General features: G+C 39.9%; 5 protein-coding genes across 5 annotated transcripts in view; 4 read left to right on the top strand and 1 right to left on the bottom strand.

Annotated features, from left to right (window-relative positions):
• The first annotated feature begins 851 nt into the window (after positions 1-851).
• LOC128430010 (zinc-binding protein A33) lies at positions 852-5,273 on the top strand. Its single transcript, XM_053415918.1, has 2 exons — positions 852-2,886; positions 3,885-5,273. The coding sequence occupies exon 1, from the start codon at positions 1,426-1,428 to the stop codon at positions 2,830-2,832; it is 1,407 nt and encodes a 468-aa protein (XP_053271893.1). The 5' UTR covers positions 852-1,425; the 3' UTR covers positions 2,833-2,886; positions 3,885-5,273.
• A 2,634-nt stretch (positions 5,274-7,907) lies between these two features.
• trmt10a (tRNA methyltransferase 10A) lies at positions 7,908-11,945 on the top strand. Its single transcript, XM_053415919.1, has 7 exons — positions 7,908-8,356; positions 9,349-9,520; positions 10,085-10,156; positions 10,235-10,309; positions 10,604-10,753; positions 10,892-10,997; positions 11,315-11,945. Exons 1-7 carry the CDS (start codon positions 8,205-8,207, stop codon positions 11,500-11,502), a joined length of 915 nt encoding a protein of 304 aa, XP_053271894.1. The 5' UTR covers positions 7,908-8,204; the 3' UTR covers positions 11,503-11,945.
• Positions 11,946-12,238: 293 nt separating this feature from the next.
• On the top strand, positions 12,239-34,051 carry spata6l (spermatogenesis associated 6-like). The gene is made up of 12 exons (XM_053416749.1): positions 12,239-12,363; positions 20,082-20,219; positions 20,398-20,446; positions 21,348-21,389; positions 21,521-21,645; positions 22,246-22,338; positions 22,531-22,761; positions 24,462-24,542; positions 25,305-25,393; positions 25,820-25,913; positions 26,588-26,632; positions 34,022-34,051. Exons 1-12 carry the CDS (start codon positions 12,316-12,318, stop codon positions 34,049-34,051), a joined length of 1,065 nt encoding a protein of 354 aa, XP_053272724.1. The 5' UTR covers positions 12,239-12,315.
• On the bottom strand, positions 32,086-45,214 carry slc1a1 (solute carrier family 1 member 1). Its single transcript, XM_053415917.1, has 12 exons — positions 44,949-45,214; positions 41,594-41,734; positions 39,598-39,690; positions 39,356-39,470; positions 38,491-38,533; positions 38,252-38,347; positions 37,636-37,820; positions 36,594-36,701; positions 35,598-35,720; positions 35,189-35,383; positions 34,799-34,933; positions 32,086-34,700 (listed from the first exon to the last, which is right to left on the bottom strand). Exons 1-12 carry the CDS (start codon positions 45,040-45,042, stop codon positions 34,460-34,462), a joined length of 1,569 nt encoding a protein of 522 aa, XP_053271892.1. The 5' UTR covers positions 45,043-45,214; the 3' UTR covers positions 32,086-34,459.
• A 13,980-nt stretch (positions 45,215-59,194) lies between these two features.
• LOC128430546 (secretory phospholipase A2 receptor-like) overlaps positions 59,195-61,285 on the top strand; it is a 2,983-nt gene continuing 892 nt past the window's right edge. The window contains exons 1-4 of the mRNA XM_053416646.1: positions 59,195-59,288; positions 59,391-59,768; positions 59,884-60,237; positions 60,331-60,422. Coding sequence (XP_053272621.1) covers positions 59,252-59,288; positions 59,391-59,768; positions 59,884-60,237; positions 60,331-60,422 — 861 coding nt within the window. The 5' untranslated portion in view covers positions 59,195-59,251. The remainder of the gene's footprint in view (positions 59,289-59,390; positions 59,769-59,883; positions 60,238-60,330; positions 60,423-61,285) is intronic.

The following is a 61,285-nucleotide window of genomic DNA, read 5'->3' as shown; positions in this document are numbered from 1 at the left end:
GTGTTTATAAAGTAAACAGATCTGGAGTGATGGTTGGAGACAGGAGAAGGTTGCTGGTTTAAATCCTCCTGACTGGGGGCACAAATGTGTATGGGTAAGTGTCAGTCAACAGAGGACAGTCATCATGTTGCTTATAATACACCTCTTTTATCAGTAGAAGACCCCCAAGTACATAGAGCTGATTGAGATAATATTGAATTCCAAGTTTGACCAATTTTAGGTTTTTGTCTACGGTTTTGTATTTATTAGGAGGATTACACAAAAAGTACTGAACTGATTTCCATGACATTTTGTGGAGGGATGAGACATAACCCAAAGAGGAATCCATAACATTGAGGTTATAGGTATATGTGCAGTTTGGTGCAGATCTGGATCAAATTAATTTAATTATTTTAAAGGAGACTGTTGGGCCTTGTAGGATGTATGCAGCATTAAAGTCTAAAAAATGCCCTTTTTTTCCAATGTCTGTTTTTAATTTACAGTTCCACTTTTCACCACAGCATCCTGATGTGTCTGTGAAGAACAACTTGTCAGAGATTTGTTTATGGCTGAAATCTGTCGGACAGATGAGATAATTATGACTGCCTAGCTAAGTGTTGTGTAATTCAGGAAAGCCAACTACAAACTGTCACGCAGCACTCATGTGTTCTGAAGACTAGAGGATACGGAAAATTGTATTATTGATTTTTGATTCACACAAAGTAGCATTTTAGAATTAAGGTTTGATTTATCTAATATAGTCATAACCACAATGTCCATAACAGGCATGTATTTTTTTTTAATATGTGGTGCAGATTATGAAACACAGACAGGGCAGGTGAGCAGCAGGTGGAATGCAACACACCCACGGTTGGAACTGTGACCTGACCGAGCAGTGTGCCTACAGGTTGTCTGGCTGCCTGGACTTTAACCTGGAATTTGTTGATTGTATTTGTCTGTCAGAGAAGACAGGAGTCTGACCGACAGCTAAGGCAATAAGGAATACCTGGAACACTGGAGATACTGGGCTGTTTCCAGTTTGAGTCAAACACTTCACTTTTTGTTAGTCCTTGTGTTTTGAGCTTCACGAGACAGGCTTCTCAATTTTTTTGATGAGTCATCGTTAACTGGCCCATGATCTTTTACCAGAAATGCCCTGAAGGGACTCCTCCCCTTTTAACTGTAAGGAAAACCAGTTTGTGACTGTTTTACCATGAAGATAGAGGCACAGGAAAGGATAATAGGATTTCAAACCCAGCACTTTCTCTGAGACGGAACAGATACAGTAAGAAGACCTCGGGACACTGCATGGAAAGCTGAAATGCTGCTGTTTCGGTGCAGTGCTGACTGGTTTGACTGAGGTGGGATTCAAAGTGAAAGTAACTACGACTGGCTGAGTTTGTGACCTAACTGCCTCTCTGCTGGGTTTTACTCTCATGACAGAACATGGCTCTGCGATCAGCCGTTGACTTTTCTTGTCCCGTCTGTTTTGAGATTTTCAAAAACCCTGTTGTGCTGTCATGCAGCCACAGCTTCTGTAAAGACTGTTTACAGACCTGGTTGGCGGACAAAGTGGTGCGCCAGTGTCCAGTTTGCAAAAGAAGATCTTCAAAGAGTGATCCGCCATTTAACTTTGCGTTGAGGAACCTGTGTGAAGTCTTGTTACAGGAACTTTCTCTGGAAGAGAGCGCCTCTGCCAGTCCTGAGGCTCAGTGCCACCTGCACTCTGAGAAACTAAAGCTCTTCTGTCTAGACCATCAGCAGCCTGTGTGTGTCGTCTGTCGTGACTCAAGAGCACACACCAATCACAGGTTCCGACCAATCGATGAGGCTGCACAGGACATCAGGGAACAGCTCAGGACATCCTTAAAGCCCTTACAGGACAAACTACAGCGCTTGAGGCAAGTTAAGGTTAACTGGGATTTAACAGCGGAGGAAATTAAGGCCCAGGCCCGACAAACAGAGAAGACGATTAAAGATGAGTTTACAAAGCTTCAGAATTTTTTACAAAAAGAAGAAGAAGCAAGGATGACCGCACTGAGGAAGGAAGAGGAGCAGAAGAGGGGAGTGATGAAGCAGAGGATTGAGGCTCTGAGCAGAGAGATAGCAGCTCTTTCAGAAACTATCAGAACCACAGAGGAGGAACTGAAAACTGCAGACGTCTCGTTCCTGCAGGGCTACAATGCTGCAGTGGAAAGAGTCAAGCAGCGCCAACTGCTGGAGGATCCAAAGCTGGCCTCTGGAGTTTTGATAGACGTGTCCAAAAATTTGGGCAACCTCACCTTCAAAGTATGGATCAAGATGAAGGACATGGTCTCCTACACTCCCGTGATTCTGGACCCAAACACAGCACAGCTAAACCTTTTACTTAGTGACGATCTGAGAAGTGTACGATGTGTAGAGAGGGAGAGCCAGCTTCCGAAAAACCCAGAAAGATTTGATAGTTACACCACAGTCCTGGGATCTGAGAGCTTTAACTCGGGGACTCACTCCTGGACTGTTGAAGTTCAAAATGATGCAAACTGGGCAGTGGGTGTGATAGAAGAGTCTGTTCAGAGGCACGGAGATATTCCGACTGGCTACTGGGAAATATGGTTCCAAAATGGAAAACTCCAAGCATACTCTCCGCCATACATGGACCGTACTCTCTCAGTGAAGAACCCAATTCAGAGGATCAGGGTGCAGCTTGACTGGGACAAAGGAAAACTGTCGTTCTTTGACCTGGATACCAACACAAACATTTATACCTTCTCACAGAGATTCACCAGGACGCTGGTTCCTTTCATAAACACCACTACCAGATTGCCTCTGAGGGTATTACCAATGACAGTCAATGTACGGCTCGAGATGTAGACAGTTATGGAGATGATGACGATCTCTTCAATAAGACACATTTTATAACTTAATGTAAGTAATCACCACATTCACAATGTTTTCTAATACCTTATATCTGAATGTGATCTTGCCGTCATGTTCCCTTATCAGAACAACATTTTTCCTCCAAACCAACCCTTGAGTATGGAGGCATATTAGTGGCAAAACTGTATGCACAGGGATCAGACTGCAGGAGGAAAATCTGATATTTGATGATTTTGATATGATTAAATCACCATCAATTCATGTTAAAAATGTGTTCACTACAAGGTTTGGTCAGTTGGTTATAGAAATGCAATCTTGACACTATTAAAATTTAAAGTAGAATAAAAAATCTAATTAAAAGTCAAATAAAAAGTTTGAAAATGCATCACTGCCGTTAATTTCAAATCAAATTAGAAAAGTGTCATAATTTACAAATTACTACACTTTTAATGCTGCCAGTTAGGTAAATGGACCAACTACACTTATTCATTTAAATATTTGCAGATAATGATCTAGAAAATGATATATACAGATCAGTATCGGTCAGTTTACATAAAATCAGGATTTAGCTCATAAGCCATGGTTTTGATTTCCGGATCGATCTCAGACCACTTTTTGAATGTATAATCTAGTTGGGATAAAGCTTCAGCTTTTGCTCAATAATTTTGGCATTAATATACTTCCATACAAAGTTAATGTGGCTTAGTTGTCTCAGGGATTTAATGTGAACTAACAGTAAGCTGCTTTAAGACATGCAATGGAACAGACAGACGCACAAATTAAAAAAATGAAAGAAATTGTTTCAGTGTCAATTTGTCTCAAAGAACCGTCACAGAGCCAATTAATGATGTGATTAACCTTAGCAAGTTGTTGCGGCTTAAACAATCTGTGAGTAGCAGTTGTGGTCGTCCCTTTAAGTTACTGCAATTCTATCATACTGTGCACACATTCAACATTTCCCCAATGTGAATGACAATACCTGTGGCAGTCTGTTCATGCCATGTTCACAAGAACTGAGTCTGTTTTGTTTTGTTGGTTTCATGCAGAACTGAACCCTGGGTGGATGCTGGACTGCTCCGGGTTCCGGGCTCTTCACTGGGCTGCACCCTGTATGCTTGTTTTTATCAGCTGGAGGGGAATGGTGTCGCCGGTTTATCTAATTTGTACGAGATGTGTATGAGGTCTGTGTTCCTTGCTTTGTTTTATCTCCTCACGTTGTAAAAAATAGTTTATACTCAGGCCTATATTGCACTGACTCTGCTTGTATGTAATAACTCACTCCCAAAACTAATCAGGGTTTAATTCTGATAAAAAAAAAAAAGATAATGTTAGGATTATGAATATGATGTTTGTCGTGTATTTTGGACAATTAGATTGGACAAGGTTCCAACAGATGGAAACAATTATGATAATCTTGATTTCATTTTTATGCCTCGTTATAGCAATTAATATGAACTGTCTGTTACTGCTGGAATTTAAGTCATGAAATTACTTAAAATGTCGGTTAAAGATATGTCATTTGTCATGCTTTCATGTGCATAATATAATTTGTGAGTTTATGCTGTACAGTGGTAGACATACAACAGATGTCTCACCATGCTCCTGCATACACGCAGTTTCTGGAAGCCATGATGTATTGTATGGGAGCTTTTATGTTTTCATTCAGTGACGACATGGAGGAAGTTTGTGGTTGTGAAAAGATCAAGTTGGCTCATATTCATTTTCCCTCTGTTTTCACTGGAATGTAAAGAATGTGATTGTGCAGCTGCAGAATTCTCTCCATCAGGCACGGCAAAGAGGTTTTCAATTCGCACCCTTTCAACATGTATTTCCATGTGTGTCACTGTTTCTACATGACGATATCGAAACTGAATTATTTGATACTGAGTTATTTGTTTGTATGTAATAATTCTCAGACTGTGGACCTGCTGGACAGTCCATGTTTTTATTAAACTCTGAGACAACAGATGTTTTAGAATGGTAGCTGTATTTGACAAAAGAGAATTGTGAAAAGATCATGTGTCTCATTTAGAAGCGGATGTGTCAACAGATCCTGTTTTGATTGTATTTGATAAGGCACACACATTAATAAGGTTTTCCTGAAGTTACATTTTTGTTTCTGCTTCTGAAATGTTCTGGTTTTCAAATTGATTTTGGACCTCCCCTCCCCCCATCGTAGTTCACTTCCTCTTTTTGGCTTCATTTGTCGAACACTGGCCTGGAGGCCGATATGTCAGCACCCAGACAAATCAAACCAAAACTAACACCAGACTTTATAAATTGTATATGATGCATGTGTCCTAATATAACTATAAACTAAGCTGAAGAATCTACTTTCCCAGTTATTTTGCAGTTAACTGATTAACTCACTGTTCCTGCTGACAGGTTGTTCAATCATTTAATCATAAAACGGTAAATCCTTCCATTAGCTTTTATTCTGCCTGTTGCAGCACTTTTCTTGTGATATTTCAGCAGTTTTTGAAAGACCATGATTATTTACGCTTTTACTTCAGTAACAGCGACATGTGTGTATACGTGTAAATACTTTTTTTCACAGGTCTCATGGAGAACCTGGTGCCAGGAAGCATCCCTGAATGATTTTGGGACTTCAAGTTTTTCAGGGTTTTGTGCAGAGTCGGGGTCACTGGACCACTCTGCTCCTTTGAAACTATTACATGAACCTTGTGGACAGACAGTAAATCAGGATAAAGTAGGTAGGTTTGTCATGGAAAGGAGAGGTGAGGATGTTGGCGACTCTTGGAAAGAAGTGGTGAGCACACGTGAGGTGAAGGGGTCGAGAAAGAGAAATGTCCACCTTTATGATGTCTTTTTTTCCACTTAGAGGTGTTTTGCAAATGTACAGTGTCGTTAAAAAGTGTGTCACAAATACGGAATGCAATATTACATTAGATGCTGTTGGTAAATGTGTTTGTGCGTCTTTGAAATTGAATAAACATGAGACCCTTTTTGCAAACCTGTCTGTTATCGCTCGCTGACTAGATGGAATTCAGGTAAGAGGGATAAGGACATGCTTAGCCTAGCTTAACATAAAGACTGCAAATCGTGGGATAGCTATAGCCTGACTCTGTCCAAAGATAGGAAAAATATACTTAACAACAATACCTCTAAAACACAGTGCGTTTCTTTGTTGTGGCTCAGGGGGTATCGCGGATCGCTGTTTCTATCCCAGTCTCCACCAGTCTGCCTGCCGAAGTGTCCTTGGGCAAGATACTGAACCCCAAATTGCCCCCCGATGTATGTAACTGATGTGTAATAGAGAAAGTGCTGCACATAGATGCACTGTATGGATGTCTATGTGAATTGGTGAAAGGCTAAACTGTATTGTAAAGTGCTTTGAGGGATCATCAAGAGTAGAAAAGTTCTATAAATAGAGCAATTACCATTGTTTTACTCATACAAAAATAACTTATTTGTGGATTTAGGCTGAGCTTTCCAGCTGCTGGAAATGATGAAATTTTCTTTTTAAACCATAGAAGATAATGGAGATTTGAACTACTGCTGATAACCTCAATCCTTGATTGTCTGGATCAGGTGTCGCTTTAAGACACAGATGACCTTACACAGCATCAGGAACTATTTCTTCGAGAGGCTGGTGGGATCTTTATGAACCTGAATTTATAACCGGACAAATTGTGTCCAAAAGCTCAATGAACAACAAAAACAGATTTGAAAACCGTGGGGTGCGACTTGACTGTCCCATGTTGAAGACTCTTTCAAATATATCCCTCAATCCAAATGAAACAAAGACTACAGCAGGTGGTTCCTCAATTGAAACATAGCTGATGTGTGCAGCTTTACTGTCTACTTGTCACAGGTTGCCAGGTTGGGTACCGCCTGGTGAGAAAACAACCTAAACTCAAACTGTCTTATTGCAACAAGGCAGAGTTGCCTGGTGGAGGGACACAAGAAGTAGATCCAGCATGTTACTAGCCTAAAAACATTTGTCTTAGCTATAGAGGTGTAGGCATATGACTTTTTTTTTAACTTTTAGTGAATGTGTATCAAGTTTCCAGTCACACTGTGCTAAGCTAGGCGCTCTGTACCGAACATACAGACATGACATTTGATGTTGACTCCCTCAGGAAGAAAGGACTTCCTTGAATTAATTTAATGAGAAGATGAATTGAATTATCTCTGGTATGTTTGCATGGCTGAAAGCTGGCTTAGCACTGCGGATGGAGGAATGTCAGCGTTGTGAGTAGTCAGTGTCCAAGGCTGGTACAGTAAGTGGGTTAGCAGGGGACGGAGATGCAGCAGGATCATGTTGCAGAGCTGTAACTGTACACAGAGGCATTTAAACCCATGTTTGTCTGAAACGCATACCATTACAACCCGATCAGCAACACACACACACACACACACACACACACACACACACACACACACACACACACACACACACACACACACACACACACACACACACACACATCGTGGACTAGTTTCCATATGTGTTGCAATAAATGCCCTGCATTAAGGGTTTACATGTACTTATTAATTGTTATTTCTTCTTTATTAAGCACTTAATTTACTTTATGGCTAATTAGAAAAGTGAAACACTCAGGACCAATAATAAAGCCATTAAATAATACTTAATACACCCTTAAAAAAATGTCTGAAGTGTTACAATAGTCAGACTATGTCAAATATGTAAAATACCTCGTAATTAAATAGGAACCTGTGGTGACACGCCACTAAATTACTTAATTTAATTTGTATTAACATAGAATAGACATATAGAATATATATAGATATAGAATATCTTTATTTATTAGTCTAACTTTATTTAATTAAATCCGTTTCAAGTTTTTTGATTTATTCACAGAATGTAATAAGAAAACTTGCTTAAATGTTACACTTTACGTTGAACTTATGTAATGAAGTTACATAAAGTTTGAATATGTAGTTGAAATTCACAAAGTCAGTGTGCCTTAAATACAGTCTATGGTTTTAATAATTTTTTGAGCTCATGCCACTTTAAAAAAAAGTCCGCAGTATTTCTGGTTGCATTTGAAGGCAGCTGACGCCGTAAATCGACGTCACTTATGCGCCATCATCACAGTGCATGCATGTGAATCAGTAGTGTGTAGCGTGTTTACGTTGTTTTCCTGGTGTGTGTGTGTGGGACTCGTGTAAGTGGCTGTGCGGGGGATGGAGAAGCCTTACACGGATCAGTCTCTGCAGTGAGGCGGTGGGAAACTGCGGCTCGTTGTTAAATGCAGCCGCTTGGCTCTGTGTACAGGGCAGCTAACAGAAGCTAACAAGCTAACAGCAGCAGCAGCAGCAGCTCGCTGACAGGAAGTTGTTACAGTGAGGTGGGCAGCTTTCAGCTCTGCTCGGTGCTCATGGCCGATGACGGCGAGAAGAGGGAGGCGTCAGCCCAGCAGCAAGGCGAGCAGCATGGAGAAGCTGCGGCGGAGAACCAGGCGCTGTCCAAACGGCAGAGGAAGAAGCTTCTGAAGCAGCAGAAGTGGGAAGGGGACCGGGAGCTGCGGAAGTGAGTGAGGCCACACGGGTGTCAGCAGCTGATCTGACGTGTGGACAAGGCTGCCCAGTTGTGAAAAACCTAAATAAAACGTTTTTGTTTTTTTTAAAGGTCCATTGTGTAAGATTTAGGTAAAAGGGATTTATTGGCCAAAAGTAGATATAAAGTAATCCTAGTGATGTTTACTAGAGGGTAATCATCTAAACTGTACGAATTATAGTTTTCTTTACCCTAGAATGGGCCCTTTAAGTTCCGATACTTTGCTTACATCAGGAGAGGGTCCTCTTTACAGAGGCTGCCGTGTTTTTGTTTTTTTTACAGTAGCCCAGACTGGACAAACTAAACCCTTTTTGAGTTTTTAAGACAACTGAAGGCTACCACAGGTTCTCTGTCATGTTTGGAAGATGAGGTGAGGGTTGTACAGCTGCAACATGCAGCTTCACCACTAGATGTCACTAAATTCTACACACCTCATTTTTTACGGAACCGCCATATTAGACAGTATCAATAACATATGCAGTCTTGTTTTCTCCATCAATAATAATATAACAAAACGTCAGTATATTTAATTGATTGCTTATGCATTGTCTAAACATAGTGAGGATATATAACTTATACTTTTGTTATAATCTTCCTCACAATTGCAAATGTTTAACTTTTTATTCAGTGTTTGTCATTCTCCGCTCAAAGATGAGATTAAAACCACAACCTTCACTTGGGAGCTAAAATCAGTCTTCAAACTTAATTACATATATAACATTGTTTATCAATAGCGACTAATATGAAAAGTATGATCTTGACTTAATATTTTGTCATATCATCCAGCCCCATCTCTATGTAAATAAGGTAAATAAAAAAAAAAATCACTTAAAATGATTCAAGGCCTTTTCACTAATTGCTGTTAAACGACCTGGACTTTTGAGCCTTTTACTACAATTTGGGGGTCTGCAGAGTAATACCATGTTCTGGTCCACATCTCTGTAACTGGCTTGTTTCCACTGCAGGCAGAAACGAAAGGAGAGGAAGCAGCAGCGTCGCGTAGAGAGGCAGAATTGTGAGGAGGAGGAACACAGGGATGATGCCCAGAGTGCCAGAAAGCGTCTCCGCAGAGAGATAACGCCCAGCTCTCTGAGGCTAGTGGTGGACTGCAGCTTCGATAGCCTCATGCTGTTCAAGGTAAGCAGCGACTGCCATAATGATAGCTGTTGGAATTCTCTAAATGATAAGTATAGGAGCTTCAGTGCTTCTGAACTCAGCATTAGAAAATTGGACGATCCTTATTGAAAGAAGAGGAGAAAGTGTTCTCCCACAATTATTTAAGGCAACAACGGCTGTTTTATTCTCGTGACTCAATCTAGAGCTCTGTGTGTAAATCCTCACACTATCATCTGAGTGTTTTTTATTTCCTCCAATAAGAATCTGTTTTTTGTTTCTTCCTGTGAGTAACTGACAGTTGATTGTCCCTTGTGTATGAGAATCTTATCTTAGGATGTGTCATTCTGTGTAAACTATTCTGTAACTGACAGCACAGTATACTGTATATTTTATCTTATAAATAAAGTTGGAGTTGGATTTTCTCTGCATCATTGTACTTTTTCCTAACTCCTTCACATCTTTACTTTTTTTCCATCTGGGTCAAGGAATAGTGGTTAGGAAAGGAGGTTATATTCTGACTGCAACTATAATAATATGTACTGAGGAACCAAGTCTCCCTGATCACTAATGTTCTTGTCTTCTCAGGATGTGCGGAAGCTTCACAAACAGATCCAGCGGTGCTATGCTGAGAACAGACGAGCCGTTCATCCAGTACAGGTAAGTGATGACTGGCCAACGAATGAGCGAGCACAAACAATCCTGTCCGACCAGTAACCACAGCTCTCGCTTCTCCAGTTTTATCTGACGAGCCTTGGGGGACAGCTGAAACAGGGCATGGATGAAAAGGACAAAGGATGGGTAAACTGGAAGGTAAGCAGATCTGAAACAACTACTCGGCTCCAGGAAGCTGTGATGGCCACGTTATATGATGTTTTATTGACCGAAGGATTAATTAAGAAAATAATAATTATAGGTTTAAATGTGGTATTGAAGATAATCATTAGTTTTAGCCTCCAAGGTAAAAATTACCTTGATTTTAGTTTTACCACTAAGCACATTTCTTCCCATCTGTGCAGTCTGGCTTTTGTTTTAGGCTGTGAGGTATTTAAATAACAATTTCTTGGCATCGTGTGTTTAAGTGTCTCCTTCTGCATCTGTGTAAAGGACGTTACCATTAAAACTGAGCACTACAGTGAAGTTGTGGCTAAGGAAGATCTGGTGTACCTGACGTCAGACTCTCCCAATGTGCTGGAGGAACTGGACCAAAAAAAAGCCTACGTGATCGGCGGCCTGGTGGACCACAACCATCACAAGGTTGGTCTGACTTCAGTGCTGCGTGTTTTAGAAACGTGTGAAGCTGAGTAGTTTTTGGAGACATGTTCCCCTCTGGTTCAATCGTGTACCGCTTCATGATTTGACCCGGTTGGTTTTCTGTCTGGGTATCGTTTGCAGGGGATAACCTTTGAGAGGGCGAAGGAACTGGGGATTGATCACGCTCAGCTTCCTCTTAACAGCTTTGTCAAGATGAACAGTAGGAAGGTTCTGGCAGTCAACCATGGTGAGTACATACATCTGACCAAAACATGAGACTTGGTTTTTAGCCTCTACACAAATTGTCACTGACCAGTTTTAGTCGTGATTGAGTAATGGTGTTCATTTTAACCTGAAATTAACTTTAATCTTATATGTATGTATAATCTTAGCATCGTAGTTTTTGCATCATACAGTGGCATTATTCTGTCTGTGGCCATTGTATATTACTAAATCATGGAGCTACCTAAATCTGACCAGTCTTAGTTCTGGCTGTTTGAGGATGTTGGAGGAGTAATGCGTTGTGTCTCAGGTGTCTTTTGTGTGTTTTCATTCCTCTCTCAGTGTTTGAGATCATCTTGGCCTATCTGGAGAAGCGCAGCTGGCAGGAAGCCTTTTTCACCGTCCTGCCTATGAGGAAAGGAGCTGTGGCCGTCGACAAGGATGGAACAGCTGTTCAGGAAAAAGAGGAGGAAGATTCAGGCTCAGAGCCGGACCCCGACACACCAGAGCAAACTGAGAAAAGAACCTAACACTTTGCATGAATGGACAATCAAGAGTTTAAAGAGTTAAATCAAAGTGGTTAGATTTATATCGGAAACTTACTGTCTTTAAAATTTCAAAATAGTTTTGGGGTTTTTTACTAAATATTTATTTAAAATTGTATTTTGTTCCAACTGTCAATTACAATGTTCAAGTTAATGAACTATTGACATTTTCAGTTTTGCTGTGACTTCTGCCAGAGTATTGCTATAACATTCAAGGGCATACGTTTTACTGAAGTTTTATTTTTTGAGCTGCCACACCTTTGCCAAATGGAACTTTTTCAAAGAACAGATTTAACACAAGACGAAGTAAACACTTGACCTCTGTTTTCACTCTTAATGATTCTTGGAGTTTTTGACTGTATAGTATTCTATATCCCGACGAAATATGATACGATAAAACTTTATTGTTCCTACGCTGCGGAAATTAATTTACTGTGTTTGTGCTTTAGTATTGGGGATATTGAATTGGATTTATATATATATATATATGTGCATATATAGACTATTAAATATATATAGGCAGGTATGTATCCAAAATGAATGATTACAAAATGCTTCGTGCGATATATAAATTAATTTAATCCTTCCTTCCATCCATTTTTGCCATTCATCGATCCATCACAAATATATATACAATATGAATATGACACAATATGACTGCGAGAAGATATTTATAAATGGGTAGGACAGCACGTTGTTGCTCATGCAACTAAACCCGGAAGTTAAAGTAACCATGGTAACAAGGTAAAGAGACGCTGACCCGGGAGAGAGAAGCTTGGGCTCAGACCGGAAGCTCCAATGTCTCGAAAAGCTCTGAAAGTGGTGGTTGAGCTAAAGTTCAGAGCGGTAAGAGTCGTCTTTTGTTTCTCATGTATTCTTCAACTGCCCCCGCTGTAACTTAAGTGGCTCTATGGGGAGACACCTGCGCCACAAACACCAGTCTTCGTTCTAATCTTTGTCACTTTTAAATTCGCCGTTCAATTATCAAACATACTCGGTTATGAGAGCCCGACTGACAACTTAGCATAATACTTTAAGAGTCGCACTACAATTCGGCGTATATCTTATAATTAAACTATATACTGTTTATGTGTTTAAATATCCATGATTAAGAGCGACACTAGCACACGTTAGCATTCGGGCTCCACAGCAAAGCCTTTTCTTATGTACTGCAGCTATATGACAGTATATAGGCTGACCTCATTGTGAAGGGTCTCACTCAGAATACCGTATCAATATTGTTGTAAGCACAGTTATATGTCTGATCATTTTCTAAATCCTCTAATCAGTAATGTTTGGGAACAATTACATTTACACCTGCAGTAAATATCTATCATTTGATCTTAATTTCTTTCTTTGTGATATCTTGTTACATTTGGCCCAACACCGTTTTATATTGTTTGTATGTTGTGGGAACAAGATAAATAAATTGTGAGTGGGTGGATGACGTGACGCATGGTTTTTCTGTAATTAAGTGTGAATTTTTATTTAGAAGCATTTTACCACTTAACAACACATGGATGTGAGGCATATTATGGTACTTTGTTTTAAACATATGATTTTTTATGAAATATCTGTTATGTTTTGATTATATTTTAAGGTGAATACGCAAAATGTCCTGCGGTGTGACCATAACATAGGTGAAGGATTAAACTGACATATTAACAAAATAAACCAGAAATATCTTGAGCACCTAATAATTGCCTTGGCATTATATTGTATATAATGACTTTATTAATATTAGGTTTTAATATGCACAAAACTAGTAGATAAGTATTTACAGCAAAATAACTTTGTAACTCAAATCCTGTCCTGTGGCGTGACATGGTAAATTAGATTTTTGAAACGGCAGTTTCATGGACAACTATAGGGGTCCTTAGTTTATCCCCCTATGGCAGGGGTGGGCAATTAATTTTCCCAAAGGGCCACATGAGAAACATGGACAGTTGTGGAGGGCCGGACCAATAAGCTGAACTTAATTCTACTCATATTAATTTGATAAGCTTCTACAGGTAAGAGTAAATGTTATGGTTAGGCAATGAAAAAGTGAGGCAGGCAAAGTAATAACGCCAACAATATATCACACTTTAATCAACATTTACAAGAACAGTTGTGAACAAAGTATGCAATTTTTTGCAGTATTCCAAAGATCAGCTTTAAATTAACTGTATACAAAGTGCTATTACTATTTGCATATAGTCTAATCACCCCATTTGCGTTCTTTTTTCTTGTTAAGTGAGAGAAATCTAGTCTGTTTTAGGCATGAACAAGTGCACTGAAGTCAGGTTGAATATCTGTGGTGGATATGCGAAGGACAGCTGACAGGTCATCATCAGTGAGAGAGGATCTGTATCTGGATTTATTAAACTTCATCACAGAAAATGTTTGTTCACATATGTCAGTAGATCCAAAGAGAACCAACATCTTCTGAGCATGCCTCCTCACGTATGAAAAGTTCTCCTCTTTGAGAGAAGAATAAAACATTAGCAGTGATACTGACTTAAAGTGCTCTGCCAGCAGTGTACCTGCGGAGGTGATCCACTGATGGTGTGGCTCTTTTCAGTGTTGGCATGTGGTTGAGAATGTTACCCTCCAGCTGGCTTGAAAGAAACTGCAACTTTCTCATGAAAGTCTCACCAGGCTGTACATTTCATGAGCAAATAGGCCATTGCCTTGCAGTTTGGTATTTGGCTCATTCATTAATGCAGTGACATCAACAGCAAATGCAAGATCTTCCATCCAGTCTGCATCTGAGAGCTCTGGGCTGTCCTTGCCTTCCTTTTCACAAAACTCTCAGGTCCCATACTGTTTTAAGCACTTTGTCCAGACTGAGCCATCTGACAGCTCTGTGGTAGCCTATGTCCCCATGTTCAGTCTCATGCTCCTCCAAAAGTGCAACAAACAGTCTGTGATTCAGCTCTTGCCCTGATAAAGTTATCTAATGTAGTTACGACATCAGTAACATGATTCATTTTAGCACTGACTTACACAACACCTCCTGATGTATAATACACAGGGTTCATACACTGTTTTAACCCATGGATTTCCATGACTTTTCCATGACTTTCAATAACTTTAAACCAACTTTCCATGACCAAACATTTTGTGAGATCTCAGTGTATACATGCAAAAGAGACTAAATTTAGTATTTAAGCTAACAATGAGAATTTCAAAGCATACAGTAAACCTTGAATTACACAAATGAATGAGACAATAGTTTGATTGACGTCTGTTGTAACACATGGCATGTACTTTTCCATTTGTAGCCAAGCATGGTTAAATCTACACTTCCCTGGCGTAGTGCATTATCTCCCCTGCTTCCCCACCGAACATTTCAATTAGTATGAGATAGTATGCCTACTTATATTTTTAGCGTATTTCTTTTAAAAGCATATGAATTAATTAAAACTCAGCGTAAATGAACGACATGAAAATATGAATATAACAAATCTCCATGAATGATTTCATTTTTTTCAAGCACTTTTCCAGGACTGGAAATAAACATTTAACAATTCAATGACTTTTCCGGGTTTATTATGACCGTGGGTTAATTTCCCTCACTTTATCTTGCATCCGCTTCAAAAGTCGTCCTTTTTATTGACCGCATTGCTGCCAGCTCCTCAGTAATCGCAAAGTCTTTCGTCATCCCACATACAAAGATGAGTAACTGGGCTGTGTCGCGGACATCCCAGCTCTCATCCAGAGCCAAGGAGAAAAAGTCAAAATCGACTACATTCTTTAGCAGCTGAAGCCTGAGATTTCCCGCGATGTCCTAAATCCTTCTCGTTACGTTTCGTCCGTAAAAGTCTCTCCGTGCTTTGTCTCGTAATGGCGGTTCAAATTGTAATCCGTAAAAACAGCGATCTTTTCTCCACAAACTAAGCACACGGCTTTCCCTTTGACTTAAGTAAATAAATACTTAGCAGTCCATGTCTCGTTAAAAACTCTATCTCTCTTCTCTTAACGTGGGCTGACATTTTTGCGGACTTTAAAAGCTAACTCACATCTCTTCTTAACTCCGTTCGCCAACACATCATCCGCTCGCGGCATTCAGGATGTACGTCAGGTAAATGTTAAAAAAAGGCACCTTCAAAAAAAAGGAATGTTGTTGTATTCTCTGCATGATGTTCACTTATTTACGTGTGATTCCTAATATTCCGTTGACCTCATGCGGCCCGGGGGCCGTACAATGCCCAGGTCTGCCCTATGGGAAGCCCCCCCAGATGTTGGTGGTGCTGTGAAAGTTGAAAGGTGAGTGTTAACCTCTGATTGATTTAATAAATTTTACTCTTTTTGTCAGTCAATGACTGTGTCATTTTTTAAGAGTTCTGTAGTGTGACGGCTGTAGCTCAGTATTTGTAAAAAATATATTGTTTAAATTAAACATATTTAGGTTAAAACAGGGTTATAATTCAGTTAGCATAATTGCTAAGGTCAGTCTTGTTTAGCAATGACTCAAAATGGCCACCAGGATGAAAATGTCCTGTGGTGTGACGCCTGTCCTGTGGTGTGACATAAATAAGTTAGATGTCTTGTTAGGTCTTTATCTGTTATTTTTCAATGTTTATATATATTTAGGTATTTGAGCCAATGTGACAATCGTTTATTGTATGTGGAATGTTAACAATCACATTAAAGGTCTTTTGTCGATTTTTATAGCATGAGCAAAGAAAGGACTAAGCAGTATCGAGAAGGATAAACCAGGATGAAGCCAGGCGTGAGGAGATCCTTAGGGAGAGAAGAAGAAAGTAAATAAACTGATAACAAGGAAAGGGAGTCGAGGCATTCTTTAAAATTTACACTTTGTGTAAAAACTGTGCAAAAACTGTCTCTGCTTTATCAACAGATATCAAGAAAAGAAAGCTAAGGGAGAAATTCCACAAAGAAATATAAGTTGCCTCCCAAAACAAAAAAAAGAAAAGCGTTGTGAAGAATGGAGGCAGACAAAATCAAAGAACAGGAGGAAGAAGAAGGATCTTGATACTATTTTAGACATGACTCCCCCATCACCTGAAGGACTTGTCCATGGTTCTCCTGTGCATGGTTCTCCTTCTCTATCTCCCATTCCAAGTCATCCTTCTATTCTGTCAACAATCAGCCATAACCCTACCTTAGCCCATCCACCAAGCAATAGTGGGAAGAAAAAAGTGTGGCAAGCCAAATTGAGAGCCAAAGTTAAGAAGCTAGAAAAAGAAAACATGACGCTTAAATCAGAGCTGGATGTCATAAGAAAATTGAACAGCAAAATGAGGGTCCAAAAGCATCGCTCGAGCAAAAGTAAGGAATCTGCCCGTCAATCCACCATCAGACGAGCAAAGAAAAAGGTTGCTACAGAAAAAAAAGTAATTCACTTTCTTACCAGAGATGAAAACAGTAGGCTCTTGGCAGGAAAAAAAGGATACAGTAGGGCGGAAAAATAAAATCCAGCGGCGTGTTCTGACCAACACATTATTGGAGCTCCACACCAAATTCAGCCAGGAATGCACCTTGGCGCATCAGATGTCTTACCGTCAGTTTGTGAGGTACAGGCCCAAACACATCACGGAGGCCAGACCCACCGACAGGAATACTTGTGCATGTTATCAGCATGAGAACATGCATCTTCTCATAGAGTGTTTGGTACGCAAAGCCATGATCACAACCAAGAGCCTTTCCAATCTTCTCTCTGAAATCACGTGCAATGCTGAAGATCAGCAGTGTATGAAGAGGCAGTGCACAAACTGCTGTTTTGATGAGGTGCAGATCAACACACATGACACCTCTGAATTGGCAAGGTGGGAGCAGTGGCAGCGAGAAGATGTGACTGTGGGGGACAAGGTGTATAAAAACTGGGTGAAGAAAGGGGTGACTGGAACACTTGGACAACTTGCAGAGGCCTTCAATCATGCCTTGGAGTCTATAGCATCCCACCCGTTTAACTGGATGCACCAAGCAAGGAAAATAAGGGAGTTGAAGGAAAATTTGGAGGAGAACGACCTAGCTTTACATATAGATTTCTCTGAAAACTATGGTTGTAAACTTAATACTGAAATACAGGCTTTTCACTTTGGTGGAAGTAGGAGCCAGGTAACCCTCCATACAGTGGTAGCATACACCAAAACGGCCACTCGGAGCTTTGCAACCATCTCAAAGTCTCTGAGGCACGATGAGCGTGCTGTGTGGGCTCACTTACAGCCAGTTATTGAAGACCTCCAGATGCAGCATGGCTCACCGTTTGAGTCACTCCATGTAATAAGCGATGGTCCTGTGACGCAGTACCGCAATAAAACCAACTGTTTCCTGATGAGCACTGTGCCATTTACCTGGGGGTTCCAGAGTGTAACATGGAATTACAGTGAAAGAAGTCACGGAAAAGGGGCTCCTGATGGGGTAGGAGCTTGTGTGAAGCGGATGGCAGACCAGGTTGTCCTAAGGGGACATGATCTGCAAACTGCTGAGGCCCTGTTTGACTTCTTGTCCAGCAAAGATGGGATGAAAATCCAAATTAAATGGATAGAGGAAAACGACATTGCTGAATTTGACACACTGCTCCCTCCTGTCCTACCAGCTGTGAGAGGTATACTGGGCACACACCAGATTTTCACAACGACACCAGGGGAAATATTTCACAGAGAAGTCAGTTGCTTCTGCAGCTATCCCAAAGTGTGTGACTGCTTCAACGTCACGCAAGTCACAATGACCACTGACAGTCCAGGTAAAGAGCGATATGTGGGCCAAATCTCAGATATTCAGTGAGAGGACATACAGGTGAATTGTATGGTTCAGAATCGACAGAATAATACTTTCCAGTGGCCTGACAAAGATGATAGCATCTATTACTCACGTACCAACATAGTTGGGGGGATTTCTGAGCCTGAGCCCTGTGGTAGAGTCGCAAAATTAGCCAAACTGGATTGGATCATGTTCAACACAAAGCTTTGCCAAACATGATTTTCTAACATGATTTCAATGACATTCAACTGAGAAGCAAGATTTGTTTTGTCTTCTTCTTTTTGACAACTGATGCAATTATAGAAGTGATGCCTCTAATATGTTGATTATTCAGTACGTCTTGTTTACTTTTAGTTTGAATTCATGAATTATTTAAAAATTGTTAAGTTAAAAATGCAAATTAGTTTGTTTGTTACAAAAGTTCTTAATACATTTGACCAATAAAGTTCATACAATGTCTCATCTCGTCCTGTGGTGTGACGGCACGTCCTGTGGTGTGACATAATTTCAAATACAATTAAATGACTTTTCCTAATGTTAACTAACTTTAATTATTATGTGCATATGAAAACATTGCATAATTTAACTATCAAAAGGAAAGCAGACATTTTCATTAGGTTTTTTTTTCATTTTACAGAATATTTCCACTAGAGTGAGTGATGAAAGATGGCCCAAGTGAATAATCAAATAAAAAAACTGCTGTAAAAATTAATCATATGCAGAATTTTAATATACATTCTGAAAGATAACTTCTTAAACTTAAAAGATACCTGATTTGTCCTTGAAATCAATAATAGTAAAATATTTAAATTTTGTCATATTGACATGTTACACCGCAGGACAAATTATGGGTGAAGCTATACGAAAAGCTTAAAAAATAATGAAATATACAAATAATCCACGGAACACAAGCAGTTTAAAAGAAATCAGCATTTGAACATTATAATTTCATACAAATGTATTCCTCATTAGAACTTTATTTAAAAAAATACTGTTTCACCCTTATTTGTCAACTACCCGAATACAGTCTGTGTAGTAAAGTAAAAAGTACAGTTGTATAAATATACATGTCAGAAGGTTTACACATCTTCCGCCGCAAACTGAAAACATACCTCTTCCGACTTAACCTTGAATTTTTGGGGGAAAGTAACAATTTAGTAGCACTTAAATGGCACTTACTTATAGCACTTTGTAGTTTTGCTTAATTTTTCAAGAAATTGTACTTACTTGATTCTTGTTGTTCTGGGTTAGTACCCTCGGGGTTGAATGCACTTATTGTAAGTCGCTTTGGATAAAAGCGTCAGCTAATTGAAAAATGTAAAGGTAAATGTACATAAGCAACAAAGACTAAAGTGGGAACAGGATTAAGGATTGAAGCCCAAGTGAACAAAACAGCACTGTTCTTGTAACAGAATTATGGCGCTAGTTTTTACAATACAGATTGTATTGGTCATCTCCAAGTGTGGAGTGAGGATTTGATTCTTCATCAGAATCAGAATCAGAATTATTTTATTTGGCAAGTATATTTGCACATACAGGAAATTGCCTTGGTGTGGTTGGTGCACATTACCTTAAACAACAATATAAGAACAACAATATAGAGCAACAATATATACAGTAAGCATTTGGTGATATTTTGTGGTAATCCATCCGGCAGTTCTTGCATTATCCTTCTAACTATCTCCCGCTCAAAGAAATGGCCTCCTTGGAAGAGGTATTGAGGTGAATCTGCTGTTGTAACTCTAATCAGCCTCTGTGTTGGAGCTAAAGCGGCACAATGAATCACCATCAATCTTGTTCATTTTTATTGGCAGCCAGTAGAAAGTTGCTGATAACCCTTTTGAATGAAACAGGTTTCCTGTCCCGGGGTTCATCCGCCAGCCAAAGATGACATCTACCTCAGAATGTGTTTCATGGGCCAGTACCGTCAGTCTGAGTGTCTCCCTGCCGTCTTCCCTCTGCTGTTTCATGAGAAGATGACCTTCGAGAAGGTAAGCCGTGATACTCATCTGAAACGCTATACATCAAATGGGTTCTTGCATTTTTTTCTTGAATAAATCAGTGACGAATCAGATGGAGTTGTTCCCTGTATAGTCTTTTTCTATATATACATCCTTTGTTGCATGCCTGTAACGAGTGACTAGATATAGCTGTGTAAACGTTATCCAGGTCTTCAGACATGCAGTGGACCCCGGAGACATCGCTGTGATGCTTGAGTGTAAGTTATATTTTACTGTATAGACTCACTATTGAGACATGTAATGAACTAATTTGGTTGGCCGATCATATTTCACTTCTCCATTCTACATTATACAAGCTATCTCTTTTTCTTCAGACAATTAGTTCATGGTTATTTTAAATTTCCCATTCTTATACAGTATTTATTGTAGCTGCGCAGAAGTTGCCCAGTCTATTGAAACAAGATCAAAGGTTTGATAAGATGATGTTAACTCAAATTGCATGGTCTTCCTCAGTAGAAGGAGTTTTTACAGCTTTCACGACAATAGTCATAAATATAATTATTATATTTATGATTATTGTTATTGTTGAAACATACAATAAAAGAACAAAATTGTGACCCAACATTAACTAACCCTATAGAATTGCAATCAGCAGTATACTGATACAATTTTTTTTTCCATGTCTGCATTTCTCACATAATACAAAAAAAAACACAGTGTCACATTTCACTATCTGCAGCAAGTTGTGTCTTACATTTAAAAGATATTTTCTGTTTTTTCTTTTATATTGCATATTTGAGAGTCTAATCCTAAATATCCTCACTGCACATGGTTTAAATTATCTGTATTTATATAGAGTTTTTCCAGTCTTGATGACTCTTTAAAGCACTTCACGGTTTTGCCTCCACCAATTCACACATAAGTTCATACAGTGCATATATGTGAAGCACAGTCTCTATCATACATCACTCATACACCGCTGACACAGCTGTCAGGGCTAATTTAGGATTCAGCACCATGCCAAAGGACACTTCAGCATGTGGAATGGGGGAGACTGGGTTCGAGCCCGCTCGTCCTCCTAAGCAGCTGTGCTTTTGAGCTTTCCCCTTCTGTGATGATACAGTCGATTACTTACAACTTGATGTATCCTCTGCTCAGATGAGACGGTCAGAGTTGAACTGGTGCAGCTGACCCCTCCTGGTGAGACTATTTCTTTCTTTTTTTAACCATGGGTATTCGTTGTTCACTGCAGGGCTGTGGGATCTTTAAAGCAGATTCCAGCCAGAATACCTTAAAGTGGTTGTGTTACCATTGTGCGTTTGTGTTTGCAGAGGGGGACATTCTCGCCTGCTTTGAGGAAAATGCTCGACGGTTTTTATTCCCAGAGCCCAGACTGGTTCCCTCCTTCTCGGGAGTGGACCGAGAGGTTCTCATGACCCGAGCACCTTACTTTCCGGTAGGCCCCAGCTCTTTTTCAAATTGAACAGTATTGTTCTCCATGGTCAGCACGTGTAGCCTTTTCACATGGATAATCCTCAGTGCATGGATTTTGACATGTCTTTATTGTCTACCGCCATATTAATGCTACCATCGCTGACATGATCAAAACTAATGCTAATGCTATGAGAAACAAAATATTCATTTTATTTTTTAATTTAACTGAATTTTCACAATCACATATGAGAGCAAATTATATATATATACTAATTATGTGTGATTTGGTCAGAATTGTGTGTATACAACTCATATTAAAAAATCACAGTTTGCCTCATGGGGCTTAACAATCTGTACCATATGTGTTATTCGCTCTCCTGGTGTGAGAATAAATTACCCCAAAAACATGAATGGAGAGATGTATCAATGTATACAAAGGAAATGTTGGACAGACATGAAGCGAGCAGCAATGATGATTGTAATGATAGAGGTATTATCGATGTTGGTAGTAGACGTGAGTAGTCATATTGTATATCAAAGCAATCTAGTTGTAATCATAATCCAATTTTAGGATGAATACGATTATGGAACAAATGTTTGGTCTCTTCTGTTTTTCCCTCAGGGTATTGCTCCGAGGTTGGAGTTCTCCACCAAAACCACCATCATTGAGTGCTCAGCTGATTCTGAGATCAACATTCACCCCAATGTACTCATGGTAAAGATTATATATATATATAAGCATTCTTCCTGAGGTGGCTACATTAACTAGCAACAGTTCACTGGGATTGAAGAGTTCCTTGAACTCAACTTGTGGCCTTTATACATACAGAGACAATAAGGATATTCAGAACCATAAACAGTTGTGTTACATTCGGGCTTTTTAAGACAACCTCTGTCTTGTTCCCAGAGACCAGCGATAAAGAGGAACTTGATGCGCTCCAGCAGACCCAGGACCTCCTCTCCTCAGAGGAACCAATCTCAAACCTCTGCAAGGAGACGAGGTGGCAGGACAGACCAAGATCACCGGATCACCAGATCCCAGTCCCCGCAGAGAAACACCCAGCATCTGGCCCGGCTCAGCCTGGATCCTGCGGCTCCCAACCCAACCGAGGTGAAGGCAGCCAACACCTCCCGACCTGTGAGTACACCTGATTCATCCTCTTCTTTATAAAATGGCCATCATCTGCAGCCAGCAGATGGCAGAGGAGAGCTCTCATCTAATATCCAGTGTCACAAAATCACTCCAAATTACTTTGTAGTCAATAACTAACAGAGGGGGTAAAACTCCACATATTCTTTACTCAAGTAGAAGTGCAGATACTTGTGTTCAAAAACTACTCCGGTAAAAGTGTAAGTACTGATCCAAACTCTTTAATCAAGTAAACGCATCAAAGTACAGTCTCTGACGTGGACTAAAAGGAGCCCACTTCTACCAGATGTATCTGTGCAAAGCAAACTTAGACTCATATCACATTAATTCCTTCAAGGACTATACAACTGAAACCCCTCTTACGTCAGATCAAATAAAAAGCCTACACACTACTCACAACGGTTACAGCGAAAAATGATTTGCATGTACGGAAAAACTGTCCAAGAGGAAATGTTTTCTTCATTTGAGTAAGGCCAGGGATGGGGAATGTTTAGTTGCTCCACTTCATCATCAATGATGTCGACTGATTGCTCCCTTTCTCGAACACATCTGAGTCTCCCTCTTTTGTCTGTTTGTGTTGACACTTCTTTTACTCTGTGTAACATGTGTCGCTAATGATGAGCACTGATAGATATCAGAGGCTAACGGCCAAAGGCTCCAAGTTCGCTGTTTTGCCAATAGTTTCTTTTATTTCATATTTCCGTATGAAGATAAATAATGAGGGCCTCAACATGAGACCTGTATTCGTACAATTCTGGGGCCCCTAGCTAAAATTTAACTTTAAGGCCTTTGTTATTTAGTTTACATCTGGCATATTGCTGGTTAAAGGTTAATTACTGCCGAATACATAGACATGGGTCATTATGTCATTACGAGTTAATATTTCACCCATGGTCCCCTGAGGTTAATCCAAATAAGATAAGAAAGATACCAACAGATAAGAGATTGGATGTCGGGAGTGAGAGGACGAGTTTAGATAACTATCAAGAGAAGAGACAGTTCCATGACCCATGCCCTTGCCAACTAGACAAATGAAAACTCTACTTCCTGCCAAAGATTCAACAGTGTTTTTGTGTGAGAGGAGGAGTAGCACCTTTTTCCTTATCACAATAAAAGGGCCTAATCTCTTGTAATCAAGATTAGTGGCCTCAGGAAGTATTCTGACCCCTTCGCTGATTCACACTTTATTGTGTTGTTTAATTTGAGATACTATGTGATCTACTCTCAGATATCCATAATGACAATGTGAAAACATGTTTTTAAATATTTGTGTTTGCTCGTTTAAAAAAAATTCCATCTTTGACAAGTTAAATTGATTAGATTTAGTTTAGAAAGACACAAGCCTGTGTATAGAAGATACCACAAGTCACACTTCACATCAGGATAAAAACAAGACCAAAGGATCTTTGTGTTTTGCAGAGATGAGAGAACACGTTGGAAGCCGTCGCAGTAGCCTCCAACATTCAGGTCGTTATTGCTTTGTAGCGTTTATGACACTATTGAACATCTGTAAAGCTACCTGAAGCTGTCAGGTCTATGTTTTCACTTTATCCCTATGGAGTGTAGATTTATAACACACAGAAAACAGTGTAATGATTGAAAATGTCTGGATATTTTCTGAATCCTGTGTACATCTTGTAGCAGTTTGACCTGCTGGTGTGCTCACTGTGTTGCTCATCTATGTGTAGATGCTTGCTTCATGGCCGGGAGCCAGTCGACGGGACTCACCCCATGTTTCTGCAGTGTTGACCAACTCCTCTTCACCTTTGGTCAGGTCTTCATCAGCAGGTAGACATCCTCATATAAACCTGTGTCATTGCTACTGTAGTAGGTCTCAAAACAACGTATCATAACTTCCTAAGAAATAGCCTGGCATAGTTATATTGCTTTACTGCAACAGTTTATTTTAAAAACAAGAATTTTATTACGACATATTTATAGTTAGCTATTGTGCTGTAAACCACTTACAGTCTGTGATTCAATGTTTCCCCCTCTTTTTGTTGTTTTAGTGACTTTCTCTCCAACTGGCAGAAGAAAATTCAATGGTTTGGTAGGAACATCATTTTCTCCCTTTTAAAAAGAGAGCTATTACTATGTGGTGATGAGCTTAATTTCATTTATTGTTTTCAGTAAACATATATAGAAGAAATAGCATATATATATATATATATATACACAATATTCTTATTTTACCCATTAAAAGACAGCATATAATCAACTATCACATAAAGCTAGACTCTAGGTCTCCCTTGGACCTGCATATAGACACACTTTTACAATCCAGGACTCAAACTTGTTAGTCCAAAATGTATTGATTATTATAGGAGAACCTAACACAAACTTTACTTAAAATGTAACCCTTAAATAAGGTTGATGGATGGATGGATTAAGCCTCTAAGAACTGCAAATTAGGCCAGTATTCATAGTTGAAATAGATAAATTATTTGTGAAGTTTGTAGATGTGTCAGTGAGGTATAGTTATCTCAACAATACAAAGGAAGGTTGCGACTTCTTCCTGCTTCTGTTTCTAGGTTGAAGAGACATCTGAAGACGACTCTGGCTCAGAAACACCTGACCCTTCAGCGTTGTGGCAGACTGACATAGGAGCCGGGCACAACAGGTCAGTTTCTTGAAAAGGTAGAACCATTAATATTCATCATAAACCATGCGCTTCACCTTCTTTTTATATTAAAATCCAAAAGTTTCTAGTGAGCCCTTATCTCGTAGGGCAGTATTCATTCCATTTAACCGATTTGAATAAGGTGTCAGGTTTTACACAGCCTGTTCAATGAGGAAGTGTAATGTTACAGCAGCTTAATACGTTGTCTCTGGTGTTTGATACTTAGAGGAAAATAATGCTGCACATTTTCAATCTGTCATTAAAGAAGTTAGTGTGCATTAGCCTGGAGGAATAACGTGTCTTACGTATTTTATGAATGTTTTTGTCCCCCGAACGCCCTGAGGAACAAACAAGCACATGAAGATGACACTGGGATATTCATTTTGCAAGATGGCTTCTAAGAAATGTCTTACTGTGGCTGTTCAGGTCTCCATCCAGTTCTCACAGAGAATGGGAAGAAGTCCATCAGCGCGTTCGAGGACTCCTCACGACGCCAAAAGCTGTACGCCGACTTCTCTGCGTAAGTAATGACAAGCATCAGTATCGCTGCTTTCAGACATGCACAGAACTCTGGAGAGTCTCCAGACATTCTCCACAGGGGCTGTATGTGAATGTTTCTGAGCAGAGAATCTCTTGCTGCGTTGTGCATGGGTGAAAGGTGAACTCCGAAGAAAGTCGGGACCCAATTCTCTTAAGGTTCATGTCTGAAAATGCTTATGTGTCTCAGTGTATAAGACTTTTTCGCAGACCATTCTACGTTTCCACTAGCTAGCCACTCCTCATTGTAGTGGGGTCTTATTTCATCTGAGTTTACCTGAATAGGTATCACTTTGGACATTTATTCTCTAAAAAGAATCTGTATTTGAATCATTTTTTAGGTACCATAAATTGTCTAATGTGCTCCCATTTTGATTAGCAAACTCAGCACTTTCCACAACACTTACTTTCTTGTAAGAAAACTGGTAATTATGTATTCATAACATATTCATAAATATATTTTACAACTTAGAGTAACAACCTGTGTAAAAATATGCATTTTTTAAATGGGCATTTTTTATTTTGTAATTTTTTTCTGAAAGCCAATGTGTTTCGGTTATTGCACAGCCCTCCACGTATATGTATCTAGAAACGCACAGAGCATTACATATGTAACAATAGAACAAAGCGACAGAGGCGGTGGTTTTTGTGTTTCAGGGGGCCACAGTCTCTGAGGTAGACCGGGTTTTGGCCAGAAGGTCCATCTCTTCAGGTCCGCACCGCTGACCTGGCTAGGCTCCGAAAAGGTGATGTGGACCTGCCGAGTTTCAAGAACTTTTAATTTGAAATACGTTGCTCCCTTGTGGTGTCCTGGTGGCCTAATAATTTGAAAGCATTCTGGTTTATCAGACCAATGTCTTTCTCGCCCCATGTTTTTAAGAGTACACTGTTAACTATCAAATAAAGAAAAACAAATGCCCACCGCACACGCCCCAATGTTGGGAAACCTGTTTAAGTTGTTACATTGTCCTTAAAATGTTTGATATTGTATGTTGTTATGCAGTTTTCAGGACCATGAAATGCTAAGTAAGACTTGATGATGCCATTTCGTAGATGGAGACAACTCGTTTTCCGAAGTTAATTTGATGTCATTTATATTTGATGACTTGTTTTAAATCAATAAACTAAATGTGTATTTTAACTTTGAGGTGCGTTAATCATTTAGAAGACCCCAACAAACTCACAGCTATGTCACTCATCACTCCCTTATTTATTGTTTCTTCTGTACTTGCACCCACTGCACTACGGATGCCAGGTTAGGACAATCTTTGCAAAACACTGTAGCAGCAAAAGTAACTTAATTCCGTTTTTTTAATTTTTTTTATGTGTGTGATGTGAGACATCTGCATTTCTCTTCTCGAGCGGAGACAGAGACGTCCACCTTGCCAATAAAGTCTTCAGATGTCTTGACTCTCCTGGTGTGTTCATGTGTGCAGAGCAGAGATATAAACCGTGGTGAAATTAAAATCTTACATCTCAGTTTGTACGCGGCCTGGAGGCAGCAGAATCGGTTTGACGTCACGCGACTCTATGTCGTTAACCTATCAAGCTGATATTGTCTCGTCCTTAGATATATCACCCAAAGGCCATTAGAAGCAAATTGTGTCTATGGCGATGCAGCTCTGTGTGAACTACTGTCATATATCAGAGAAATAGCTGCTCTCTATGACTGTGAGGCATTAAGCACCGGCTCTATCAGGAACATTGTGATCTACTGCAGAATGGCTGTGTGTCATGTGGCAGTGCGGGGTCTTTTTAGTGGTGTGGTTGGTCGGTTTTGACAGAAGTCTATGAATAATGCTATAAATAACAGACGAGTTAAGAACTAGCAGGGGCAGCTTAACTGCAAAGACAGTGAAGGTGGTGGGTGATCGAAGGCTTTAGCCAGGGTCTATTTCAAGGAACACCTTTTTTAAGAATGCAGCAGTGGAGGTTACGCCTTTTGATAAATGAAGGCCCACAGTACAGTGTTCATATGAGGACATCTTCAGGTGTTGGAAGCAGATGTCAGAAGAATAGGCATCAGGTCTCAAATTTACACCAACAGCATCAGACAAAATGGCCTTGAACAAAGTACAACTTTATTCTTGTAATATTTTGACTTTATTCTTTTAATATTGACTTTATTCTCATGAAATTAAGACATCATTCTTGATTTTCACTTTTTACTTTATTCTTGTAATATTATAACTTAATTCTAATGAAATCAAAACATTATTCTTGTAATATTTTGACTTTATTCTTGTAATATTACAACTTTTATCCTTGTCATACTCCCACATTATTCTCGAAATCTTTTGGGAAATAGTTCTACATCAAGTAATTTTTTTAACACACAGACATGTTTAATAATTTTTTCGAATCATGGTGAAGATATGCAGACAACAAAATCGGACAAAAAAATGAGTAGCTTTCTTTTATTAGCTTGCAGTGAGTCATCGTGTAGTGCATGTTGTTTCAAATATTGTAGGTAATCAAGTAGTTTGTCGTTGTCGTCATAGTTTGCTTTTTTTTAAATATGACCCGACCTGATTTGCAAAGCTTATCAACACATCGTCTCTGATCAGTGTTAAGACAAGGAAGCATCTTTATTGACCCACGTTTCATTTCAAATGTGAAATCCTTCACCAGAGTAGGGACGAACTTGGATTAAGATGCTGACAATGGCTACGGATTTTGGAATCATGAATCCCCGGGTAGGACACTAAGGTTTATCTTGTATCTTCTGAAAATAGACAAGGTTTGAGTTTCCGACACTATCGTACTTTGGTTCAAGATGTAGCTGAAGGTGACGCAGCATTTTGCAGTTGCTAATTTTTATGTCCTTGGCCAACGTACCTTTAGCTGTGATTTGGATATTTAAACATTCCCTGTTATGCCGACCACTAAAATGATTGTGTAAGCCTAGCGAGGACATTTTTAAGAGCAGTGTTTCCTAGCTACTAAAAGCTGTTGTTTCGGGAGTGGTACTTTACACCAACCCATGACACTTTCGCAGGTGTTGTGATCAGATTTTTCCCAGCATGGATCACTAAAAGTTAATTTCTACTTTTAATGGATCATCATACAGTGTGGTATTGTGCATGGTGACTTACTCTGGCAGTTTCATTTCTAGCAAAATCTGAGCAATAAACTAACAAAAAGCTTGTAGGTGGCTGAAGGACAGAAGTTGTATATCGGTTGGGTCTGTTGTTTGAGAGAATCTCAGTTGGCACAGCATGAATACAGTAACTGCAAGTAGAAGGAAAATAGGCATGTTGTGTTGCAATGATTATTGAGGTTTGGAGGAAAAGGCTCAGAGTTGTAGGATGTTGGAAAGATAATGGAACATTGTATATCAAACTAGAAACAATGATAAATATTATCAGGCTGGGAATAGTGGTCATAGAACCAACCCTGGTACCCAAAACATATATGAATCGCATAAATGCCACAACAATATACAATAGCACACAGTAGTTACTTATACACCCTTTGCACCAGGTTCCACCCAATTTTGAGACATTTTCAGCATAACTTTGTATGGAAACTCGATAAAATCTGTAGAAACCAGTAAGTAGCTAGGTTTTTAAGAGTAAATAATTCTGACATCAGTCGACTGGTTTGAAAGAACGGATGAAGAAAGTAATAATAAAAAAGGTTTGTGAGAACGGTTGGACTGGACCTAAAAGACCTTCAAAAAGTCTAACTGTGTTTTGTGTGGAGAAACGTTTGACTGGTGTGATAAAAGAAGATAGTCAGACTGTAAACATTGTATGGAGAATGGAGGATGCTACTGTTGCCCCAGATGCTAATTCGTCATCAGACGATCACCAAAGAACTCCGGAATTGCCATCAAGTAACTTCTATTTGTATTCGTTGTGCATTTTATGTATGACCCTCCATTAATGTGGGTTCATTGCACCAAGGTTCCAACAATCCTGAACGGAACTGGTTCAACAACAATAACTAATTTGGTGCAAGAGGGGATATCAGTTATACCAGTGCTGGCCTCATGAGATCTCAACGGAGCATTACACAAGTGCTGACGTTTGTGCCATTTACTTGTGCGGAGGGGAGAGAGTTTATTCAAGCAAGTCGAGTTCTGAAAAAACATTAACTGGCTCTTTGTCCTGTCATTGGTCACATTCTAAGAATGGCAAAATCCACCCTACAGGACTGTCTCAGAAAATTAGAATATTGTGATAAAGTTCTTTATTTTCTGTAATGCAATTAAAAAAACAAAAATGTCATGCATTCTGGATTCATTACAAATCAACTGAAATATTGCAAGCCTTTTATTCTTTTAATATTGCTGATTATGGCTTACAGCTTAAGAAAACTCAAATATCCTATCTCTAAATATTAGAATATCATGAAAAAGTATACTAGTAGGGTATTCAACTAATCACTTGAATCGTCTAATTAACTCGAAACACCTGCAAGGGTTTCCTGAGCCTTGAAAAACACTTAGCTTGGTTCAGTAAACTAAATCACAAGTATGGGGAAGACTGCTGATCTGACTGCTGTCCAGAGGACCATCATTGACACCCTCCATCAGGAGGGTAAGACACAAAAATAAATTTCTCAAAGAGCAAGCTGTTCACAGAGTGCAGTTTCAAAGCACATCCACAAAAAGTCTGTTGGAAGGGGGAAATGTGGCAGGAAACGCTGCACAACCAAGAGAGATGGCCGCAGCCTTAACAGCATTGTGAAGAAGGGTCGCTTCCAGAATTTGGGGGAGCTTCAAAGACAGTGGACTGAAGCTGGAGTCCAGGTATCAAAAGCCACTGTTCACAGACGTGTCCGGGAAATGGGCTACAATAGCCGTATTCCCATGGTCAAGCCACTTCTGAACTCAAGACAACGGAAGAAGCGTCTGACTTGGGCTATGGAAAAGAAGCACTGGACAGTTGCAGAGTGGTCCAAAGTCCTCTTTTCAGACGAAAGCAAGTGTTGTATTTCATTTGGAAGTCAAGGCGCCAGAGTCTGGAGAAAGGCTGGAGAGGAGCAAAATCCAAGTTGCTTGAAATCCAGTGTGAAGTTCCCACAGTCAGTGATGGTTTGGGGAGCCATGTCAGCTGCTGGTGTTGGTCTACTGTGTTTCATCAAGTCCAGAGTGAATGCAGCTGTGTACCAAGAGATTTTAGAGCACTACATGCTTCCGTCTGCTGAAAAGCTCTATGGAGATGAGGATTTCATTTTTCAGCATGATCTGGCACCTGCCCACAGTGCCAAAACCACCAGTAACTGGTGTACTGACCATGGCATTACTGTCCTCGATTGGCCTGCCAATTCCCCTGACCTGAACCCCATAGAGAATTTGTGGGGTATTATGAAGAAGAAGCTGAAAGACACCAGACCCAACAATGCAAATGAGCTAAAGGCCGCTGTTGAAGCATCCTGGGCATCCATAAACCCTAAGCAATGCCACAGGCTGATTGCCTCCATGCCACGCCGCATTGATGCAGTAATCCGTGCAAAAGGATTCCCAACCAAGTACTGAGTGCATTAATGGACATTTTCAAATGTTTGATTTTGTTTTGCTGTTATAAATCTTTTTTTTACTTGGTCTGAGGAAATATTCTAATTTTGAGATAGGATTTTTGAGTTTTCTTAAGCTGTAAGCCATAATCAGCAATATTAAAAGAATAAAAGGCTTGCAATATTTCAGTTGATTTGTAATGAATCCAGAATGCATGACATTTTTGTTTTTTTAATTGCATTACAGAAAATAAAGAACTTTATCACAATATTCTAATTTTCTGAGACAGTCCCGTATGTTGTTTGTTTTGCTCATCCCTGTAGTATTATATGATGTTTGCACATCGCAGTTTACGGACCACTATCTCATTTTTGTTTAATAGCCCTATTTCTTAGCCCTTTTCCTTGTGTTGTGGCGGTTCAATCTGTGGTCGAAGTAAACAAAATGTATAGTAGCATCAAAAGCATTAGAAAAATGTGCAGAAGAAATAAAAGAATAGCAAAGCACTTTGACATTGTTTTTAGCTTTGCTGATTAGATATTCCGATTTCTCTTATACTTTGTCACTTCCCCATAGCAGGAGTTCTCAGCAGAGTCGAATATTCATATACAGTATATGTGCAGCAATATTAGTGTTTTTATTACCTCTCCTGATGCTAACTAGCAACTGACAAAAATAAGGCACATGCAGATTTATTTACTTGGTAGGTGACCACCAAGGAATTTATTAGCTTAGGCACTGATTACATACATTAAATCAAAATCAAGATGTACTTCAGACAGAGACTGTTGATTATTGCAAAAAATCGAATAAATATTCAGTGTTTTGGTGAAACATGGTTCAGTTCGATTGCAGTTTGAAAACATGGTTTTGGATGGTTCGGGCTTTCACACCAATTATAATTACATTAAACATATAGACATTAGAATAAGCAGAAGCAGGTCACAGGATTGCCTTTAGTCTTTGCCTCCAAGAGTTTAATGTTGGAATGATGATGATTTTCCTTTTGCTGGTATTTATACCAAAATGAAATTAAAGTGGCAACGAAGTTAACAAAATGCACGGGTTGATTTATTTTCTCCATTCAAACGAAAAGCCAATTCCTTTTATTAAACAATGTTTGCGAATACGACGGCTGAATTGACAACACGCCGACCTCAGTCACATGACCGTCTACATACCAATTTCAAGTAGGCCTATACAAACCAAATGAGTAATGAAAACAGGAAATATAAATTACAATGTAACTAACCAAAGACGTGAAGCTCGATCAGACCATTGTCCAGACTTTCAGGTGTGAAAATGCCCAATGGCTACAGACCAAGTGGTTTTGAGGACTGGGTCTTTCTGCACTGCTGATCTGAGTTTTACAGCATGAAACTAGGACGGTGTCAAAAAAGAAATACATTTTGGGATATATCTTCCATACCAAACTCCTCATAAGAAAGTCTTGCCACTCGGCAGCCATTTTTGCAACAACCCTATGCAGTTATTTCAGGAGAACAAGACCAGGACCTGGGAGTACTTTCCATGGTCACTTCGACATAAAAACTCCTTTGTCCAAATGTTGTACTTCTAGTACGCACAGTTTCTCAACTCTTGAACTAATGCCAATCTTATTTATCTTATGGATACAGTAAATCAATATGTAAGGAATACTTCCCTCTCTGTAAATTGGAAGTAACCATGTCAGCATTAACCGTGTGGTTGTGTAAATGTGACAACACAACTGTCTTGATATGTTCAAGTTTGTATGTATGAATGCTACTGGCTTTTTAGAGATGTGTGTCATACACCCAGCATGGTATTAGTGACTTTAAACCAATGGCTTTCTAACTATGTCAAACATGGCCCAGTTAAAAAATGTTGAATGTTAAATGTTAAGAGAATTCCAGTTAAGCTATAGTGTAATAATGGTCGGCACAATATCAAAATCAGACGTGAGAGCTGCTGATCTGCCCAGCTTCCTCTGGGAAGAAACTGTATCATGTGTATTTCGCAAAATGTCAACCCATTCCTTGGCCGACCAAATGTACTCAAAGGTTTTGTCTTGTTTCACCAAAAATGTTTATAACCAACTTCATTTTGTTCAACAGATGAAAGCTTGTCATGCATCTATGTGATAGGAGAGCTGCCATAGCATCTGAGCATATTTCAATCCCACAACATGGTCAAAATTAAAAAGCGACATTTTCAAAAGGAACATAGAATGATAAACCTTGCTAATCAGATTATTGAAGTATAAATCCATGAGCTGACAACGAAAATGGTCTGGTTACAATCAGCCATATCCAATAGGTTTTCCCCACAATGCCTGAATACAGATGATATTTATGAATTATTTTTGTAATGCATCAACAGATTTGAGCGATTTGGTTCTGAAATAAAAAGTTTCACAGTGTTCGTTGACTTCATAAGCCTTTGTGGACCATCTCCAGTCTCCGTGAAGTCTCCATAAAAAACCCAGTCTGCAGCCAGCCACCCCCCTTTCTTAACATATTGCCTCATGCAAGTCGATGTAAAAACTATTTATATGTTTGGCACAGTTTAAATATACAGATAGCTATACAAGCAGTGCATCATGGGTAATAGACATTTCATGACAGCCACGCGAAGATCATTCAGACATTTCAGAGAATTCATGTCCTATCAAGTAGCAAAAAAAGTACATGAATGAATTTATATATTTGTTTTAATATACACACATTAGATACATCCTCATGCGCACACACGCGCACATAACACACACACACAATCACACACAACCTTTAAGTGCATCTTTGCATGAAGGAGACACTTATTCAAAAGAAGACTGACTTTTCTTAATCTTGGCACACTTTGAGTAAGAGGGAAGCACTTTAATCTAGTCATGGTTGCCCAACATGAAGGGTGATCCTCTCAGATAATCTTAATGGAGGCTGCTATTGCTGATGTCTGAGCTTTGATGGGTCTGGCTGGATCGTTTTTCCTCTCGCGTCAAGGTGCTGATACATGATGGAAAGCTCTCTGCTTTGCATCCCCAGCAGCGTGCCATTCTCTCTGGCCCCCCCTGAGCCAGCCAAAGGCTAAAACTGGGAGGTTTCAGTGAAGGAGATTGCATCCGTCTTGTCGACGGTGAAGCCTCCGTTCACGTAGGATTTCTTCTCGCACTCTTCGTCATCCAGAGTGGCTTCCAGAGCAAAGGGGTTGGCGACATCCACGTCTGATGTCAGATCCATCCTCTCCAGTTCCCTCTTGGATAGTTTCTGGACGATACCGGCGCCGTAAGCGTCACCCAGCACGTTGATCATAGTACGGAACCGATCCCTGAAAAACACCACTTGGGATCAATCTACAGCATTGCTCTTGTTTTAATTCAAACTTTCAAAGGTAGAATAAGATTGAGGGACAGCAGATAAACTTACAGGAGCCAATCCACAGCCACAATCAGTGTGACATCACTTGCGGGTAAACCTACGGCTGTTAAGACTATCACCATGGTGACAAGGCCAGCGTTAGGGACTCCCGCTGCTCCAATACTGGCAACCGTTGCTGTGATACTGGAACAAAATCACACTATGTCACAAATAGTTTTCCTGATGACTTGTAGAAATTAAATATCAGAGAATATTTTTAATTGGTGGCCTAAAAAATGAACAAGAAGAGGAAGGAAGAAACTCAGATAGAAAATTACAAGTAAAGAAATTGGTACACACACAGAAATAAAAGATAATAATACAAGTAACAATTGATCTTGTTATGGTCTGAGACAGACTGCAGCTGTACGAAACCCCAGAGTAGTAACCAAACTGTACCTGATGGTAACAATCTGGCCCACATCTAGCGCATAGTCATTCAGCTGGGCGATGAAGATGGCAGCCACCGCCTCATAGAGCGCCGTGCCGTCCATGTTAATGGTGGCCCCCACTGGGAGGACGAAGCGTGTGATTCGCTTGTCGATGCGATTGTTCTCCTCGGCACATCGGAAGGTGACGGGTAGAGTGGCAGAGCTGGAAGACAATCATTAAACCCAGTTTGATTTGTCATTGTATCGCTTGTGGTGGCCAATGGTCACACTGTGGTTACCCTGCTGCCCTGAATCCAAGTACATAACTATTCATATATGGTTTAAGGAAATGCATGCATGAGTAACGTTGGTGCTGAAATATATATGGGATATGATTTGGCTTCAGAGGCCCAATGAGGGGCTTGAAGGAGTCTGACCTTGAGGAGATCATGAGCGCTGTCACCAGGGCCTGAGCCATTCCCAGTGAGAATGTGTACGGGTTCTTCCTCACGATGACAAAGTAGATGAGTGGAAGACAGACGATACCGTGGATTGCTAGACTGTCGGGCAGAAGCACATTAACATTAGACCGTCACTGTTTACACTCCATATGATTTTAATAACTAATCATAGATAGATAGATAGATAGATTGATGATGGAGGGAGGGAGTGGGGGATGGGCGGGCATAAGTAAGATGTATGGATGGAATGGAGGGAGTGATTGGTGGATGGATGGATGGATAGATAGATAGATAGATAGATAGATAGATAGATGGATAGATCATTTGATAAGGTTATCAGAGGTTTATGTCATATGATGATGTACCTTTAATTAATAAGACAATTTTTTTTTGTTTTTTCACAAAGATACCTTGTAAAAAATGACTTGTTGACATGTCACATACTTTTTGGTATAAATTTAAATCATTGTTACAGGATATCAAGTTATAGTAGTGCTTCCCCCCCACATTTTTTTTTTCAGTGCAGTGCTTCAAAAGTATACATGCTGGAAACTCTGAGGGTCTTGACTTAATGGGGAAAAGATTAAAATGTCAGTTGACTGAACTAACTGAATTAATGGATTATATAAAAAAGGCAGAGTTTTCTGCATTTAAAAAATTCCAATGATAAATGATTGTTTGAAAATATGCACCCGATGCCGTCACAGCCATTCAAAGCCATGGACTAACCCTGTGACCTAACCTCAGGGGATTTTTAGTGCAGCCTTTACTGGTGTCACTTAGATTTAGAGGTGTGAGCATAGCTTTCATTACTGCATCTGCAGGCTGAGCAGTTTTAAATGTCCTAGTCCCTTATCAGCGCCCACACAGAGCTCATCTTTTACTGTATCACTGGGGGGAGAATCGGCCCAAATGTCAACCATAAATCCCAGTGTGTGGAACAGGCGGATACAGACAAATGGGGCAACTTACCCACTCAGCACAGTCACCATGTAAAGACCCATCTTCTTGAAGATCTCCCAATCATCCACCTCAATGATCTTAGCAGCAATTAGGAATAGGATCCCTATTGGCATGTAGCTGGAAAAAAATATCAAAATATACCGTAGTTTGAATTCTGTAGGGTATAGAAGTTAATACTACAACAAATATTTTGTGTTTGGTTTGCAGCTGAAGATACATGAATAATAAAAGACATTATCAGCGACTATATTGATCGTTTAAAGATACGGTGGTTACGATTCCCTGGGATCTGGCAAATAGGTTACATGTTTCTGACAAATTAACACCCTCCGCCTCAACCCTGTGGTTGCTTTCATCTAACGCAGTAAACAAAAGTTAAGGCCCTCTCTAGAGTGAGGGTTTAGTTTGTCCATTCTGGGCTACTGTAGAAAAGCAACATGGCGGATTGCCGGAGAATGAGCCGCTCCTCTTGATATCATTTTAAGGAAATGAAAACACAATGATTCTCAGTTTCATGTGATTATACACTAATGAAAACATCAGTACATTTAATTTCTTCTTATGGATCTTTCTGAATCTGACAGACTGGACTTTTATTAACTAAAAAAATGGAAGTCCCAAACATTCAAAAATGTGAAACCTTGCTTTTTTTTTTTTATTCTATGGCTTCTATGATATAATCAATGAATTTATTTGGGTTCTGAATTTGAAAACTCCCAACAAAAGCCTGAAACTGCATCGCTGCTGCTGCGCAAAGAGCTGTTCCAAATTCTGTAAAGCTGGACTCAGAGAACCACAAACTGGAGAATGAGTTGTAGTTAGCGTTGTCGTTAATATGCTATTGTCGTGATCAACAACTTCACTTTGATGAGTCCTAGCCGCTGCTACAGAGTACTACTCGCCTATTTATTAAAAGTTTATAAAAAAAATTTAAAAAGGGTTATAAAAATATATAGTCCCTTTAATAACCCTGTAATTGATGCTTGCTTTCACTCATGTATGTAATTTGCCCTTGAGCACCACATTATATACCTCATTCTTTTACACATACCACATTATTATATGGACCAATTTCATAGTTGCTTCATTCAGTGCATCGAAAAATTCCAAGAGGATCCGTCCCTTTTCACCCATCTTCCCGATGACAAGGCCAAAGGCGACACAGAACACGATAAGCCCCAACACGTTGATTCCGTCCGAATATGCCCCAATGATTTTATAATTCTTGGTGATATTCTGCAGAGAGAGGAAACAAGGAAGGGATTCATTCAGTTGGCCAAGACCAGGCCAGGAAGCTGCTCTCACTGCCACATTAGCTCACTCCAAAGACCCATTGATACGCTGTGCAAATGTTTCCTCAGCCCACTGACCCGTGGGTACTTATGGCTCATTATTGGGTCTTGTGATGCATTCAGAGCAGACGCTGGCTGCCAGGTGCAGAAACATGAAACGTAATGTGGAACCGATGCATCAACAAGGACATACTGTTGTCAGGTAAAGATCGAAACTCTTACAGTCCTGTTAATGGATGTTCCCAGCATAATACACCAGAGAGCTTTGGTGTACATGTACCTTTGCTTGCTTGACAAGTAAGACGATGCATCAGTAGCATTAAGGTATACAGTGACGGCTGTTGTTGAACAGAGTAGAGCAATGTGAGCACTCACCTCTACTGCCTCCATGAGGGTAGTTGTGAGAGCTGGAGTACTGGTTGGGTCAGGTGAAGCTTTCGGAGCTTCCAGCTCTTTGCGTTTTGTCTTGTACTGGTATAATTGGTCACATTAAGCCATATTAGATTCACATTCACATGGTTTATATTGTATTGTCTGACATAGTTTTTAAAAGAAACTTGAAACATATACATAGGAAGGAATGGGAATGAATGGCGGATGCACCGGCCTCTTACCTGCTGAAAACAAGCCTGTACTAGGTTTTCTGGAAACATGTTTCTGTAAATGAAAAAGGGAGGATTTTCTGGTGAATGAAGAACACAAAAGGTACTGATGTGTACTTCAAATACGCCTCGTTACATTAATCACTCTAATGACTCTTCATGCAAGTCAGAATCCAGGAAGAACCTAAATTCTTTTGAGGCAGTGGGGCTAAGTCATCTGTCATTTGTGGAGGGATAGCAAGATTTTGTTAACAAAAAGTACTAGCTTACATTAAATTACCTTTTAAGTCAAGAAACTAAAGGTTGAATATCTCTGGCTTATAGCTCTGGAGCTAAAGGCCTCAGGATACTTTAAAAAAAAGTACTGGTCAGATCAGCTAACACAACATGAAATACTTCTTTCTAATGCCTAACTCTACGTTTCAAGATGACATGACATTCCATTAAACTGGTTGTCACACACTATTCTGGTATTAATGGTATATTTGGAAAATTAAATATTAATATCATGTTAATTATACACATATTACAATATCTCCCAAATATTCTAGCACATCCCAAATCATTTAAATACATTTTTAAAAGTAACTTTCTGGTTATATGTTAGTATTTTGAGTGCAATTCATTAAGTAAACAAGAGACAATAAACTCGATAGATAATGTTAAAGATGTATATCTTAGGTGTGTGTGTGTGTGTGTGTGTGTTTGTGTGAAAGAGTTAGGGAGTTCAAACCTATCACTTCTTTAAGAGCCTTCACATCTTATGTGTTCAGCTAAATGGAACTCAAAATGACTGTTGAGATTCGTGCATTTGTATGATTGGTTGTTTTCAAGGATGGGGGTGCATTGGGATTCAGTCTCATGACAGTGAGGTCACCTGATAAGGTCCAAGAGTGTGTCCACTGTGGTGACGTTGGGTGTGGTCCCGGCTCTGTCAATGTGATCCGCTGTCTGCGATACTCCTGGTTTGATCGTCATCACCAAAATAATTCCTGCAATGGATGCCACCACAATGGGTCTTTGGATCAGAGCAGGAACTGACACAAATGTTCCAACGGTATCACCGTCATCCACCAGTTTGACATAACAGCATTTGATTGACCTCTTAACCGAGCTCACCGAGAATGACTGCGATGATGGTTGTTGAGAAGTAATAGATAACGGCTCGCAGTCCGATCTTTCCTGATACCTCAGAGTCCAGGGCTGCTACACCTGTGCACAAAAATCACAATGGTTACTTCGCATCCACAACAAAGGTTCACCCTACCACCGAGTTTCATTGGGTGATGCGAACATTGACAAAAATCATATGCATTAAGATAACACTGTAATAATACATCCTGAAGCCTAATCAAGAACTGAAACAAAGATACAAGCGGGTTAAATAAATTAATGAAAACAAAATGAATATTTAGAGAGATGGTAATTTCAATGCTCTACTACCCTCTGTCTCAAACTTTGCCCTGGAAAAATATCTAAAAAAAACGAGCAGGGGTGCGGAGGAGGGTGAAGATGGGGCAAGGCTGCTCAAAATTGTAAAATAAATTCTGAACACCACGTTTAACCAGTGGAATGAGGCGAACAAGGGTAAAATGTGTTCATATTTGAACATTTAGATTTCTAAGGCAGTCTTGCAAATAACAAGCTACATATAGTGATGTAGATTGTTGAAAAGCAGGAATGAGCATTACTGCATCACTGCATGGAATAAAATGTATAATCTGGGCCATATTCTTAATTTGAGCTTCAATGGTGATTTAATTTAAATATTTAAAAAGATGAATCCAAGAGTTATTGTGTCATGGCTGTACTAGAAACACAGGAAAACTAAGATCTGGCTCAAAATATCCCTGTGACCTTTGGGTGGATCTAATTTATGAGGGAGTGAGGTCAGTTGGAGAAATGAATTGGATTGGAAAATCCAATGAATTGGAAAATGGAATAAAATATTGGAGTTGCAGATATCTTGAGCCAGTGGTAGCATGTAGATGGTGATCAGTGAAGAACCAAGAATAGACCCAAGAGGAGCTCCACATGTGATATTTGTAAATCTGCAGGAGACATTTATTGTTGATACAAAGTTTCTGTCACTCAGGTAAGACTTAAAACAAATACAACAGAAACTTTGATATCACCTTAACTATATAGCCTTCAGAATCCAAATTCATTCTAATATCGTGTTGTCATTTTTAAAGGAAATAAAGTGAGATGTAACCATTTTCTACAGCTTATAAAGATTGTTTCTTTGCATTAAAGGATAATATAAATATGTGTCTGAAATTGTTGTTAATAATCGGGTTACATGAGTTCTGCCAAGCTGGTTATGGCTCAAACTAAAGAAAACTAAATGTGCAGCTTTTTCTTCATGAGCCATAAACATCAGCTGCCTGATTCCAAACCAGCAGGGAGCCTTGATATGCTGCTATGGATGTGGAGAAGGGATAAGTGAGAGCAGATGTAATGCGGCTCCTCAATGAACAGTCACCAGAAGGATCTTATCCCACTGTGTGCTTGTGTGATTTGTGAATGTTCCTTCTTGATTTTTTTCTCAAACCTGAGAGACATAACCAAAGTGCTGATCTCACCTACATTGTCTAGAAAAACAAATAATTGGGATTTACAACATGTTAATCTTTAATCTCTCTGACAATTCATTGACATATTGTTTAGTCATTAACATGTGAATTACAAGTTCCCACAGCCCAGAGGGACATTCTTCAAATAGTTGTGTTTCCCTTTTCACCGTATGATCATATCAAACTACGGAAAGCAGCAAATTCTTTAGCGTTTTAGCATTTTTACTTAAAGGGGACATATTTTGAAAATTCCACTTTTGTAGTGCTTCTACACGTTAATTTGGGTATCTGGCATGTCTACCGTCCCAAAAACTCTGGAAAAAAACAACTCCCGCGATTTGTTGTGGTTCTTCTATGTCAAAACGATACGCCAGATTGCGTCGAATGGGATTACGACCGAAATAAACATCATAGTCACACCATGCCCACGTAGGGAGTCTCGCTACATGGCCTTGTAGCCAATAATAGCCCTCGTCTATTACTATTATTATTATTTCAAGATTCTCTTTTGCTAATGCATTAATTTTATTTTAATTTACCTGTTATCATGCTCGAAATGATGAGAGGGAGGATGACCAGCTTCAGCATTCGCATTAGGATCTCCCCTGGGAAGCCGAAGTACTGCTTGTGGAGCTGGGAGAGGGACGCATACTCTCTGACCACGACCCCCAAACTGATCCCTGAAAGAGAAGGAGAAAAGTCAAGGTTAAAGATGAAGAAAAAAAGACAGAACAAACATCAGTTTCACTGTAAATGCAGATGTGGAATCAAAGGATAGACGAGTGCAAAGCTTGGTCATTATAAAAAACATTTAAAATCTGTATCATGTCAGCAAAATATGAACACAGGATTAACACTGCATGGGTCAGTGGTGTTTTATCATATGGAGTTTAAGAGGCACAAAGCACATTAACGTAAATCAAGCATGCTTTATTTTCCAGTTATAAATGCCACATATATACCTCGTAGTGATGCACAGCAAGCCACAATCTGTGTTATCACGCAAAACAGAGCCCCTACTGCTGGATTGCTTGTAAAAGACTGGGATGACACAGCAAATTGGAGCTGGATGACACAAACACATTTATTCAGGAAAACATGACCCAGTATAATTGACTCGTAACTCACACAATATTGTATCTGACTGCGGATTCTTCATAGACGGAGCTGCTCAGTCTTTCTGCGCCACTGACTTTCGGACAGTCCTGTAATATTCTTATAACAATACTCTTGCTTCTGGCAGTAGTACCAAATGTTCGTTTTTTTTAACGAATTTGTGCTTACGCGTCTTCACCATTGATGTGCCCCGACGAACAGATGAATAAAATGGCCTCCAACCCTTCCTGCAGGTTGACAGGGCTACAAACCACAGTGATTTTGTTTTCTTTGTGGCCGTTGTCTCTTTCTAGTAATTAGGCATTCGTTAATAGAGGTTTTGCATCTCTGTATATATCGAGAGTAATTGTTGTGGTTTTAAATGTCTTCGTATTGGTTCTTTACAAACCTGTGGGTCAGAAAGTCAAAATCACTGACGTCGGTGGTTATTTTCGCGGCCACCGCAAGAAATGATTTGTCATTTTGAGAAAATGCAAACTTTAATGACTTATTAAGTCATTGTGTAAAAGAAAAGGGTGCAAGGCAGTTAGGTTATTTCAGCTCTGACTTCTAATTAATGGAATAAACACCCATTTCATAATTATTTTAAAGTTAACGCGCATTAGTGGGGATGGCAAGGAATTTTTTTATTACCCCCACCAACTGGTATGGAGTGTGTACTCCATACAGAAATATCACTGTCCTGGTGGAAAAGGGTTAAGTGGCACTCAACTCAAAAGTTGTTTGCAGGGAGCACATATACATATAAAATATAGAAGTTTAACTTTTCTTGTTTAATTTCCCAGCTGCAGGTAGAGGGGATTGAGCTCTAAACAAGGACAGTAAGCCTGAAGACATTATTGATGTTTGGAGAAACTGCTTAGTCAAAAGGAAAAAATCATGATCTTTGACTGTAATACTTTTTCATTTTATTATTACAAGGAAGAAGCAGAAGCAATCTTAGTAATGCAATAAAATATGCCCTTCAATAAACTGATTTATAGCCCGATAAACCAAACAACCAGGAAGAAGTTCATTTTAGGCGTGATTCATCAAGGTAAATGAACAACAGATTAGAGACTTGCTGCTGTGTGACATTTACAGTTTGTTTTTGTTTTTCTCTCAAAAAGTTGTGATATATGTGTAGCAGAAAATAAAGTGTTTATTTATACATGACTACATTAATCTCACACATAAATAAAATGAAGACTGCTAAAAATCACATAGACCAAAACTTAACAGAAATATAAATAAATCAGCTAGCCGAGTCCCGTCCAAAGTTCAAACAACTTTAGACACCTACTGACGTCTACACAGCTCAGTGATTAACAGAACTAATGTGCTTCAATGAAACACAAACAAAACATGGAAAAAACACGATTGGTGAGTTCAATGCTGGGACAATTTTTTCATGGGTAGAAGCAAATCCCTGATAATACCAGTGACTTTCTGGAGCCTTGTTGTCACGCTGACACTGACCAGTTCGATACCACAGAGATTGTACAGAGAATAAAATGAGCTCAAAGAGCCAATCAGTGGCTTACGTGCAGTGTGTTTCACTGTACATATTCTGTTTATAGTGTATATAGTATTTCTAGCCCATTTATGTGTTATAGACTTTTTAGATTCCCTTGCATTTATATATTACTTTCCTAAAGTCAAATTTTGTGTGATGTTGCTATTTGCTGCTATTTCAAAGTTGTGGGACTAAAAAAAAGAGTTGATTTCACATTTTTGGTTTGTGTTTGCAAATTACACAAATTATCTACATCACAGTCTCCGGTGAGAACGCCCCCTTGTTGCAGTGGCTAGCACTGTCACCCTTTCTGCCGTGCCCTTCCTCTCTCAACCCAACCGGTCGAGTCAGCCACCCCCAACCCCGAGAGCTAAAAAACCTTTTCCTCACCACCAGCATGTGGTGAGGATGTTAACAGTTGGAATGACTGCTCTCCATAAATCGTATAATGAAGCACAGCCTACAACCGAGATAACTTTGATCGTGATTTGAGACTATAAGTCAAATTAACTTTACTTGCCGAAAACATGTTCACCATTTCCCCCTGTGTCTAATCTGTATGCTAAACCAGGCAAACTATGTGATTACAGCTCTGTACTGAGTCAACTGTCACTGACTTAGATATCCCTCCTCAGGTGTCCCTCTCTGAATATTTTTTAATAATTAAATCTGACCTTGTTCAGTAACATAGGGAGGTACAAACATTTAACAGAGAACGCAGAGCAGAGTCCACAACAAAATCGAACAACTGGTTTAGAGACATTTTAACCCTTTTTTCGAGCCTAGATGTTTGAAGCACCTGCAGATTGTATGTCGTCCCTGCATTGTGCCGCCTCAGTGCTGTGACTCTTCGCACAGACCCAGCAATCAGCTGTCACCTCAGTCTGGTCACGTTTGACTGAGACACATCCAGACACAGAGGAGAACACAGCTCTCTGCCCCTGGAGGACAGAGGCTATGTCTCCATTAACATTCATTCCGTACTCATCCTCCTTTCTCTCATGAATCATAAAGATGAAACATCACACGGGGCTGGATTCCTGAACACAAATGTCACATTTCTGTTGCTGCTCAGTCAAGCAGCGCAAAAATCTGATGCAAAACAAAAAGCAGGTTTGTTTCAACAGTGACAGCAGCAGAAGGCAAGGCTGAATGGTAAATCAAAGAGGGTGGGACGGATGTGTGAACAGCAATGAAGATAAGTCGAAAAATGGCACCAGTGAGGGTGAAAGTGTCTCATTCTCTCAGCACACATGAGCAGACATTAAGGGGCTTCCACGTACCGAGCAGCACTGATAAAACCGTTGCAATAAGAAGCCAATTCCTCTTCAGCAAGCCTTTGAAATTCACGCCTCGCCGCTCTTTGTTGCCCATCATGTCCACGGTGTTGCGTTGGCTCCAAAGAGGGGAGAGACAACAATGGCCCCCGCAGAGACACAAAAGGCTCCTGCAGCCGGGTTGTCAGATGCAGGCGAGGCAGGGAGGGATGGAGGAGCAGCTGGGTTGCTACAGCAAAGGATGCAGCCGTCAGACGCTGCTGATGGCCAGTACTGGTGTGAGGGAGGGAGGGAGGGAGAGTGTGGAGAGAGAGAGGAAGGAAAGGAGGGAGGGAGGGAAACAGTCGCCTTGTCCCTCCACCACCCTTCCCCCACACAAGGTGTCTTTGACATTTCCCTCTCAGTGGTGAGAAGGGGTTAGGAATAAAAAGTAAAAAAAAGAATCATAGCAATTTGCCCCGACACAATCCAGGAATCATCAAAGTCCTTTACATGGACTTTCCATGATGAAATCCCCCACCCACCCTAGTTGCCCCCCACCAGAGTGAGAAGGGGATATGCTCATTAATATCATGGACGGTTTCCTGAAAGAGCCTGCTGCAAGTCCAGGCCGAAGGCCCCTTCAACGAGCCACTTTTCTTCATGTTGCTGGATGATAATTGCAAAATAACTACATAACAGGGCAGCACTGGCCCCAGCCGAACTCGAACTGGCCCCTGAAAAGCCCCTGTCCTATATAAACCTGTCACTAAATATGAACCTTTCTGAATCAAGAATTAAGCATGGATTTTGTGCTTATAATTGGCCCCTCTGTGTAAATTGTGGCGCCTTTATGTTCACTGATTTGGAAAAATCCTAGATCCGCCACTGCTAACGACCACGGAGACCAAACCTGGTACCACTACATGGTGTATGAATCACATATATATATTTATTTTTCTTGTTCTCCTGTATCATTTCATGCATCTTAATATACAAGTGCATTCGATTTATAAAAACACAGGATTTGAAAAAGCGACCACTGTCACACTGATCTTAACACAGGGTGTGATGTCATTTAATGACTAAATCCAAGTTATGAAGCTTTTCCTGCTCAAAGTCTGTTTTGCTCAGAGATGTTTGTTTAGATTTTGGATAAGGGCCAACCCCATGTCAGGGCCCTCTGTTCTCCTCATTGCTGTGTAAACCTGTTATGTGGCTCTGCTGCCATACACACACACTCACACACACGTTTGTAAAGCTATCTTAGTGAGGACACTCATTGTCATAATGCTTTCCCTAGATCCTAACCATAGGATTAGGATTAAGTCTTAACCCCCAAACAGGGTTATTGTTAAACACTCCATTAAAGGGGGGGGCACAAAGTGAGGACTGGCCAAAAGACCCTCACTTCCCTAAAATGTCCTCACTCAGTGTAGTTTTTAGACTCAAACTGGTCCTCACAAAGATAGCTGTACAAGTATCATGAATGTCAGGTATAGTGAAGACTCATATATGGAAATTTAACCATCGATTATAATGTTGCATCACAAAACTCACCCAGTTCAGCTGCATGTTTCATGAGTTAAGGTCCTGTCAGTTGTCTAAATAAACTAATAACTTATTATTTTCCAGTTTTTTTTAAAGAACACAATGAGCTTGAACGAGAAGCAAATTTAAAAAAAAATTATTTAATGATGTTTGTTCAAAGCTATAGAGCTAAAGTAAGATTTAGGTGAACGAATCCTTTAAACCAGATGATCGGTGTCTTTAGTTACTTAGTCTGGACACAAGGTGGCACCATTCTCTCTTTGGAGTAAACCCGTCCTGACCGCACACGTTTGTCTGTCCAGAGGTTTTGTCCATGTGCTTTTGTCGACTGTAGCTTCTGCTGACACGTTGTAAAACTGTGTTTTCTAACTCAACACCAGCCTGGTGGTCTGATGCAAAGTGAGGAACACAGGTCTCCCTTCATGATACCTGCTCTCAGACATCGGTGTATTCTGAAGTTATATAACTGGACATGTGCTCTGTAGTGAAGAGGTGAACTTTGTCTCTTGAGTTGTGAGCTCCTCTGGTCTGGACCCTCCTGAGTTACAGCAGCGGCAGCAGCTCGGGGGATGTGTCTGAAAGCAAGTCTATAAAATTGTGTTTTAAGAAGTTTTTTAGAAGTTAAACGTTAAGATTTTAGTACTAAATAACAGATCTGTTTACATCAGAACAACCTTAAGGCAGAGATGTTGTCCATGTGAAAACCCTAAGGGTCAGAGGTCAGACTGATCAGACACGTACTCTGTGCAAAGTCACCAACCGGCCTGGGTTTGCTAAAGGCCCAAATTTACAGTTATGTTTACTGTGTACCCTTGTGTCAAAATCTATCTTTAAAAACGTTTTAACTGTTATTTTATAGTTTGGTCATTGAAAAGTTGTGCTTTTTCAAAGTGCTTTAATAGTAAACACACAGAAAACTTCAGGCAAATAAATTTTTGTACAGTGAGGCTACAGTTTTGTTTACATGTTACATTACATAACCAACCTAAATTCACTCACACTACTCCACTCCTCCGCTCCCTTCACTGGTTACCAGTGGCTGCCCTGCATCCGCTACAAAATATGAGTACTTGCGTAACATGCTGTGAACGGATCAGGTCCAGTCTACATCCAGGACATGGTTAAACGTTACACCCCAGTCCGTTCACTCCGCTCTGCTTCGGCTAATCGACTCTTTGCTCCCTCACTGCAAGCTAAACATTCTTCAAAATCACGACTGTTTGCTGTCCTTGCTCCTAAATGATGGAATGAGCTCCCCATCGACATCCGGACATCAGAAAGTTTACACATCTTCCCCCGCAAACTAACAACATACCTCTTCCTTCTACATCTTGAATAAAACAAATATTTACCAACAATTTTTGAAACTAACAATTTAGTAGCACTTAAATGGCACTTACTTATAGCACTTTGTAGTTTTGCTTCATTTTTTGAAGAAATTATACTTTCTTGATTCTTGTTGTTCTGGGTTTGTACGAGCTAAATGATATGTAATGTAATGTAATGCAAATGTAATGGTTGGTCCAGTTCATCTCAGGAAAGTGGGTCAGTGCGTGTGTGAGTATGTGTGTGTGTGTGTGTGTGTGTCTGTGTGTGTCTGTGTGTGTGTGTTTAAATCACCAGAATAATGTCTCTTTCAGATCAGCTGAAAGTCAAGACCATCCGTGTTTATAACGTGAAACATAAACAGTTCCACATCAGACATGGAAATAATGCCCAACAAGGACATAATAATATATGAATTCCTGAGGACTTTTTACTGGCGACTTGAGATTTATTGAGATAACTTCCATTTGCACTAATTATTTTAACATGTGATATCAATTGTAGACAGCAGCCCACCTACCCGGCCTCCGGAGAGCCTCGGGGGGGCGGGCTGGCTTCCTCTCCTGGTCCGTGGGGAAAGGGGTATGTGGAGGTGAGGGGGCTGGGAGAGCACCCTCACCTGCACCACAGAGGATCAATCAGCTCAGGTGAGAGCTGTCACAATCAATCATTCCGTTTCTGGCTTCGGCTGGGAGAGCCCCGTGGCAAGCACCACTGCCACACTGACATTTGAAAGTGAAGCTATTGGAGTAACATCATCCACCTATTTTCTCTTGAAGAAGGACGAGATGCCTGCTCTGAAAGAGGAGAAGAAGCCAGGCTTTTTGCACAGGTGTCTTCTCAAAATGGAGCTTAATGATATATCAAGTGCTGGATCTTTTCCAAGAAGGGAACACATTAGCATCTCTGGACAAGGCCACTTCTTACAGAAGTCCTTTAAAATGGCCTCGTAAGGGCTTCTTTTCGGGACAAAAGTTGAGTCAATGTCTTTGACCTCGGCCCATATTCTCTCCAGCAGATGCCGCCTTGTGTCATCATCAGCACAGGTCACCTTTGCCTTTTTATAGATTTGTGTGATGAGCTTGTCCAAGAGAACACTGACATACGTTTTATATTTGACCCCTGCCTGGATCTTTTCAGTTTTCTCCCTGGCGCTCCTGCCTGATGATGATGAGTTCTCACGTTCTTTGCGGACTTCTGATGATGAAGTCTGCTTAGAACTTTTGATCCCTCCGCTGCTGACCACTGCTGGTGATGTTGACCGCTTCGATCTTTTCTCCTGAATGTTGGTGACCTTTAATGATGTCTGCTTCAATCTTTTTTCCTCAATGCTGCTGACCACTTTTGGTGTTGACTGCTCTGATCTTTTCTTCCCTCTGCTGTTGACCACTGCTGGTGTTGACTGCTTCGATCTTTTCACCTCAATGCTGGTGACCTTTGATGAAATCTGCTTCAATCTTTTTTCCTCAATGCTGCTGACCACTGCCGGTGTTGACTGCTTCGATCTTTTCTTCCCTCCGCTGCTGACCTCTGATGATGAAGTCTGCTCCGATCTTTTCTTCCCTTTGGTGCTGACCACTGCTGGTGTTGACTGCTTTGATCTTTTCTCCTCAATGCTGTTGACCTTTGATGATGTCTGCGTCACTCCTTTTTCTTCAATGCTGCTGACCACTGCCGGTGTTGACTGCTTCGATCTTTTCTTCCCACTGTTCGATCTTTTCTCCACAATGCTGCTGAACACTGCGGGTGTTGACTGCTTCGATCTTTTCGTCCCTCCGCTGCTGACCTCTGATGATGAAATCTGCTCTGATCTTTTCTCCTCAATGCAGTTGACCTCTAATGATGATGACTTTGATGAGTCGATGGTCATTAAAGCGTCGGACACTCTGGTTGTGTGGCGGTTAACTTGGTTGTTCAGCCACCAGCTTATCAAGGACAGAAAACAAAACACCCTGGTCTGAATGTCTGCGTATATGTCCATTTGGGAAGTAGGAATAAAACCCTTTTTCACTGGACCTGAACCCTTGTCTGACTTCTTGCCAGGTGCGATTTGCGAAAAGATGACATCTGAAAGCCGTTTTGTTAATACAATAACCTTTTTAGATGGAGGCTTTTTCAGTGTTTGGAATGCAGAACTTTCATTTCCACCTCCTGGCTTCTCCTTCTCCAGAAGCACAGCGTCAATACTAGCAATCAATGACTGTATCGCCTTCCTGCTAGTGGCTTTGGGATTCTCATTGAATTTTTTCGCGACCTGTGACAGGATTTGGAGCGTCCCTGCTGTGGCAAAAGTCTTTATGAAAAGCCTATTGATCTTTCTCATTCCTTTAGCGATTGAGAAGTTTGGGTCTGGAGATTCATTTCCATGTGTGCCTTCCTCACTGATTGACTCAATTATTTCATCTAAAGCCAAATCAATCTCTCGAGAAAACGATGTATTGAGAGAGAGGCTGTCATTAAACTCATTAAAGAAGTCTGTGATGTCAGTCAAACTATTGTTGATTGTTTCCTGGACAAGCCTCTTCACACTGTCTACACTGCTTGTTGTTGAACCTCCCTCTGAGGAACTACCTGACTTGGAGCTAAATCGTGGAAAGGAGGAGCTTGAAGAAGTCCTAGACACCAGAATGGGATCATCTGAATTGTCCTGTTCCTCTGAGGAAATGGCCCGACTTTGCTTGCGCGGTTGACACTTGACCAATTGTTTGATTCGTTCGTCTGTCTTTAACGACTCGCAGGCATAACAGATCATCTTCTGGACTTTAGCGGGGCTAATGAGGCGGGTTGGTATAGGCTTGTCAGAGCTCACACAGATGGAGCTTGCAGACAAGGTGGAGTTGACAGTCTCTGTCACCTCCTCTACAACCAAGTCTGTGAGCTTATCCAAACTCTCAGACGTTCTTTTGCTGCCTGGTGAAAGACTGTTGCTGAGAGTGTCGCCCAGAATGGACCGAACTTTATCCTCAGACACGGGTGCACGGAGACGTCGCTTTACAATGGCATTTGAAACAGACGTAATTAAGTTCAGCAGAAGTTCTGCCAACATAAATGTTGTAGCTTCATCCGGTTTGCATGACTTCAACAGCTCCCACTGCTCTGCAGTGAGCTTCGTAAAAAAGTTGTTAAAGTACGGGCGGACAGTCTCTGCATTTATGTCCATTTCTTTAACTTTCCGAGTGAATTCCATTGCGACTGTTCTTTGTTTCAATGTGTGTTAAAACAATCTGCTTTGTTCTAGCAGTTGGCTGGTTGGTGCAGACTGACACTTCAGTTCTTATTAAAGGAATTGAAGCAAAGGGGGTTAAAGGAATAGAAGCAAAAGGGGTTAAAGTAATTGAAGCAAAGGGGGTTAAAGGAATTGAAGCAAAGGGGGTTAAAGGAATTGAAGCAAAGGAGTTTACAGGAATTGAAGCAAAGGAGTTTAAAGGAATAGAAGCAAGGAGTTTAAAGGAATTGAAGCAAAGGGGGTTAAAGGAATAGAAGCAAGGAGTTTAAAGGAATTGAAGTAAAGGAGTTTAAAGGAATTGAAGCAAAGGGGGTTAAAGGAATAGATGCAAAAGGGGTTAAAGGAATATAATGGGACTAATAGATCAATGGAAACTCTGATGTGACAATAAGCCACACCCCTCAACTTTGACTGTAACATAGTAACCGTTAATAGGCAGAGAGAAATAACACATTGAACTATTATATCCATTAGTCTGGTATTAGGCTTTTGTTTCAAAGACAATACGTGTGCTTGCTCTTTACACTTGGATCAACCTTGTATTGCGGTACCTCTAGGAACAGTGCACCAACTCAGTAAATGGCAGTTATCAGTTACCTGATCCTTAACACAGATTTGTAAATGTCTAAATTAAATTTCTTCATCCTTTTTTTTCCTCTTTTTAAACAACCATGAAAGAAATGTCTGAAGTCCGGCAAATAATATTCAAATCTTGCCAGACAACTAAAACAAAAAATGTAAAAATACAAAACACAATTAACAACACAACAAATCAAAAACATTATCAACCTCCTAAGAATTATACTTACAGTTATCTTCTGGGATCATTTTGATCAAAGTCCCTTTCTCAACATATTTTGAGGCCCTCCAACTCATAGAATTTAGATGCTCCCTTATTTTTGTACTCCATCTTAAGTGAGAGATCTTCAATTCCAATTCATAATAACCAATGCCTAGGTAGACTGAGTGGAACTAATGCAGTCCCATACAAAATGCCATATATTATATAAATATTGTACATTTCACGAAGGTAGGATATGCTTTAGGGCTGTTTGTGTTGAGTTTTAGCTTGGTGTACCTAATAAAGTGCTTCACTTAGCTCCTTATGTAATACGTTACCCTTCATGTCCATTGTATAATACATTGTGCATTGTCAGGGATTTGTTCTGCAGTAGAGAAACAAATGACTCGAGATAAATTGTGGATAAAATTCACATATTTTTCATTCGGAGAAGTGATGAATGTCTGATCTGTTTCGGCACCATGTTGGGATGTGCAATTTGGTTTTATAGTTTGTATTAAGCATGTATTAAACAAAGCACTTTGTCAACTTCAAAAACAAATGGCTTCTGAGTCCTGTTTTCTATTGCTTTTTTCCAAATGTCAGTTTTTACTATGTATGACTGAGAAAGGCATTTTCTTCTTTATCATTCCTGTGTATGCTAAGTGAATATTATAGAAGTGACACTAAATTTGATTCTGATTGTGTTGCAAGTTGATTTTGCGCACCAGCACACATGCCAAGAAGTTAAAACCTTAACAATACGAGCTCTTCACAGAAATATCAGTAGTGGCAAATGTACCAAACAGTAGCCGACTATAAGCTGAAGAGCAGGTTCACACTGCACACATGTGGAACGTTATGCTGCCTGTACATTCTAAACAATAAACCTTTATGTTTTTTGACATTCTATTGGCCAGGTATTCAGTATCCTAAGTATCCAAATTTAGATTTAAAGATGGACAAATAATTACATTAGTACAACATTCTAATGCAAGTACCATAACTATTTACGTTATACTTATCACTCAGAAAATAGTGATAAATGGCTATCAACGTTCCCTGAAACCCCAGTGAACACAGAGACAAGTATCTGACCAACAGTCAAAACTAGTAAGTTGTTGAGTTAACTGTCAAAGAAAACCCCAAAACTAGCAAATATTCACATTTGGTAAATGGCCTTTGGTACCAGGGAATTGTTTGCTTAAAAATCAATTGACAACTTCTATGGATTATGATTTATTGTTGTGTTGAAACATATGTGGGGTACAATAGGGCCTTCTTAGTGGAGGAAGAAAGGGCCAGAGACGTCTACGCATGGCCATGGATCACATTAGGTCAGTGGTGTCAAAACTTTTTATCCCGAGGGCCACATATAGAAAAAAATACGAAGGTCCGGGCCACTCACGGCGCCACGCCCACCTGCCCTGGAGTGGACTGTTGACAGTTGGGGGGGGGGGGAAGCTGCGTTCCGAAGGACAGCTGCAATACAGTGGGCCATAGTCCATCACATTACCTTTCATTTAGCTGACGCTTTTATCCAAAGCAACTTACAATAAGTGCATTCAAGGGTACAAACCCAGGACAACAAGAATCAAGAAAGTACGGTATCTTCAAAAATAGACCTAAACTACAAAGTGCTATAATTAAGTGCTTAAAAGTGCTACTAAATTGTTAGTTTAAAAATAAAAAAATTAGATTTTTTTTTTTTTTGGAAGCGGGCCAATTTAAAAAGGATTGCGGGCCGCAGATGGCCCGTGGGCCGTAGTTTGGACACCCCTGATTTAGATGAAAGGATCTATTTGCAGAAATTGAATATTAAATAATCCCACTGATATTTTCGCTAGTGTTTTACATAAAATGTTTACAAATTGTGGTCTTTACGCTGGACTGAGCCCTTTATATTGAAATATTTTATATTTACATCAGGAGCGGGTCTGGAAGGGGACCGAGCTGTGAGGGGATCTCAGCTGCAAAATGCAACTTCACCACTAGATGTCCCAGATTCTAATTCTTAGTTTGCAACAAAAAATCCTTTAAATAGCATTATGGGAAATGTAGGCCACAGACAGTCCTTCCTTGGTCTCTGCTTCCATGTTCATTTTTTAAGTAATGTCTGTGACATCAACAGTCAAACCCATGAAGCCAGAACTTTATAATGAAACAGGAAGTTAAAGAACTTCACATACATGATGTTTATCATGTTTATAGAGATTAGGAAACATTGAACTGTCACACAGAGCTCTCAACTTTCTCTCTGAGGTTTCCACGTTCTTTTTCCTACTTTTTTAGTAGTTTTCCTTGTCTTGTTGAGGGTTAAGAGCAGAGGATGTCACACCTTGTCAAAGCCCCACAAGACAAATTGTGATTTTCTAATAAGGGCTATATAAATGTACACTCATGATCTAGATATGTTGGTTGCTTCTTCGCAGTGGCGATTTTAGCCTGAAATTTCTGGTGGAGCAATTTTCTATGAAGTCATGTTGGACATCCTAGAGAAACATTCAACACAAATACACAGATATGTAAAGTCATATATGTGCCAGGTTAATTCCTTAATAGACTTTTACATGGTCAAAATAAAAGTTTATTACTTCAAAGTTCATCAGATTATTATCATTTAAGTTTAGGAAATAGGTGGTGGGTAAGTTTAACGATGTAAAAAACAGAATGAAGCAGACAAGTTTAGTTTTCACTAGGGTTGTAAAGGGGCTAAAAACTTTCCATGGGAATATTCAGCTCGGGAATTTAGGGAATTTTGAAAAAAAAATATATATACGCAAATTAAACGCTGAGCAATAAAAACATCATTCAAAACTCTATATTAAAGATGTATGGAATGCAGCACATGCTGCTCTGTGACTTTCAACCCTCCACTGTGCATTTCTCCATCATTGTGCAGATAATTCCCAGCATCCTGCACACTACAGCAGTAGTGTGCAGGACTAGTCAGGTAAGTTTCGATGATATTACTGGGGAAAATATATCTCATGTGTGGAGACATTTCACCCCAGCCAATGTAGAAGGAAAGGCTGTGTACATTTGCAAATACGATGCAAAGACCTGAGTTATGAGTGACACAGATCCAGAAGCATATAGTCAAGTGCCCAAAGTTTCATCAGGACTCAATCAGCATGACAAAACAAATGTTTATATTTATGTCTGTATATGATAAGGTAAATACAGCTAGTATAAATTACCCACATAAATTCCTGTATATTCCCGTTAATTCCCATGGAAAGTTTCTAACTTTGAATATTCCCGGAATTTTGCAACCCTAGTTTTCACTGTAACACGTTACAACACATCAACATCAATACTCTGAATAAAGAGCTTTAGATGATGTAATGCTACTTTAAAAAGCTGCTTTTAAAAAAATGCAGATGTGACTTTAAATACTCAGGTTTCAGTTGATCACAGTAAATCTGTTTCTGCAGAGTAATAATCTGTGTAACGTAGTGTAGTATATTCCTTTAGCTAATAGATATCCATAGCACAGTTACAAACCATAAGTGGTAAGTTAATATTCAGCTACTGAGTTTCTCTAGCATAAGTATAGATCATAATGACATGTTAATATCTTAAGGCGCCTTGAATCTTAAGTTCAGACATTTAAGTATTATCTCTAGATGTGTTCAGTATGTTTCTCCTAGTTTGAACTATCCTTGAACTGCCTATGGAATAATAAGAGGAGAGATGGTTTTCAGCGGGTCCTTAAATCTTAAGGTACGACACATTCCCAAATGTAGGCAGAAGGCCCGGTTGTGTGACGTCATTTTATCTGTAGGTTTGTGGTAAACAACCCCTATAAAACGCCTTACCTTGCAGAGTCAAATCAGATTTTCACTATTCGGCTTGTGTGTTATCTCCGAGTTTTCTAGAAACTCGTCCTGACCTGTAATACTCTTGTGTAATAAACATTATACTTGTAAGTACTGGGTCCACTGAGAATTTCTTCAACACCGACTTCGACAAGACACTACTGCTGAAAAGATACTACAGTAGTCAAGTCAAATGGATTGGCGAGTGAAACAACTTTACATACCATTAGATATCTTACGTGGTGGAGCTATTCTCCGGACACACACAGTCTCCTGTCTCAGATTCTTCCCCATAAACTAACGCTCTCTGCTGTGGGGATCGGCTTATGTCGGTTCATGTCTGGTCAATAACTCTGTACGGTCCCGTTAGCATCGCCCTAACTGCTGGTATCTTGCCTGCAGGCTAGCGGAGCTAAGCTAACAAGCCAGGTACCTGCGAATCATTACTAACACATATATAAAATACTAAACTTTACCTACCATAGAAACGGGAGCACAGACGTCTTTAGCTTCTCTGTCAGGAGAACAAGCCGAACATCGAACCGTATTATTCATCCGATATGTGAAACCTCACTGACCGGGGATAGCTTGTTAGCCTGTTAGCCTGTTAGCTCAGGTGAAGCCGAGCAGGCAACAGGCTAGGAGCTGGAGTCGCGTTTCGCATTATTCGAGTCGAGTTGCTAGGCAGATTTCGTGGGGCACAGCTGACAGTGCCCCATCTCCCAAAATTAACTTTGGCCTGTGTGGTTCACACTCATTGGTGTTTCCATGGCAATAGCTTTAAGCTTGGGCCGTTGCCCCCAGAGCAGAGAGGGACGGCAAGAGAGAAGCTCAGTTCACAGAGCAAGCACACAGACAGAGAAACACACAAATCAAATGACTCCAAAACAAGACTATAATGCTTGTGAGTCAATTTTATTCACACAGAAATTCACGCTACTTTGTATATAAAATAAAATAAAATATATATTTTGCCACAAAGTACAGATGTATTGAGCTTTCTGCACAACAGCGCCATCTGCATCTGGTGGGGCAGTGCCCCTCATGTGTTTCACCTGACAGTCAGAGTCCTCATCGTCACCATGGCAACCAGCGGGCCTCTGATCAGCATGGCAGTCCTCAGACGAGTAGGAGATGTTGTTTAGAATATAAGTATAGCAATTTGCGAAAAATATCACAAACTCTCACACGCTAACCACCACTCCACCAACAAACTCCCAGCATGCACACAGATAGAGAGAGAGAAGCATGTACACACACAGAGAGAGAGAGAGAGAGAGCGAGAGAGAGAGAGAGAGAGAGAGAGCGAGAGAGCGAGAGAGAGAGAGATAGAGAGAGAGAGAGAGAGAGAGAGAGAGAGGCGAGGAACCATTATCAGACTGGTTGTTATAATGAAAATAATGCATAGATGATAGCAATATAATAATAATAATAATAATAATAATAATAATAATAATAATAATACTCTTCATAATTTTGTTCCCTTCTCTTTTCATACCTATTTTCATCTGATCTACATATTGGATGGAATTAGAGGTGATTGTCAAGTTATGGTTATAATGAGGTTCGTACAACGACGTATTCGAAGTCGGTCTTTATTAAACCTTATTAACAGCAGAACACCAGTGTGCATGTTACCGGTCTGTCAATCAGCCTCACCCAGGTCTCCCTTCACATCCTGTTACTACAAAATAAAAGCATCCCTTACACTATTATTCCATCATACCACAGTGATCACAACATTAATAGATAAACCTTGGGTCAGATACGATCAGAACTATCTGCATAGTGACTTGTCTCCAGAGGTAAATGAGACCAATGTTGTTGTTTGCATCTTTGCCTTTTTGCATAAAGAATTCAACAGAACATTGACGATTTACAGTAGAAGAGGAGGAGCTGGTGTTACATTTTCCTAAAGCTGCACTAGAACTAGTTCAGTTAGGTGTTAGAGGTGAACACTGGCACAGATAAACATATTCAGCCAGAAGTGACCACACTGAAAGATATGTTGGTCTAAAGTTGAATGTGTATTTTTCCCTTTGAAAAATACACATTAACCTAGGCAGAGGTTTTCAGGTTGTTTGCTCACACTCAGAAGGATGTTATGATAACTCAAGTGATCTAAGAGCTGAACATTTAAAATGTTTACTTTGCAGCATTATTGAAAAACACATGTTGGATGATCATCTTTAAATGTGGAAATAATCTTCTTTCCCACACTTTGGGCTGTGATGCACCGCTCTGCTTCTATTTACATTAGAACTACAGGTCGGGCTGTTCTTGCTGCCCTCGCTCCTCTCGTCTCTTCACCACAAGTGCAATGCCTGATGGTATATATTGTTTGGTTAGTGACTATTGGTTGTACACTACTTTTCATGTTGTATTGTGGGAAAAAATTAGTCAATTACATCGGGTATAAAAAAATCTGGAAACATTTGGAAACCACTAAAAAATTGTGAACTCAGCATATAGTGCACTGGTGATTAGTCAGAGATTTTGAAACACAGCCATAGACTCACAGATGAACTGATTCGATTTCAGTTGATGGTGGTTAACTTATAGAACATGTTTTGGCCTCTTGAACATGATATTTCAAGTCTGTGTTTCGATCATTTCTTCACATTTTGAGCAGTTGTCACTTGAAGATGTTGAAGATGAACGGATCAGATTTCAGAGGTCAAAGGTCAGGGTGACCTTATACGAGTCCAGAAAAAAAAATGTATACAGAAATAAACTGCACAGGTTGAAAGTGGCAAACAACCACAGGGGTGAAGTTTATTTCTGAGTTGCTTGTTTTTGTGAATTGTCTGAAAGGCCTGATCAAACTGTCTTGTGGGCAACATGCAGCCTGGAGACCAGAGGTTCCTCACTGTGTTGTGAATAAAAGATCCAAGTACTTCTTCACAAAGCTAGTACCACTGTAAACTTGTGTTTTCTTTCTCTCCTCGTTCTTGAGGTGAAGCTGCAGGACACCTCTGGACCTGAATGACCCTGCTGTGAAAGCAGACATTCTGAAATCAGCAAGTTTCTAAAATCCACCCTGAAACACATTCATAGACCCAGGACAGATATAATACAGAGTTTGATGACATCAAATAACCCTGAGGGAGGTGAGTGAATAGAAAGAACTCCTGCCAGAGAGGATTTACAATGCAAAGCAGCCAGAACACTGGAAAGAACAGTATCATGTAGAACAATTCTTCCAGGCATTGCTGCTGTAGAGCTGCAGCAATGCATTAATTCATTTATTTTTCTTCACTTGTCATCCTTCTTTTCATCTGATCTACATATTGGATAGAATTAGAGGTGATCACCAAATTAATAGATAAACATTTCAAACATCCCTGTCACAGAGGTATCATTGGATCCATGGTGTGAGCAAGACAAACAGACATTCATTCACTCACTACCTGCATCAGAACTCTCTGCATAGTGAGATGCCACCAGAGATAAACGAGAACAATGTTGTTTGCATCTTTTTGCATATAGAATTCGACAGAACACTGACTATTTTCAGTAGAAGAGGAGGAGTTGGTGTTACATTTCCCTAAAGCTGCACTACAACTGGTTAAGTTTGGTGTTAGTTGTGAACACTGGCACAGACAGTCCACAGAGCAGCATCAGGATGGAAGGGATCTTCATTGGTGTCTTGTGTCTCTCAGGTCAGTGAATCTAACTGTTTGTATGATGTCTAACAGGAAATCTGAATATAGAGATTAATTTGAGTCCTCATGCATAACAAAAATAACTGGTTTCATCCTCAGGGTGCCTCACCTTCTCCACATGCCTCCTCCATCAGTACCACTTTGTGTCTGATGCAATGAATTGGACTGAAGCTCAGAGCTACTGCAGAGAGAAGTACACAGACCTGGCCACTATTGAAAACACTGAAGAAATGAAGAAACTTCAAGACACAGTTTCTGCTGCTGGTCACAGCTCTAAGGTTTGGATTGGCCTGTACAGTCATATTGACTGGAAGTGGTCAGATGGGTTCAACCAGAGTGGAGCTGAATATAGGAACTGGGATCCTACTGACCCCACTAATCTCAAACCCAACAATGAGCTCTGTGTGATCCAGTTAAATTCTGGCTCATGGTATGATAATAACTGCCATGACCAGCGTCAATTTGTCTGCTACAACGGTAATGATGTGCTTGATATTTAATCTTTACAATACAACATAATATATAAGATGTGATTTTGAAAACCATTGTGTGATCTCAACAATCCCTCTCTTGTTCTCAAACTTAACTGCAGGAACATTAGAGGATTCTGACTTTGTGCTGGGGAATCAAGCAAAGACTTGGTCTGAGGCTCAGAGGCACTGCAGAGAACACTACACAGATCTGGCCACTGTGAGGAACGACGCTGACAACAACAAGACACAGAACTTGATACCCCATGGCAATTGGGCATGGATCGGTTTGTACAGAGATCCTCAGATTTACTGGTCTGACGGGAGTAGCTACTCATTCAGCTCCTGGTATTATGGTTTCAACCCACTTGGCTCGATGAAAGTCATATGTGGTGTTGCAGATTTGGAACAGGGAGGAAAATGGAGGTTATTTTCCTGTGAAGAAAGAAAATCATTTGTCTGCTACAGCGTCCCAAGTGAGAATCTTTTTTTTCTATTTCTGAGTTGCTTGTTTTTGTATTTGTGAGTTTTCTGACAGGCCTGATCAACCTCGTTCTTTGTCTAAGCAGCAGTGAAGACTGTGGTGAAGATGAGGGTGAAGCTAGAGGACTCCTCTGTGGACCTGACTGACCCTGCTGTGAAAGAACAGATTCTGAAACAGGCAAGTCTCCAAAATCCACCCTGAAACATTAACTCATTCATAGACCCTGGACAGATGTATTACAGAGTTTAACATCATCAAATAACCATGAAGGAGACGAGTGAATGTAAAAAAACTCCAGTCACAGATGTTCTACAATGCAAAGCAGCCACAACAATGGAAAGAAGAGTTTTAATCATGTTGACTCAGGTTGACCTAATTATTTATGACATATTATTCTTCGAGGTATTGGTAATGTAGATCTGCATTTTTTTATTTGAGACCAGGAAACATGAATCCTGATTTTGGCATGATGCTATGTGACGATCACAAAATACAAACATTCCAGCAGACAAATATCTTGGTAGCTGAGCAGTTACAGCTCCTGCCACGAAAGAACAGTGTCCATGTAAATATCATCTTTCCAATAAAGACCAAAAATGACTCAAAAGAAAATTTTACTCAGGGACCTGATGCTGTTTATGTGTACAGAGCTGCAGGAGTCAGACAAACAACAATTCTAAATACTCTCCTTTTAATTATTATTATTATTAATAATAATATATGGAATCTTGTTGCTGTCACTTATAACATCTTTCCAATAATAATGATCACTCATTTTTGTTTCTTTCTATACTCTCTCCCCCTCTCCTACTGTCTCTCTTTTCTCTTTCCTCTTTTACACCCCCCTCTCTTTTTTGCCCACATTCAGAGGTTTCTTTCAGTTGATGGAACTTGTCAAAGTGCTTCTCATTGTGGGAACTGTTGGGTTTCTCTATACATTTTAAAGTCTTGACCTTCTATGTTAAGTTCCTTGAGATTATGTTTATTATAATATATATGCAATATAAATCTAATTGAATTAACTAAAAAAACATAACAAG

This window comes from Pleuronectes platessa, chromosome 23, assembly GCF_947347685.1.
Source record: "Pleuronectes platessa chromosome 23, fPlePla1.1, whole genome shotgun sequence".
Lineage (NCBI taxonomy): Eukaryota > Metazoa > Chordata > Actinopteri > Pleuronectiformes > Pleuronectidae > Pleuronectes > Pleuronectes platessa.
This window is presented reverse-complemented; position numbering and strand designations above follow the sequence as displayed.

Excerpts from the sequence above, each read along its gene's own strand:
- LOC128430010 (XM_053415918.1), top strand. The coding sequence starts at position 1,426 with ATGGCTCTGCGATCAGCCGTTGACTTTTCTTGTCCCGTCTGTTTTGAG.
- trmt10a (XM_053415919.1), top strand. The coding sequence starts at position 8,205 with ATGGCCGATGACGGCGAGAAGAGGGAGGCGTCAGCCCAGCAGCAAGGC. Across the intron at positions 10,310-10,603 it reads AAGGATGGGTAAACTGGAAG|GACGTTACCATTAAAACTGA; the intron begins GTAAGCAGATCT and ends ATCTGTGTAAAG. Across the intron at positions 10,998-11,314 it reads GGTTCTGGCAGTCAACCATG|TGTTTGAGATCATCTTGGCC; the intron begins GTGAGTACATAC and ends TTCCTCTCTCAG.
- spata6l (XM_053416749.1), top strand. The coding sequence starts at position 12,316 with ATGTCTCGAAAAGCTCTGAAAGTGGTGGTTGAGCTAAAGTTCAGAGCG. Across the intron at positions 20,447-21,347 it reads CATCGCTGTGATGCTTGAGT|ATGAGACGGTCAGAGTTGAA; the intron begins GTAAGTTATATT and ends TCCTCTGCTCAG. Across the intron at positions 25,394-25,819 it reads ATAGGAGCCGGGCACAACAG|GTCTCCATCCAGTTCTCACA; the intron begins GTCAGTTTCTTG and ends GTGGCTGTTCAG.
- slc1a1 (XM_053415917.1), bottom strand. The coding sequence starts at position 45,042 with ATGATGGGCAACAAAGAGCGGCGAGGCGTGAATTTCAAAGGCTTGCTG. Across the intron at positions 37,821-38,251 it reads CCCTCATGGAGGCAGTAGAG|AATATCACCAAGAATTATAA; the intron begins GTGAGTGCTCAC and ends CTCTCTCTGCAG. Across the intron at positions 36,702-37,635 it reads TTGGTCCATATAATAATGTG|CTACATGCCAATAGGGATCC; the intron begins GTATGTGTAAAA and ends ATTTTTTTCCAG.